The sequence below is a fragment of the Chionomys nivalis genome, chromosome 24 (assembly GCF_950005125.1).
Source record: "Chionomys nivalis chromosome 24, mChiNiv1.1, whole genome shotgun sequence".
Lineage (NCBI taxonomy): Eukaryota > Metazoa > Chordata > Mammalia > Rodentia > Cricetidae > Chionomys > Chionomys nivalis.
The window spans coordinates 40,930,418-41,002,506 of record NC_080109.1 but is presented as its reverse complement, the minus strand read 5'-3'; the positions used below and the strand labels follow the sequence as shown (position 1 = coordinate 41,002,506).

At 44.1% G+C, this 72,089-nt stretch overlaps 1 pseudogene; it reads left to right on the top strand.

Moving 5' to 3' along the window:
• The first annotated feature begins 52,742 nt into the window (after nucleotides 1-52,742).
• Nucleotides 52,743-54,027, top strand: LOC130865987 (histone-binding protein RBBP4-like; annotated as a pseudogene).
• Nucleotides 54,028-72,089: the final 18,062 nt, after the last annotated feature.

Here is a 72,089-nt window from a genome sequence, read left to right as displayed (position 1 = left end):
GGTTTGCCAGTGAGAGTGAGCACAAGTAGATGAAGAGCAAACCCTTCCTTCTTCTGTAGACAGAGACTGTGCGCTTGTTTCCCGGCTGCCCAGACCTGAATAATCACACAGAAACTGTATTAATCACAACACTGCGCCTTTAATCCCAGCACTTGGGAGGCAGAGGCAGGCGGATCTCTGTGAGTTCGAGACCAGCCTGGTCTACAAGAGCTAGTTCCAGGACAGGCTCCAAAACCACAGAGAAACCCTGTCTCAAAAAAACAAAACAAAACAAAAAAAAAAATCACAACTCTGTTTGGCCGATGGCTCAGGTGTATTTCTAGCTAGCTCTTACATCTTAAATTAATCCATTTCTATTAATCTGTGTATCACCACGAGGTTGTGGCTTACTAGTAAGGTTCTGGTATCTTTCTCCTTTGCCAATTACATGGTATCTCTGTGACTCCACCTACTCTCTCTATATCTCTGATCAAATTTCCTACCTGGTTTTACTCTGCTAAGCCATTGGCCGAAACAACTTTATTCATCAACCAATAAAAGCAACACATATATAGAAGAACATCCCACATCATTCTTCCATGTTCTTTATACAGGCTGCTACCAGAAGGTGTGGTTCAGGTTTAAGGGGGTTCTTCTCACCTCAGATGATTAAATCAAGAAAAATTCTTCACAGGTGTGCCTAGCTGCTTGGATTTTTGCTAATTCCAGATGTAGTCAAGATGACAACCATGAACAGTCACCACATCATGTAACTGGAATATTCTTCAGACTTGTTAGAAAAGGTCAAGCAATTGAATGTGGTTTAGTGTCAAGGCTTTAGGTGAAAGATGCTCCTGGATGCTGGGTAAGGTATACATCTGGGGCCACCATGTGTTCTGGGGTCTCAGATATGTAAGAGATTAAAAGCACAAACCCATTACCAAACCTCAGCAAATGATCCAAAATGTATTTTCTGTCTTATCCAGAATTTCGTCTTCTTAGCCTGTCCCTTAATTTTTAGTTTTTTATTCCAAACTTCAAACAGCAAATCTGTCAATGATCCTTTAATAAAAATAGTCTAAGAAGTTTTATTGCCTAAAGATAGACATCTTTAAAAGCCAATCATGAAACAAATTGTCTCACTCATGTATTCTCCAAACCCGGAGAGCCAGGAGAGTTGCAGAATTGGCACCATTCCCTGAGTTCAACAGTTAGGACCAATTAAGAACAATTGTCCGTGTTAATTTCTTCAGCAAGGCTGTCTTTTACACAGCCTGAGACAGCCCCGGGCTGTGACATTAAGCTGGTCTCTTCTTCATTGGATTACAAAATCTGATAAAGAAGTGGAGCGGGGGAAACTTCAGCCCTCCTTGAGAAGGAGTTGGTCACATAACAGCTGTCAATAGTTGCACATATGGGGCTCTTTTAATTAAAAGAAATTTAGTTCATTATCTTCTCTGTGAGTCACTAAGACTGCATCACAAGGCAAGAAGAAGATGTGCACATGGAGATGGGTAGATTTTTAACTTCGTAGCGTATTTCAGCCTTGTGTCGATGCTGAGTATAAGAGATAAACCTAAGCTCAGCCCCCATTACCAACCTCAATGCACCTGTTCCCTCTAAGGTTTCTCCCATGTCCTCTGTGGGAAAGCACAGGACATGAAAGGAGAATTATCAAGCGTTGTTTTTACATCTAAAAATATCATTAGTTTGGAAGTTAATGGGATAATGAATGTCTGCTGCTTTAAAAAGAAAAAAACTTGCGAAATGGAATAGCTTTGTATAAATTGTTCCACAAAAGGGAATTCCTTTGCACTACGTGTTCTCAGCTCTCGACCTTATTACACCATAAACCCCAATGAAATTCTCTGTAACACACTGTAAGTACTTTTGAATGTAGTCTGGAGACTTTTTAAATTACAGTATCAACCTGCAAATCGTTGAGATGTCATAGGCAGGAAAATATGCCGCCTCTAGCTGTTGTTCTCTAAACAGGGCACCACGGTCAGCAGAAAGCTCTTGTGTGCACGACTTTCAAAGTGGATCACTTTGAGTCAGTTTCTACAAAGCTAGAGAGGGCCACGAGGAAGGTGAGATTTATAGGTAAATTTGTAGAATAAAGGCTAACAGTAGAGATAGAACATGTAGGATGAGGTTGTGGCATTTTCTCAGCATGTGTTGCTGACATTGGCTCCCTCAGACCTAAACAGGGTCATGTGACTTCATCTCTGAAGGCTGGAGACAACCTGCTGGGCAGTGAGTTTTCTGGCAACACATCTTATTTACCTGTCCCCATTTTCATTGTTACTAGACAAATCTTCTATATTTTGGATGGATTGCCATAGATAAACTATTTAGCTCACTTTTCCTTCCACACCTTCTAATTCCATCTCTGTGGATTTATCCACCTACTAAAAACATGTATGTGTGTATGTATTATGTAGTGTGTATGTTGGTATGTATGTATTATATAGCATGTATGTATGATAGAGTAGAATACAGTAATGTGGTCTAACACTCAATGGGTGACTTTGGGAGGTGATCTGTGGGTCTTTCTTGTCGCTTTCCTTATTACTATTTTCTTTTTTTCTTTCTTGATATAAGATCTCACTTTAGGCCAGGCTCCTGCCTCCACTCCTCAGATGATGGAATTAAAGTGTGAGATCACATATTCTAATCTCATCTTCTAGTTCTTTGCTTCCTACTGCCTTGGTTAGAGCCCAGCAGGTCCTACTGCTGTGGTTCTGGGCTTTGCACTGGCTGTGTCGACTGCCCTTTCTGTTGCCATGATTCCACTACAAGACTCTCTTGCAGCTCGAGCCTGGAGGCCTTTCCTGTCACTCCTGTTACTCTGTCCTATTTCTTGTAATCTCTTTTCCTCTACACTGCTTTTACCAGATTTGGTGGTGGTGGGGGGGAGTGGAACTCGTATGTTTGGTTATATTTACTTGTTCTGTTTTGATTATTTTCTGTGTTCTTTAGCTAGCTAGAATGAAGCTTTCCAGGCTAGAAGCAGCTTTACTTACATAGTTGATCTTCAATAAATATTTGTTGAATGAACAATTAAATGATTGAACACATGAACTAGTGAGCATAGGAGAGGTTTCTCAATGCTTCGTTTTACATCCTGCATCAATCTAGGTGCCCTCAACATAACTACAGGCCAGCTGTGGATCTTCTGCACACACCTCTTTTCATATCTGTTTTTCCATTATATTATAAATCATTGGGATATAGTGACAGTGTTTGTTTCTCTGGCATTCTGAATACTAAGTTTGGCTCCTACTATAGCCATAATTTTATCACATAGAAAAAACTGACTTAGTGCACCTTGTTGTAATCTAAATTAAGGAGTGTGAATTCAGTTTGATTGGTTTGGTTGTGTTACATACACATATATCACAGCTTTACCTGACATAAATATATAAGGCAGTGCATATTGAATATATTATACCCTTTTCAAGAATTAAAATATCCAGTTGAAAGCACTGACTTGTTTTCTTGTTCATAGAGATATCTCAAAGGCATTTGATTTCGTAAGCCCTGCTCTCTGTCCTGGGAACTGGAAAGCTAGTAGAGAAGCTGCTGAATTGTGTCAGCAATTAAACCTGACGGGGTCTGTGTTTAACTTTCTCTATTGGGCAATTCTGTGGTAAAAACTGATTTCTGATTAGCGTTTATTAGCCTCTTTCTCTAGCGAGATTCCTGGGAAGTGCTTTAATGTTCCATTCGTATATATAAATGTTAGAAAAAAAAAGCACTAGCTTTTTCACAGAATCAAAATAATTTTCCCAGGTCAAAGATTTGCTCGAAAGTCATTCTTTTATTGATAGTGAAGTATAGATTTTTTTTTATGATAAAACTCCAAGAACCCCTTGTAGAAATTAATAGATGCACTTAAGAAATCAGTACTGTGCATCCTAGACAAAGACTCTTTGGGTTTCCTGCCTCTGTGCACTTAGCATTTGAGGCTGTTTTCCAAGCAGCACTACTGAAGCCACACATGGGATGTGGCAGCGTGACCTAGGCTCTCGTCATCCTAGAGAAGAGATAAATGCTAGCTATTCGGCAGTGGCACGCGCCTTTAATCCCAGTACTCGGGAGGCAGAGGCAGGCAGATCTTTGTGAGTTCCAGACCAGCCTGGTCTACAAGAGCTAGTTCCACGACAGGCTCCAAAGCTAAAGAGAAACCCTATCTCGAGAGAGAGAAAAATGTATGGCTAAAAGCTAAGAGCATGTATGGGAGTTGTTAGGAAAACAGCTATTGCTCATGTGGAATACACTAGACATCAGGGTATCCAGGGATTACCTCCAATTCTGTTACTTCCTGGTTATATTTTTAATTATTCTCTCTGTACTTCATCTTTTCATAGAAAGTATTTTAAAATGTCAGTTTTCTAAACATTGAACAGCCATAGTGTAGTGATATTTTGTTTGTGTTTTAACAAATAAAGCTTGCCTGAAGATCAGAGTGCAGAGCTAAGCCACTGGAGGCCAGGTGGTGGTGGCTCATACCTTTAATCCCAGTACTTGGGAATCCCATGCCTTTAATCCCAGCACTAGGGAAGTGGAGACAGGAAGGTATATAGCTAGGCAGAGAGAGGAATGTAAGGCAGGGAGGAGACAGGAGCTCAGTGAAATCTGGAGATGCAGTCTGAAACAGTCAGTCAAAGCACACAGTCTAAGGAGACAGTCTGAGGTCAGGATTACCATTTTTTTGTCTGAGGATTCGGTAGAGGTAAAAGGTCTCTCTAGAGTTGGCTGCACTGCTCCTCTGATATCTTGGTTTCAACCCCTAATATCAGATTCCAGGTTCTTATTATCAATAACAATTAGAATTTGTGCTACACCTTAGGGTGTGTGGTTCTGATTCTTCACTCCACCTTTCTATAAGTGTGACCCAGAAGATTAATAGATGGTTTTATAATGATCAAGCTAATTGCCTTAGAGGTTTGCATAGATGTCTCTAGTTCACATGCAAACCTATCAAAAGTGACTATTGGTCTTTTGTTGTTGCTGTTTTCCATGCTGGAAAATGACTACGTAGGACTGAGGATGAGGGAGAGAAAGGCATCAGGGGGCTAACCTTGCTTGGATGACTACACACAGTGTGGTCTCAGATTCCTGATTCATCTGGACCATTAGAGGTTTGCCAAGATGCTGTGGTGTTAGCCTTACTGCTCACCCTAGAAGGGTGAATATACCAAAGTAATTATGCCAACATTGCTGGCTTAGTGAGATAAACTAATCAGTTCGGTTCTGTGGAAATGCTCGTGTGCTAAACATTTGCAGTCATGAACAGAACTTCAAAGCCCCTCCTTGGAATCTCACCGGGAAGGGGCCAGCACTACTACTGCCCATCCGGATTACAGTGTTTACCTTGTAAGCATGAGACCAGAGCTCCAGCTGCAGAACCTGTGCTAGGTTGGTGATGTGCTCTTATAATCCCTGTGTCTGGGAGGTAGAGACAGGTTTATCAACTAGCCACCTTAGCCTAAGGCAAATTCTGGGTCATTGAGAGACCTTGTCTCATAAAGAAAAAGGTGTTTAGTGCCTGAGAAACACCACCACCACCCTACCCAACTGAAGTTATCCTCTAGCCTCTTCATGCATGTGCACACATGTACACATATAGCACACACATGTGCACACATGAGAATAACTAAATAACCCAGCGGTTCATGCACTAAAGGGTGATGGCAATATGGCCTCTTCCTGTTACGCAGGATCAAGATGCACGCACCTGCCTTCACTGTGCTCCCCAGCACCAACGACTGATGAAATGTTTCCTTTGCTATCACCAGCAACATCTGTTGCCGACTAAAGCAGCAGGAGCCAGAGCTGTTGACCGGAGGTTTTCTGTCCTTCCCGGTTCCCACAGTCATTAGGTCCCAAAGAAAATCACACAGAGAGTCTGCATTAGTTATAAATTGATTGGCCCATTAGCTCAGGCTTCTTATTAACTCTTATAACTTATATTAACCCATTATTCTAGTATATTAGCCACATGGCTCGGGGCAGGTTGCATCTTGCTTCTTTGGTGTCTGGACAGGACCGCAGAGGAATGGACTTTCTCCTTCCCAAAATTCTCCTGTTCTTATTGACCTGTCTCTTCTTTCTGTCTGGTTGCCCTGCATATTGCTACTGGCCAATCAGAGTTTATTTAAAACATAATTGACAGAATACAAAATTATCCCACACCACAGGGCTCTACCTAAAGGACTAGCATAACCTTCAGGATGCTATCTGCAGTGCTGAGAGTTTGACCTCTGTTCTGATCATTTGTAACTTGAAAGAGAGTGATTGAGTTAAATACCGCATTATTTTTCACTCTTGCATTTTATTTCTTATGGTCAAGTGATCTTACCCTTGAATCTGCAGCCATCAGAGGCCACCGGTGTACAAAATAGTTTAATAAATTTAATTTTCAGAAAGACAAGTACAGTGTGAGCTCTATACCATGTCTTGAGGCAATTAATTAGTTTATCCCAATAACCCAGCAATGTTGGTATAATTACTTTAGTATATTCTCCTTTTTAGGGTGAGCTGTGAGATTGACACCACAGTATCTTGGCAAATCATTAAGGTATAGATAATGACCTCTAATGGTTCAGATAAATCAGGAATCTGAGGCTAGATAGAATGCAAGTAACCCAGGGATTAGCACCATGATGCTCCTTTTTCCTTCATCCCCACAGCCAAATAGCCGCCTGCTCCCACTGACTTTACCTCTCATATCCACCAAACAGATGCTCTCTGTGACAGCTGTTACTGCATCTCCTAGGTCCCAGGTACAAGAGTCTGGACTTGTAGTAGAGTCTTTGCCTCTGATATCTTAATCTCCCTGTCCTTTAAACTAACCAAATGAAACACTAGACTTTCTGAAGTGGAGAAGTCCCTAAGAAGGTTTCTGTTGCTGTCGAAGAGTATTAACTAGCAAATGGTGCTTACTCACACTGCTTAAAGGAAAGAAAGAACAAATTCTTTAAAAGAGTGGTTCTCAGCCTGTGGGTCACGACTCCTTTGGCGACCCTTTCACAGGAGTTACCTAAGACCATCAACAACACAAATATTTACATTATATTTCATAACAGTAGCAAAATGCAGTGATTAAGTAGCAACAAAAATAAGTTTATGGTTGGGGGTCACCCCAATATGAGGAGCTATAGTTAAGGGTCAGAGCATATAGTTAAGGGTCAGAGCATATAGTTAAGGGTCAGAGCATATAGTTAAGGGTCAGGACCACTGCTTTAAGAGTAGCCCATGCAAGCAAAATTGTGGGAGTATTTTACTATAGAAAATATTTTTCCTTCAGTGATCATATATTTTTATCAATTGCTACTAATAATTGGGAAAGTTACTGATTTTACAGATATAACAATGACATGGAATGAAATAAACACATTAGGAGATAGTACCAAGAAGGACCGTCAAGCAGAGGACAGCAGAGGTAGGATGGGGCCAAGGCCAACACTGGGAAAGCAGCAGGTGCACCCTATTTATCTGTCTTATATGTTTGCTTGTCTCTCCTCATTTCTTCCCTAATGTAACATTTGGTAAAAGTAAAATATTTCAAGGATGACGAAAGCCAAGTTCATTTTGAATATATCTCCAAGAGGGACCTGGTTAAATGCTAATTGCTAGGATGGTATTTAGATGAAACTGTTGTGTCAATAAGACGGCGTCTCAGCACCCACCCTCTAAATACTGCAATGAGCGTCCAGACGTGAGTTCTGAAAATTAGCTCAAAAGTGGTGTTTTAAGCAATATTTTATAATAAAAAGGTATCAGTGAAAAGCATAAAAAAATCAGCCCCTTATTTGAATAGTCAGTCCTTTTAACCAGATGGTAGAAACCATGCAGAAACCTGGACTCACAGATCTCATAAGCGTAATCAATCAAAAGCTCTTCCTTTGGTCTGTATTACTGAGTCATTAAGTATACACTGCATATTTGGCATTTTTCAAATATGGATGCTATCTCCTGAAATAATTACCTAAACTTTAAAATGAAAGCCCTAAATTCTACAATTTAGGAAAAGAAAGTGCAAGGCACATTTTAAACACTTTTTTATGGACAAATGCTCTTCACATTGATACGGACCTGTAGAGTAAGTTCAAGGGCCGTGGTGATGTCGGATCTTGTCAGTTACTGACAATGAACAGGTGAGTGGGGCTAGGTTAACGTGGTGCTTTCATGACTGATTGGTGAGGTCTTAGTCTGAGCTTCTTCCCAAACTCAGCCAAGAGGCGTCCCTTCATGGGCCTCTTCTCTTTCCTTTCTGTCCCCAAAGTGCCACGGCCTGTACTGTCCCTTTCTTAAGGGAACAGTGTAATTTGTTTGCATGAGTTGAACAAAGGCGAGACAGTATAGGGCTGTGAGTATCCCCCATTGTAAGCAGGTGTTTACACACCCCCTGGTGTTATGGGGGGAACACATACCAACGGGGGTGGGGGGCTTCAGGATCCCTCAACCACAGGCACTGAGACCATGGAACAGCTGAATAAGAGACGCTTAGGTGTGAAAGGGAGCCTAGCTTGCAAGCCTGTCAGCTTGTGGGAGGTGCTAGGAGGAGGCCAGATGTTAAATAGACTACATAAAAAAAAAAAAAAAAAAAAAAAAAAAAAAGGCCTCAGGTGATGTGTGAGAGCACATCTTGGATCTGTTGGGGAAAATGCCCGCAGGAAGACTTCACAAGGCTCTCAGATGACAATTAAAGTTAAGTTTCCATAAAAAAAAAAAAAAAAAAAAAAAAAAAAAATTCGGATGATACTCTCTAAAAACCGTATCACTGAAGCCGGTGCCAGAACCCCAAAGGCAGGGTGGAGAAGCGAGAGCCCCGAGTATACCTGCAGTCCCGCTAAGGAGCTAACTCCCACGCAGGGCAGGCAAGAGCTGGCTGTTCCACAGAGGCCTGGTAAGCAGCTGCCTGCGCCTTTCTTGGTTTACACCGGTTTTCCATCTGTTTTACCTGCCTCTTCTTCTGAATAATTTATTTTTCCATCTGCATAAATAGAACACCTGTCTGAAGGCTAACTCCTTCACCTAAATAATTTAGGGGAAATAAACCCTTTCATCTTTATTGAAATAATGTAATGGCTTTCCTGAACAAAGCCCTTAAGTAACCAATCCTTGGGGACATTTCTAGTGTTTAAGTATTACGCTAAGAGTCTGAAACATTAATATCAATCTATTTTTTTTTAATTAAAATGCCAATCCCCAGTTCTTCCTTAAGACTGTGGGTTTTAGAAACTGTGTTGTCTTTTTGCTTTCTTGCTAGTGAATTTTCACCTCTCCAGACTCAGGAGAACTGTTATCTGTGGGAGGTTCTCACATGATAGATGGCTGACTGGAATGTTTCTGAGGACCTTGTTCAGCTTTTGCTTAGCTATGAGAAATAAGAATATATCCACGGGCCTTAGGGTAGCAGTTATTCTAGTAAACACTGCTTCTACCCTTAGCTAAGGGGCACGGCAGGCTGGAGGTGAATGAAATCTGGCCCTCCAGAGAGGTCTTCTGGCTGAAGGAACTATTTCAAGTTCCCTTTGACTGTGGAGGAGGTGCTACTGAGGTCCAGATTTGTAAACTGGCCCTTAAAATTTCAATGTGTATAGATTAGCTTATTTATTCCTTTGAGTGCATTTATAAGCATGGATGTGTGTGCTCTCCTGTGTGCTTCTGCACAAGCGTGTGTGTGCATGTGTAGGGTTCAGAATTCAACTTCAAATAGCTTCCTCTGTTGAGCTTCACCTTATTTTTTGAGATTTTATTAAATATTAATTATTTTATAATTATATTATAAAATCAAATGTATAATTAATTATTAATTAATTATTAAATATTCTTGAGTCTCTCACTGAACCCAGAGCTCCTGGATTCAGCCAGACTGGCAGCCAACAATCCCCAGGGATCCTCCTGCCTTCCCCTCTCCGGTCATGGAATCATGGGCTCTCACTGTCGCTGTTCCCCCCCGCCCCTTTTATGTGGTTGCTATGGATTTGAACCCTGTTCCTCATACTTCTCTTGAGCCGTAGGAATCAAATTAGTAATAATTGTATGTACTCTTACCCATCCAAACTTCAATGATGACAAGAACAGAAAGTATCCCACATTAGACCTCTGATTGGCAGCTGGCTACCTAAGTGACCCTGAGTGATTTTAATTTATCTCTGTGATTACTGGCTTCCTCATCTTGAGCAGGGATGATGGCAGAGCCAGTCCTGTGAAGCAGGGGTGATAACGATACTTCCGTGTGGGCTCTGGCGTGGCTGGAGTGCAGCATTTGGGTCCAGTACCCTTACTTGGCATTCATATCAAATGTGAATGAATTAACAGCTCTGGGAAGGCTGGGGCCACAGCTCAGTGTCAAGACACTTGCTGCTCTACCAGACGACCCAGCTTCGGCTCCCAGCACTCATGTTTGAGAACACACAACTGCCTCTCACTCCAGGGCATCTGACACCCTCTTCTGGCCTCTGTGGACACCTGAACAATGTGACTTTCAATCATACAGGCACACGGACACACATAAATAAAAATAATAAAAATAAATCCTAAAGAAGAATTGGCAGTTCTGACGAATAAAGTTAAAGCAGTTTTAAAAATCAATACATTTGATATAAATTGTAAAATATTTTATACGACTCTCCTTTTTGTACAGAGAGTGCGGAGCTTAATTCTGTTTTGAGAATGCATTCTCCAGTGTTATCAACACAGCACATACTGGGAACTACCGTGTAGGATGACCCAGCAATGCTGACCAATGGCAGTGTGCTGTTTACTGTCTGGCCCTGGACGGTGGCTGTGTTGAAATCTTAGACCTGCTTTTCTTAGTTTTGCCCCTTTCCCTGGCTCTCGACTGCAATGTCCTGCCATGTCTGCAGGCTCGCTGGCATGTCCTGCCATGTTTACAGGCTTGCTGGCATTAGTTTTCCCGTCCATGTCAGCTTTGCTTGCAGTTTGAACAGACAGGTTTCCTCTGAACGCGCTTTAGTGCGAGACTACAGAGACATTCTCTTTTCCATCGGCCGGTGGCTCAAACTGTGCAAGATCACCGGTTTCTGCAGCTCTAAAAGGCTCACTGTATCGGCTTGGAAATCAGAGGACGCACAGATGCAGTCAAGTGCTGCTTATGTGTTACTGCCCATCGGGTCGCCCAGGAAGAGAGCACAATAAATTCTTACACATCAGCAATTTTAGCACTTGCAATTGACCAAACTAGAAGACAAAAGTCACAGGTCAAGAAAGCAAGCTTGGGCTGTGGCTGCTAAGGTTTTAAGTTTGGTCAGAATCATGTCCAAATAACAGAGGAAAGATTCATCTTCATTATGGAATTCTCACTTATAAGCCAGAGTGTGTGTGAAGTGACATAAATATCATGTGGATAAAGGGTGCTTTGCATCTGTAGAGGTTAGCCTGAGGGCAGGAATGAAATTAGAGCCTTAAACAAATGTATACAGTAAAGTCAGCAGAGCTATAACACTCTTGTATCATAGCTCAGAGTATAATGGGGGTCACAGAAGCAGGTTGGCATAGTCTATACCCTGGGCTCAAGGAAAGGGAAGCAAAGATAGAGAGACAGGTTGCACCTGATCAATGAACTAAGGCTCTAAGTCAGATCAGGTTGTAAATGGCATAATTTAGAGGCTAAAGTGGGGGTTTGGACAACAGACCAGGAAGCAAAGAGACCTCAGCAGTCCCACGGCTGGAGGACAGTGTGCATGTGGGCTTGGGAGGGCACAGAAACGGGACCGTAAGAAAAACTGGTCAAGGAGTACTTTTGGTTCCGTGCCTAGAGCTCTGGATCAGAGCAGGGTGAGTGCAGAGGACTCAGTAGGATTCACAGCTGCGTTTCCCAAAGGCCCATCTGGTGGCCGCATCATGAGTAGATGCAGGAAGAGTGGAGACACGGTAACACGTGATAGGGTTAGGGCCCTGGCCCGGGACAGCAGCTGTAGATCCTGAGCGCAGGAAGTGGCATAAGGGACTGGGATAGGGTGAGGGATTAAGTGTCAGAATTAAGTGAGAATTGGGTATGAAACTGATGAGAAACCTTGGTATAGGTGACTTAGGGACCATGGCAGTTTACGGCCGAGTGACTGGTTGGCTAGCCGTGCTGGACACTGTGGGAGGTAGGAGAGAAAGGGTTAGGGGACAGGAAGTTGAGTCTGGAGTATGTTGAATATGAGGCCCTCCTGGCCTGATTTAGTGACTTATGTAGTATGTAGTTAGTGCGAAGAACAGCTTAACGAACACATGTTATATTATAAAAATTTAATGTTCAAAGTACACAGCTAGCCAATAGCAAGATTCATACGTTATGGTTGGAACCAAAAATTCTGAGTTAAACCCTCAGAAATGAGGTTTGAAGTCAACAAGGAAAGGGACAGCAGAGCTCTATCAGGTAGGAAAGTTCCAGAAAATGTATTTTTGGAGTGGTTCAACTCCAATGCCTGACGGCAGAGACTGGCATGGGGACCAACAGTATGCTGCATTCTCTCCATGCTGGGCTTGCTTTGAGCTCCCACTGTCACAGTCCCTGCTAGTTAAAGCATCCAATCGTGTGGCTCCCAGGTCTCTTCTGTCACTCCCAGTCTTCTGAGTCAGGGCAAATGACTCTATTCTTTGTGGTCCCATAGTTCTCAACCAAATTTTCCATCTATCTGTGCTTACTCGCTTTCATTGTTGCAAATTCATAACATTTCTGATAAAGACATCATTTTTTAAAAAAATTATGTACCTTGATGTTGAAAACTGGGCCTTGTGTTTATGGGTAAAAGCTGCACATATGTGATTATGAACCGTATGATTATGTATTTTGTGCTTGTATCACATAGTATTGCTTATGTTACTGATTATGTAAACATGCACTTTGTAAAACATAGGATATAATTATTTCTGATGTATTTGCAATTTAGTATATTTATTAAATGGATCAATCAAAAGGTATGGTTAAACACGCTGTCTTGATCTGTTTGGCACATGCATTTTCCATCCTGCAGTTTGAGTACCCAGAGTGAGACAGTTGGGTATCAGGTGCCTGACAGGACGGTACAGCGTCTCTGTTGTTAACAAGTCCTGGAAGCTCCACTCTCCTGGGAGTTCTGTGTTTTCCTACCCGATGGCTGACAAGGCTCTTTCCCTGCTCTTGCTCAAGTGTTGCTTGTTTCAGGAGGTCCGTTAGCAGAGATGGTCTAGGAGGCTTGCCCCTCACATACTGATAGCATTATTTGACATAGTTCCAGTGACTGACAGTTGGCTGCTCTCATCACGTGATCATTCATCCAGAGAGTCTTCACAGCTTCAGGGCTCCAAGAGAAAGAGAAGTCCTAAGGCTTCTGAGAGGTCTGGAAGCTTTCAGAGGCACCTCTGATGCATCGAATTGGTCAAAGCCAATTGCTTGGGCAACCCAGAAGCAAAGAAAATGGGAAGAGATGTCACAGAAGGAGAAAAAGCCACATTCCAAAGAGACCTACCTCTGAGGTGGTTGTTATGATGACGCACATCCCTAAGAGGCTCCTGTGCTCACTTGTTCCCCAGCTGGCGCTGCCATTTGTGGAAGGAGGGGAAACTTTAGGAGACAGCCTTGCCAGAGGCAATGTGTCACTGGGGGCTTTGGGAATGCTACACCAGCCACCTGTGTTTCCTCCTGGAAGGTTTTGCTGCTCCGTCTTCCTCCAGTAAACTGTAATATGTCCTTTCAAGCTCCTGCCGCCAGGCCGTCTCTCACTAATCTGTGAGCAAAACTAATTTTTATCCCTTAAATTGCTTCTTGACATGCTGAGCTCAGGGTTGAATTTTACCATGGTAATAATAAAGAAAAGAAAAGAGAAGGTATCATGTGTGCACACTCTGAAGGTTGAGGGTGCTCACGTGGGCTGTGTGACAAGGGTGGACAGAGGATAGACTGATGTAGATCCTGCAGCTATAATGTCATACATTTATACACATGCTACACATACACATGCACATGCATCTACACCATACCCACATACACAGACTTATACATATACGTTCATGTATATACACACATATATACACACTTAACACACGCACATACTTGTATGTTCAATACACTTGCACATATTCATATATACATGCATAGATACTTCAAGTGCACATATGAATATATACATATTCATGTATGTATACACATACATATATATTCATATATGAAGAACACATAATATTCTCCTACATATATGCATACATATATACACACACAAGCATCCAGACACTGCACACATATATTCACTCTTCTGCCATCCATAAAGAACAGCAGATTTTGGGGCCATTTGATAGATGGGCTGGGGTGAATCACTCAAGTGAAAGTGAAGAATATGTTGCCTCCAAAAATCAAAAGCCCCAAATGCACTGTTTCCCTTTCTTGGTTGTAGGAGGCAATGGGTAAAGTGTCCTTAATTTTAGAAGGGCCATTTCAACGAGTCATACAGCACTGTATCCTAGAAATTTCATTAAAATAGAAGTCCCCAAATTTCAGATAGATCTATATATAGCACAGTACCTGTCTGTCTGTCTGTCTGTCTAGATATATATTGAGAGAGAGAGAGAGACAGAGAGACAGAGGGGGGGAGAGAGAGAGAAAGAAAGAGAGGGAGAGAGAGAGAGAAAGAGAGAGAGAGAGAGACAGAGAGAGAGAGAGACAGAGAACGCAGTATATATCAGTACACATTAGCGAATCCCAATGAGTTGCTCTCTGCTCCTTGCTTGGGTCCAGTGTAATGTCTTCAGTTTCATGGACAGGTGTGGTATTTTATGAAGGAAAAAGGCAATCGATATGTCTGCACACTGACTTACGACTTGGTTTTATCTGGAAAACCGTTAGATTCCTCAAGCAGAGTACTGGAGGAGTTGCTGGCCAACTGAATTTGGCAGTGATAATAATGAAGAAGAGAAAAAAATCCCGAGACAAAGTAACAAATTAAAAGGATCTTTTTTATTGGCTATATAGCAAGATGAAACCACAGAAAATACATAGAAAACCTCATTCTGCAGCCAAGATGGCGCTTCCTATGGAAGATGAAGGGCAGAAGGAGATAGCCAAGCAGGGGGCTGCTACATGTATGTGTCTCTACATGTCTCTGAGTGTTGTCCACATTCCTGCCATGCTGCCCTCTTCTTACTAAGCCTTTCAGCCTCTGAGGACTCCAAGGAAGATCTTTTCTCTGATGCAAAGGAAACACCTCTCTTCCCCCCAACCTTGCCAATTCCCTGACTCTATCCCGAGGAAAGGGAAGATATTCTGGGTCTTGCAGACTTCCCATCCCACGATGGCCCATCTTCTGAGATGAGCCAGCAAGGGATATCCAAGAATACAAGATGGCAGAAGACAATCGGAGGTTTTTCTTTTGCTTGTTTAGACTGTTACTTGTAGTGAATTTTCTGTCCTGCCTGCCAGTTCCCAAATAATCACACGGACACTTCTTACTAATTATTAAAGCTCGGTCTAAAAAAAAAAAGCTCGGTCTTAGCTTAGGCTTATTTCTAACTAGCTCTTTTAACTTAAATGAACCCATTTCTAGTAATCTACCTGCTGCCATGCGGCTCCTGGCTTCTACCTTTCCTCCTACATGTCCTCTTTCCTCTGCATCTGGCTGCTGACCTCACCTTTCCCCCTCTCCGAGTCCTCTCTGTCTCCAGAAGTTCCACCTAACATCTTCCTGCCTAGTTATTGGCTGTTCAGCTCCGTATTAAACCAATCACAAGACACATCTCCACACGGTGTGAAGGAATATTCCGCAACATTTACTGCAGCAGTGTGGAGCTTCACGGCTGAGAATGAAGCTTGGAAGGAGAAGGTGGGGGTGAGTGACGGCAACTCCTTTCATAAATTTTCCAATGATTGTGACCTGCTACTGTGGGTGACAACCATGCTCCTCCTCTTTGTGATCTGGGAAGAGAGAGCAAGACACTTAAATTCTGCAAATTACATTGTAATTAAAGCAATACCTGAAAATAAAACTTGTGATATACTCGGTGGCCACTACAAGATTTAAATCCTCTGGTTGATAATTTTTCTCTGATATTTGTCACTACTGTGTAATACAGTCATAATTTCTTCATTAGAAACATGGACGGCCCCTATAATTGGTCACCTCTAAAGATACCTATCTATCTTTATTTTTTTATATAAAATTTAAGCTAATGCCATGGGGCTGAATGTTTAACTCAGTGACAGTGTGTGTGTCTAATATGTGCAAGGCCCTGGGACTTACCCTCAGCCTAGTGAGAAATAAGGTAAAGCAAAGCCTCCTCGTAGTAACTATCACACATACTCATTGCACGAGTAGGTGAATGAAGGTGAATAAAGGCATCTCGGGTTAGTAATGGCTGGTAATCTTGTGGTAACTGGCGGTATGTTTGATATTCACAATTAAAGTAATTTTTATGCCTTTGTAACTTTGGTGATTCCCTTGATGGCCCTCATCACAGCCACAACAACGGAAAGATGTAGTGTTCCCTCTCACTGTTAATATGTAGCTTAATCTTATAAATTCTTAAAGGGGATATTCCAGTTCTTTTATAAATCCAACAACTTCTAAGAGTGCATTCTTCCAAGAGATGCAAGCATGTTTTCTTCAGGCCTATTTTCTCAGCCTGACAACATGTTTGTTCCCTCCTGGGGCCATTAGGCATATTCTCCTTTGCTTCTATGTTTAAAAACTGGAGGTCAAGGATTTCCAAGGCGACACAGTTGCCATTGCAAAACAGTGCGCAAGCACTGTGGGGAGGCTAAAGTCCAGGTGGTTCCTGGCTCCCTGCCTTCCCCTGCATTTACAATGGGGGAGAATTCAGGGGAGACAGTGCTCCCTTTAGACGTCTGTTTCCTGTGGGCTGTCTCCAGCCAGGAGAGAGACTGACAGAGTGATAACACCCGATGCCAGGCTCTCTTGCCCACTCAAAGACCCTTCCTCAGGTGTCAGTTGCTTGGCTGAGCTTTGAGGTCAACTAGACACCTCCCTTGAGGCTTACCTGGCCTGAGGGACCCAGCTCGCAAAAAACCCTCTCAGGAGTGCAGCTGTTATCCGAGCTTGGATCAAAGGCCCCCTCTGTCCTCCAGAAAAATATCTCCCAAACGAGGTCTCTTTCTCCATGATTTGAATGAATGTTGAATGAGTCCCCAGGGACACCAGTTGCTCTGCTCAGGGACAGACTTGGAAATGAAAAGTCACCTCCCTTTAAGGCCCGTCTATTTGAGCATTTCAATTCATTGGAAACTCATCAGAAATGAGTCAGGAAACGAGGCAACAAAGAAACACGAGGATTAATATTTTTGACAGTTTTCATTTGTGTATTATTATTTTTTTCTTTTCTCCTGGCATATGACATTGTTTCTGGTAACTTTCACAGTGCCTGTAAAAGACACAGAGAGCATTAAAAAGCCATTATTCAACCACTTGGGTTTGAACATGAAAGAATGAAAAATAACCAGAAACTTTCCTGAACTAGGCTTGTAAAGTGATAGCCCCTCTCTTGCCGTAGAACAAGCCCTTGAGAGTAGTGTGCAGTAGTGACCTTAGCTCGGGGATCTGATTGTCCGGAGGAGGTTCAGACCATAATTGCCCATCATGCAGATACGGTTCATCCACCCAGTGACTTAGAACTCTAGAACTGATGAAATGAACTAAAGGTAAACAAGCGATAGGCACGACGCGTGTACTTGAGCAAATGCAGCATTTGATGAGGCCTTTTGAATATTTCCATTCTTGTCAGTCTGAATGTGTTTTGCTGACACTGTAGTAGCGCTGGATTTATTCTACACAGTTCAGGTTTTCTAGTTAAGATTGCTGTGATTGGTAGCGTCGCCAGTGGCAGGTGAGGGGTCAGATATTTTAGTCATGGCTCACACTATTGTACAGACATCTGTTATATTGAATGGATTATTTTGTTTATCAAGTTTCTTTGAATAGCAATTTCAGTTTTGTATCTTATTTTCTTCTTTGATGAGGGTATTGCTGGCAGATGCATGCTACATATTGGCTTGTTTCTTGCAATTCTCTGGCTTTTTTAAGTTTTCTTTTTCCTCGTCTTCGTATTTTTCTTCTCAACAACTTTGTCTTTCTAAAGAAATTAAGTATTTGAACACAACATCCTAAAATGAAGAGTCCACAATTCTCTTCTTCAGCACTGTTTCTTATCTCCTCAAGGTCATTCCTAATACTTCAGCTTCCTTTCCTTTCCCTCATTTTTGCCCCCTTTTGTCTATTTTGTCTCTCCCGGGCACCTAGTTCTTCTTTAGCAATGAATGCTATCTGAGAGAGTGTCTCTGTGGCTTTGTTCAGTTACTCACCAGCAGTTGTTCTGCCTGGGAAAGTTCCTTCACCCGTCTGGATTAGCATCTGTACCCTAGTTTGGAACTGGAAGGGTCTATGTCAGATGTGTAATCTGAATAATCTGAAGTCAGACGATGGAAGTGTGTGTTACAGTGTAAACATGTCTTATGATGAACTTGCGGACGGTATCTTAGGGAACCAGGCAACTACCTGTAACCATTTGAGTGACAATAATGGTGGCAGTGGTGGTGATGATTTTGGTAGTTAGCACTTACTCAAAATTTCATGCCAGTTATTATTTGAATTATCTACCTGTCACCTATCATTTACCTGCCTATCATCTATCTATCTATCTATCTATCTATCTATCTATCTATCTATCTATGTCTATCTATCTATATCTATCTATCTATCTATCTATCTATCTATCTATCTATCATCTATCTATCTATCTATCTATCTATCTATGTCTATCTATCTATCTCTTTCTATCTCTATCTATCTATCTATCTATCTATCGTCTGTCTATAACCAATTACCTATCTACCATCTGCTAATCATCTAAGTCTCCATCTTTCTACTTGTCATCTATTATCTATCTTCCCTCTTTCTGTGTAGACCTATTATCTGCCTACATCTTTATTCAAACACCACAGCAAACCAGGTTAGGGTTTTCATCTTCCCACCACACCTGACAAGCTCAGAAACAATAACACTAGTTCCAGCCCCTAGGTTCACCGGAGGTGATGACTAGGGGACTCAGATAGGTGCTCAGTGGGTGACAGGTAATGGCTGGAAAGATGACTGACAGCTATACAAAGCTAGGACTCAAACCTATGCTGCTGGGGTGCAAAGCTGGGTCCTTAACTCAGGGTTCTTTCACTCATAGCCACACAGTAGGAATGTGACCACTGGATATTTTTAGATGATACTCTGGATATGAGAGACGGAGAGCCAACATGCCTTGGCTTTAATTGGCGCATAGTCTAGTAGAAGATGAGAGTGAAGGCATGTTAAATGACTGTGTGAAGATGAAGAAGGTTGAGGAAAGATCTGTGTAGACCTGAGTCGACCTGATCAAAGACTATGAAGGAATTAAGCAGTTAATGAAGAAGGTACAGAGGTTATAAAAGGTAAGAAGAGGTACGGTCAAGGCAGAAGACTAAGGCATCCCCGAGCGACTGTGAGCAGAGTCTCTTCCCACACATTTCTGGAATGCAAATGGCAATCCTAGGGACAGGAGAGGAACGAGGAACAGACAGGCTTCTCATCCTGGAGCCCTGCTCTCTGTGACATGAAAACCAGACAGCTGCCAGTGCCTCACTCCATCTCATCAGCCCGCCAAGGTGGGGCTGTCCTGGCATGTGGGGCTTGTGACCAGAGGCTCCCTAACCATTCCCTTGTTCTGTAGCACATGGCCTCAAACTGAAGTGTGCGGTGTGAAAGGGGCACATGATTCCTTCGCCCGGACTCGGTAACTCCATAGCATCTTTTGATTTGGGGCTGCATGGCTATGCTGGAGCAGGAATGCAAAGCAGCATATTGGTCATTCTCCCTGTTTGGTGATGCTGTGCCTGCTCTTGAAGGGTCACGGTGGTTTTATTGGTGACCATCTGTACATTGGCCTAGCAGTCTGGAAAAACTGGAAAGTCATCTACTTGGCTATCTTAAAAAAAGCAAAATCAAAAAGCCCCTGTCTTAGGGTTTCTATTGCTGTGAAGAGACACCATGTCTGTGGCAACTCTTCTAAAGGAAAACATTTAATTGGATCTAGTTTACAGTTCAGAGGTTCAGTGCACTATTGTCATGGCAGGAAGCAAGGCAGAGTGCAGGCAGACAACATGATCCAGTCCTACATCTGGATCAGCAGGCCACAGGAAGTGAACTGTGTGCCACACTGGCCATAGCTTTAACATAGGATACCTCAAAGTTTGCCACCACAGTGACACACTTCCTCCAACAAGGCCACACCCACTCTGACAAAGCCCCAGCTCCTTATAATGCCACTCCCTATGGGGAGCATTTTCTTCCAAACCACCACAGCCACCAAATATGTAGAAGGGAGGGCTTTAAAGGACCTTCCGACATGAAGCAATAGCAGGGGATCCTGAACACACGTCTTTATCACTAGACCATGAAGTCCCGAGTCTAACGTTATTTCTCTCGGTATTTCCAGGGCCTATCTTAGTGCTTGGCACAAAGTTGTTCTTTTGTTTTTGATTTTTTTTTGCTTGTCTATTGTTTTTAATAAATGTGTGCTAAATTAAAAACAGAAAAACCATTGAGAGATATGGGCCTAACCTGTCAGGTGGGGCGTGGTGCTGTGGAAACCAGAGGGCATAGGATGGGGCCTTGAGGGGGGTGTGGTAGGCATGGCAGCAGCAAGTGCAAGGGTTTTGGCCTCCGAGAAACTCTGGTGCGAATCATCGTTATGTGGCCCTTGTGCTTCCTCAGCTGTGAACTGGCCCAAACCCGTAGGAATGGCATGAACTTGCCGAGACCCCAGTGTGACTCTGCCTGGCTTGACACTGATTGCTTTCCCATTTGGGGCTGAGATTTCCAGTAAGACATCCTCTAGGGGCCGCCCCATGAAACCCCACACAGCTCAGTTCTCTACCCTCCTGGGTTTCTCTCTGACTCGGCCCCTTCCAAACAACACTATGTGGCTGGCTGGCTCTCCACCAGCGCTTGCATCCACCTCCAGCATACCGTGTCCTTCTGACTTGACGTGGGGAGCGGTGGGGAGCCTGACCGTCTCTTCGGCTATTTAGTCTCATATTAACTATGTGTGAACCACATCTCATATTGGGGATCATCGTCGGAGTTATGCAAGAACAGTCAAACAATGAACTTCACAGGTTAGCCAAGCTGCCTTCCAAAGTGCTGGCAATTAACCGGAAGACAGCGAGAATCCCTGCGACAGGAAACAAGCCTCTCCGCACTTGCCGTCTCTGCCAGCGTTCGGTGCTGCCGCTGTCTGGGAGCTGCCTGAGGTACTGGCATGTGGCGCTGCCTCTTAATTCACAGGTCATAGAATTTCCATCTAATGGTTTTTATTTACCACTTACGTACTTTCTATGTAAAGCAACATTTGCTCAGCTCTTCAGCCTACCTTTTCTTCCATTTTTTTTTCTTTGCAGATATTTCCTCCCACTCGCGGCTTGTCTTCATCCCTCACGCGTCTGGCAGAGCAGAAGTCCTTAACCCATCAGATTTGTCAGGTTTGGTTTCACTGACCGCCTTCTCTGTGTTGTTCTGGAAGGTTCCTTGCTTCACTCGGGGGGCCACCTAGACTTTTCCCTTAGGTTGTTTTTATGGAAATGTTGCAGCTTTGTTATTTTACGTTTTGTTCTCTGACCCACTTTGCAACAGGAGGAATGTCATCGGTGTGGCCGAATGTGAAAAGTCCCCTGCCGGCTCGTGGACCGAACTCCTGGTTCCAGCTGATGGCGGTATTTTTGGAGGCTGTAGAAGCTGTAGAAGTTGGGGCCACTGCTGGAAGTCAGTCTCTGGGGGTGACTTTTGAAGGTATTGCCTAGTGTTAGTTCCAAGATGCTTGTTGCTGCCTCATCCGCATGACGTCAGGAGTACCCACTGCGATCCCTTGCCTGCTCTGATAGAGGGAAATCTGAACGTCAAGACCCAAACTTCCCACCTTAAGCTGTGAAGCAAGTATTTTCGTCATGGCAGCTCAACAGTGACTGATGCGTTCAAGTGTGTAGACTCGTTTGTTAGTCACCTACTGGACGGTTTTACTGCTCTGTAATGGTGGCTCTGTTTCAGTTTTGGGCTGTGTCTCTCTTACCTGAGCAAGTCTGTGTGTACTCACAGAATCTTAAGTTCTTCAACATGCCTCACCCCTCACAGGCTCCATGACAAAGTAGGTGGATTGGAATACTTTCTGATATGTAATCTTAACAGTGCTGAGATAGAAGATTAAACATTTTTATCCACAGCAAGGAACGAGGAGTTACACTTACTGTGAGTGATGTTTCTACAGCCGCACTAGGAATTGTAGCACATCTCTTTAGCTCTTAGAATAATAAACTCTTGTACAATGTTATTCCATTTCATCATCAAAGAAGCACAAAACACAGGCAGGTCCCAGAGGTGGATCTAAGATCTGAGCCAAAGTGTCGGCCATTCCCTTCGAAGATATCACCTTCCTCTCGAGAGTCCAGGAAGGCTAACTTAATTGTCATTGGGTTGAGCCAACAGGGCTTGTGTTAGTGTTTGCTCGAGAGGGTAGAACAGGACCGAGGAAGGGCTATTAAGTAGACATCAGGAACATTTGCTCACTCTTTACCCAGGGACTAGTCAACTCTGAGCCTTTAATGAGGAACGTGGCTCTGATTAAAGCCTTCTGAGGAAAGACATGCACCTGGCAGGAGGGTCAACTTGGAACATTGCTTCCTCCATCAGGGGCTGAATTCCATCCTGTAGGATTAGCTCTGTGGGAAGCCTTTGAGCCACAGCATAGACACTGAACAGGTCATGAAGATGAGCCCAGTATAGATCACCCCAGGAAGCATGGGTCGGAAGAAATGAGCTTGAGAAGGGAGGGACCGTCTCACCGTGAGTAGGAAAATTAAAACGATAGTGATGGCTCCTGAGCTGCAGTGGTTCCCGCTGGTGACCGGAACTCTGCCACAGCCTCTGGTGCACATTGATTCCAGTCCTTATAGGAACCGTGGACGGTGACATGTGGGTATGGTGATCCTTCGTAGGCTGATTAAACTGTCCTGTGTGAGGTCGTGCACATGGAGGTGAACGGTGAGGGACGATGGGGAGAGGCGAGTGGGAGGAGGAAGAGGGAGGTACAATATGACTGACGAATAGGAGGGGAAATGAAGACAAGAAATTGGAAAAAATGGAGCTGGTGTCTTCTTTCAAAAAAATGTAATTAATTAAGATCTCTTTCTGCAATGAGCTGGAACAGGTAACAAAAGAGAACCGCTTGGAGAAAGGCCTCCTTGTGGTGGGGTTTCCTTGTTTGTTATCTGCAGAGGGGCGAATGGTGCATCCAATGCTCAAGGATTAGCGCTGTCTGGAGGTGGGGGTCAGAGTCCAGTCATCTCCTCTGACTTGCTTACAACGACATCAACATTGATTGTGAAAGTCTGCCATTGTCTCGCAGCATGGTGACGCTGCACCACCTGGGAGCCTGGTGGAGCCCTGCACTCCAAGGCCAGATCTGGAGGTGTGAAAAGCCTGAGCCTGCCGCAAGGCTGAGAGGCAGGGCAGATGTTTCCGTGTTTCCCATCACTTCCTTCTTGATGGGACAGATTCTTTTCCCAAGTCTGACATTTCTCTTTGCACCTCTATTGAATGTGTAAGTGGTCCTTAGTCCGTTCAGCCCCTTACACTGTCACTTAAAAGCCTGTTATTATTATGTTTAATTGTCACTCGGATTTTGTTGCTTTCTTTTGCCTAGGCCTTAGGAAACCAGGGGCCATAGGCTTTCCTCTTTCTTCCTTCCGACTCTTCGCATGGGCTACCTCACTGGTGATAGCTTTCTTTTGTTTTTAAGCTTATAAACTCAATCCCCACGCTTTCTTGACTCCTGGTTCCCATCAGAAAAACTTTTGAAACTGTCTGCATCTGAGCTTGGCATTGAGATTTGTCAGACCTGGACCAGTGTTGTACTGCAAAAGACATCTATGGGAAGGGGGTAGAAGGGGCTTTGAGACAGCGTAAAAGATGTATCTGGCAACACAAACAACAATTTACAACCAATCTGTTTCCCGTGGTGCTGCCCTGGGGAGCTCCGAAAGAGTCCTTTCTCTACTGCACCAGCAGAACAGCCGCCAAGGCACTGCTCGCAACCCCAGGGCCCGGCTCTCTTTTACAAAGCACATAACCCCACCATCTTTAAGCAGGTTATTTTGTATTCACTTCTGTCTGCTAACATGTCTGAATGCTGCTGTGGATTATCATCACCCAGGAAGAGCCTAGCTTACCCGAGAGTTACAGATTTGGTTTAAAGGCTCCAGTGTCCTGGGTTACAGGAATACATTGGATGGAATACTGACTCCGGAAGCAGTTAAGCTACAGAGAAAATTCTGAGCTCACACAGAAGAGTATCTTAGGTCCAGGTCATTTCATTTTAGGTGAATTTGTTTGCTAAGTTGCAGGAACTGGGTTGCTGAGCAAAAACAGCATTTCCCCCCAGTTTTAGCAAGTCTAGAGTCAAGCCCCTCAATGTAGTACCTTCTTGGGGGCATCAGCAAAAGATCTGCTCCTTGGGGCACCCTTCCTGGGCTGTGAATGCTGCCCTCCCTGTCTTCACTCGACCTGCCTCTCCCAATGCCTCCTCTTTACAAAGGCGCCAATTAATTGGATTTGCCCCATTCTGGAGATTTCCATCTTACCAATTACACTTAGAGGCATCCTGTCTCCTGAGAAGGTGGCAGTCTCAGGTCCTGGTGTTAGAGCTTCAATATAAACTTTGAGGGAATACAATTCAGCCCATTCCTTTAGGTACCCACAATCCTAACCCCCATAACACTTTCCAACAGCAAAACTCCAATGCATAATACATTCAAGGGAGGACAAAATATAGCTTGAAGTCTTGTACACCTATGGATAGTTTCACTGACTTAAAATATTAAGTTTAGGTCAATTTGATATATGAAGCCACTGAACTGAGTATATTTTGGTTTATTATTATTATTATTACTATTAAATGCTTACGATGTCAGGGCTGGCAGACAATACTGTCTGTAAGAAACTATTTGTGTTTCATGTAAGAGATGATGTTCCTTTGCTCAGTGGTTCTGTGGGAGAATGTGGTAGTTTGGATAATAAATTTGTGCATGTGCACGTGCGTGCACACACACATACATACACGCACATACATACACATATTCTGCGTTTGATCATACCAACCCACCAACCCTTTCCAAATCTAAATCCCACAACCCCCTTTTAACTTCATGTCTTCTCACTATACCCCACTGAGTCCAACCAGCACTGAGCATGCGTGCACGGATGTATGGGGCCAACTATTGGAACATGGACCTTTCCCTTAATGGTTCTCCCTGATCTTCAGCTATCAAGGCTCCTCGGGTGGGGCTCGGTTGCTTTGTAAGCATCCCCTTTTTTAGCTATGCTGGCGTGTTGACTGACTTGATTCTGTACCTCTCTTACGCAGACATCCACACTGCTGTGAGTTCACGGGCATAATGGCTCTGTCGCACCCAGGAGACATTGCTCTGCAGCGTCTTCCACAGTCTGTAGCTCTCACAATCTTTCTAGTCTGTCTTCTGCAATGTTCTCTGAACCGTGCAGGGACGGTGTGTGCAAAAAGATGTCCCATTTATGCCTGAGCACTCCACAGTTACTAATTCTCTGCACTCTGTAGAGCCGCGAATCTCGGAATTAATCGCTATTTCCTGTGACAAGAAGCCTCTCTGTGTAGAACTGCGAGCTGTGCTGATCTGTAGTCAACAGATTCACATTTAGAAGGCAGCCTCATCCTGTCCATTTAGCAACATAATAGTAATAGGCTCTCCCTGAGGACGCGTGGCCTCCCCAGCAGCGTGTACTCGGTTATGTTTACAGAATCAGGCATGCGCTTCATCAGTGAGGTAGACCTTCTATCCAATCAGGATACAGTTAACCTTACCGGCTTCATTATTGATCACTCTAGCTGGTGGTGCGAACTGGGAGAGTGCGGCCTCACATGAGGTGGACACCGTTTCACGTGACAGCCAACTTTACAGAAAGCACCAGGCAATTTATACACCGATGGTTAAGAGTCACATGAGTAAAGTGTCCAATCACAAGGGCAAGCCGCACATGGAGGGCAAGCTGCACGCTGTGGGCAAGCCGCACGCTGTGGGCAAGCCGCACGTGGCAAAACGTGTTTTCTATAGAGGCACATAGACAAATGAAAACAGCCAATTGTAACGAATATGAACTCACTCCGATCCGCTACTCCTGGGAGGGGCATGAAAGCACATTCCAGGAACAGTTCCACGTTTTTGAAGAAACTGAGGTCACGAGACTCCCGTCTCGTTTTCTTGGAGTTTTCTCACAGTTCATTTCAGTATGGCACCCATGGGCACATTCCTCCAGGCGGGTTGCTGTTATATAGTTCACAGAATTCACAGCTAGGTAGGCTATTGATAACTCTTCTTCCTCAGCGGCCTACATAGCACCTTCTAACACTACAAATGAAGCTTCTGGGTCAGCACCAGTCTGACTTCTCCATCACCCTTGATCCAAGAGTACTGTAGGGCTTTCAGCAATAGGGTCTTACCTTCAAGTTCTGATGGGTACCCCAAAGAAATGGCAACAATTTTTATTGCTGTCGGAGGTCCACAGAACCTCATAGGAACTCCCTGACTTACAGTTCACAGGAAAGTGCCCCACTCCGGCACAGGATTTTTGTTTGATAGCCTACGGCACCAAGACAAGGCAGAATAATGACCAAGGTTTTAATGTGTAGACTCTGAACTGCCTGTCTTAGAATCACGGGTTAAAGGGGAAATTCCCTGGCCCCCAGCAGGACCGGTATATCCAGGTTCCTCTGGGTGATGTGGAGGACTTCAGTAATCAATACCAGAGAAATCTGAATGCTGTTAATTTACAGAGCGGCCGGCACATTGTGCAGGAAGTCTGGTTACCTTACAGGCACATCACCACATCCATACGTCAGCCCGGGGATCAATCTGGCTGCATGTTTCAAAGTGCAAGGGCTAACAGTAGGATTCATAATCAGTAACCGTCTGTGACGTCGGCAAAGTGGAAGCAAAGATAATTGATGTCTGGAAGATGCTTTTTTCTTCCATCACCATTCCTGCCTCTCAGTGAAGAGGGGGTGAAGCCTATCTTTGAACGAAGGAAAGAAAACCTTGGACCTGAAGGGCAAATGTCTGTGTGCTGTACCCTGTGGGAGGAAGGTGGTCTTCTCCTGACTACCCAGCCTGAGGAGGACAGGGCCGTCTCAGCACTGTGATAGATTGCTATACAGGTGAAACCCACTCCAAGTACAGTTTTTGGGTTGAATTTCCTTTTCAACACATATAGATAATATGTATTTATTTTCTCCCTAGAGAACATTATTTTTGCTCCAGGGTGAAAAAAAATCCCCAAAACACCAAGTATTAAAAAAACAACAAGAAGCAATTTAGGAAAGATTAAAAGCAATTGTTCTGTTACCCCTGGCAACAGAATCTAGATGCAGCCAATCAGCAAAGTTGATACATTGTTTTGACACACGTGCACATATTTCTAACATAAATAGCAACAGAGACCTAATAACAGTAGGCTTTAAAGCTGGAGACTGATGTCATTTTAAATGTGTCAATCAAAGCGAGCCTAGGAAAGTGTTTTTCTCAGTCAGGCTGACATTAAGTATATACTGCAATGGCTCCCTAAGTGATGGTAGACTTCTGTCAGGTCATCCGGAGATGCCAAGTCTGTAATTACCACTCCTGCTTCTTGGAATGTGTCCTTTAGAACATCTCAGAAAAACAACTTTAATAAGAAAATAAATTTTCAATCTCACAGTAAATTCATCTATTGCATTATTATCAGAAGGAAATATGTTTCAGAGAGCGAGGGAAATGAGACTACAATTAGCTTGTTTATCCATAAAAAGATGCATTTCTTTGGCTCCTACGTGTGCCGAGTTTATGATCAACTTGTGCCAGTAAATCCTGCTAGTTAAAAATGTTTCTAAGGCTCTCAGAAGTTGGGATTTGGCTGGAACAATGGTAGAGAACAATAGTATTGGGAAGTGCTGGGGAAATGAACGGGTGGTTAGGGCTCAACTCTGGGGATGCTGACTACCCGGGGTGGGAGGGAAGAGCTAGTGAATCAGAGTCCATCCTGCCTGGAACAGAGAGTGCTGGTGTTGGTAAAAATGAAGAAATCCAAGGTAGCATTTCTCAAGTGTTGACACAACACCTTAGAGGTAGGAACTGTCCCACCATTTAGAGACCGTCTTGTCCAAGGGCTTCTGGACCTGCCTTGTGCATGTGGTCTCTCTGACTCCTCAGTTTGATGGGACCTGGCCCTCTCTTTGGTCCTGGTCCTTGGGATTCTAATTCACATGTATGCCTGAACGTGATTGGTTGATCTCCACTTTGTCCTCTCACACATGGTGAATTCCCCCCAAAATCATGGGGCTTCCTACCTCTTTGTCTCCTGGTTCTATAAAGAGCTGGATCTATGTCCTGGAGCTGCTAGGGGCACCACTGAAGTGTCTGCTGCAGGCCCTGTGGTACTTCAGCGCTCCCGATCATAGCTGACTTTCCTCCTTGAGAAGTCTTCCTCCAAAGCACCAAGCGCTGCATGCAGAGCTCTGTTAACGTTTTGATCAACATACCCAAGAAGCGACTTTCAAAATTTAAATCTTATTTGGAATGCAAATATAGTATTTATCTGAAATATTATATTTTGAATATTTAGCGTGAACATCTTCATAAAGATACAAGCACGTGTCCATATTGACCCTGCACAACAGAATAGCGAGAACACCAGGAACCTCAGATCATCGGGAGCTCTGTGTTGTTCCTGTGACCCCAGGTCCCACACTGCAACCCATTCCATGTCTCTGCACTCACCTGTTTTAGACATCTTTACCACTGGAGTCATGCGCATAGTGTTTTGTATCTTGATTCTTTGACTTCACTGCAGTGGGTCTCAGCTCACGTGACATATCCTCTTTGGGGTCAAATGACCCTTCACCGAGCTCCCAGATATTCTGCATCTCAAATATCTCAAATATTTACATTATGATTCATAACAGTAGCAAAATTGCTGGTATAAAGTAGCAATGAAATAATTTTATGGTATGTGTGGGGTCATCCCAACGTGAGAAACTGCATTAAAGGGTCATTGCATTAGGAAAGTAGCAGTGTTTGTGAGAGTCATTGCATTTTATCATTTATTGTTACTTTATTTCTTTTTCTGGCTAGATAACACACCTTTCAAAGATCACCCTAATTTGCTAATCCACGCATCTGTTGATGGGCATTGGCTTATCCCACCTCTTCTTGGCTATCGTTACTAATATTTCTGTGCGTACTTGCATACTTGTACTTTTCCCAGGAAACCTCTCTAACCCTTGTGAGTATATACCTGTCAGTGGGATTATGGCCAGGTGGGAATGCTGTCTTTAACTCTTTGAGGCACTGCCAAAAGTTCTTCCACAGCACAGATCCCAATCAGTTCTTCCCGGTGCCACGCAAGGGATTTACCCGCATCCTGTAGGAACTGTTCTTTTCAAAGTGATTGCCATCCTGATGGGGGTGTCATGGACACGGAGGTTGACTGTGACCTGGATCACATAACTGACATTATTGCTGCTGGCTGTCTCTGCTTCTTGGCTGTCCGAACTGTCTTCACTTGAGGATATTTATTCTGTAGTTGATGTGTTGTTTGTCATTGTGCCTCCTCTTCATGGCCATGGTGCTGACCCGAGGAAGACTCACTGACGGCAGCCATGAGAAGAGGATGCCGCGCGACTGTCCAGCCGATTGCATGTTTGCAAGTGAGCACTGCCTTCAGCGTTGCCAAAGCACCCTTTCTCAGAATGCACTCACAGATGGGACCAAGGTATGCCTTGCAAACTCAAGGTATCCGGATTCAAAGACAACTTGAAATGTTTTCTGTGCATGGGAAGCTCACCCAAAGGGTTAACTTTTGATACATTTCTAATGCGAGTACAGATTTGTTGAGGCATTATGGCCATTGAAAGATGGTAACAGAGCTGAGCTGCCGTTGGGTTCTGAAGAAATGTACAAGCTACTTGTGTCCCCTGCCATCTGTGGACTGTGGACTCCCGCCTTCCTTCCCTCTCTCCTTTCTTCCCAGTCCTTTCCTTTATATCCCCTTAGTCCCTTATTACCTCTCTGTAGTATAAAAAATGCTTTATAGGTAGACGTTGGCGGGGGTGGGTATTCTTATCCTCTATTAAGAAGACCATGAGATGTCAGTTTCCTTTAGTGTTGAATTTTTGGAAAGCCTGTCTTGAAACGGCTATGCCTTAGAAACCTTAAAGATGTCTGCACTTTTATCGCTCACTTTCAACACACAAAAAGTAGTACTTTCCACTGTACAAGGCGAAATTCAGAAGAGTGTACCAGCCAATACCCTGGCCATCAGCATGGCTTCAGGCTGGGTTCTGTAAGCAGCTGAACCTCAGAAGAAACAGCGAGAGGTACCCATGGCTGGGAGTCATCGGTTTGCACTGCAGGACTAACAAATACTGCCCAACTTTACAGGCTCTCTGGAGGAGAGAAAGGGAGCCCCACGTTATCTCAGGCCTCGATCTAGTATCACACTCTTGCTTGGTCAGTGGTCAGTAACAAGGAGTTACTCTGAGCCCAGATCTGAGGCTGATCTTGGAGAAACCCAGATACACCTCCATAGTCTACCTCCGTAGTTGTCACACGTAGACCTCCTAGGAGCAACTGTGGTCTAGAATAAAGAAAAAAGCCAGACAAGGTGTTGCATTTGTAATGTAAGGGGTGCAGAAGTCACCGGCCAGGCGGCTTAGCCTACTTGGTGTGCTTCAGGACAGCAAAAAACCCTGTTTCAAAAGACAGGTAGATGGGTCCTAAGAAACACACCCAATGCTGTCCTTTAGCTCTCATACACACATGCACACACCGGCCTGTATATCTGTGCACACATGTATACACCTGCATGCGTATGCACAACACACACACACACACACTCAAAGTCAGAAAATGCTTGCTAGCCATCACCTCTAACCTGATATCCTTTTTGAAGAAACAGTTGATAATTACTCAGTGTACAAAGCTTTTTGGGCAGCACGGCTCACAGCTCTCTGGCCTAGACATTTCCCACACATCTTTAGGACTCTTCTGTTGGCTGACTCCTTTCAGTATCAAAGCATCGGGAGGAGGCAATGCCACCTCACTGATCTAGATAGAAACCAAGTCTAGAGCAGCGCACGCTCATGGTAGCCGTGAGAAAGGCTTGTGAAGCCAATGGTCAAGAAAGTCAAATCGCACGACAAACCACTGCGAGGCTCTTCTGCATGTGGCTTCCATTCCATGGGTCTAAGGAGTACTAGCACAAGACCAGATTCAAGTGCTGTTTTGAGTTTCTTGAAAATTTAAAGCTACTTTTTTTCTTTTTTTTTTTTTAAGATCTTCGCTGTGTTTCAAGTATTTGAATCATGGCAAAGGCCCAAATTCAAAATGCATTTTACAGGAGAATTTTCCACTTAATTGTAAAATCCCTGTGTGTTTTAAGGAAAATTCAGCCCACATGTTCCATTATTTAATTTACACGTAGCCATAAAGTAGTTGTTTTGTAAAAGTCTGAAGTACTAAAGTATCCAATAGGTCTTTGGTATGTTTTTTTCGGTTTTGCCCTAAGAATTAGGAAGCCCTGCTTATAACAAACTCAATGGTGGGAACACAAGAGCTGAGAGGGAGCTAAGAATTCTGGGGGTTCTGGCTGGATCCCCATGAGGGACCCTTTCCCTGCCCCCCGGAAGTGAGTCTCCATTAGACTGAAGGGAGATCCCTTGTGAGCCCAAATAATCAGCTCTTTTCGGGAGATCTGTAAGGGCTGGAGCCTGTGGTGATGACAATAGCTACTCACTGTGGCCTTGATTTCTGCTGCTGGAGAGACAAGACTCCTTTTCCAACTTGAAAAGTAAAGCAGAGGTCCCTTGTGAGCCTGCAAGACAGCCCTGCTCCTAAGGATGCTGTGCCAAAGAGCCTGCTCCTGAGATGGGAGGTAGCTCACTGTAAATTAAGAATTAATTAAATATGTGGGTAAGAAGGGAGCATAATAAATATGCTTTCCAGACCTTTCTATAAAAGTTGGGATGACGAGGGAGGGGGACTTGATGGGGGAGGGGGAGGGAAATGGGAGGCAGTGGCGGGGAGAAGGCAGAAATCTTTAATAAATAAATAAGTTAAAAAAAAGTTTATGAACAATACTCCAGACTCTCATTTGGTAACAGCAAGGTTTTTGTTTTTGTTTTTGTTTTGTTTGTTGTTGTTTATTTTTTTCTTTTTGTCACAAACATTAGAGAGTTTGGGTCAAACAATTTTATTTTTAAGTGTCCACAGTTGAGCCTACCATACCAATTAGCACTTGGATAGACCCACATTCACATGATCCTTGAAATCTCATCCAGGGAGTGAATCTGTATGTAGAAAATATAGCTGTAACTCCAACAGACTGCTTAGCTGTCTGAGAAGCTGGAAAGACGTGGAGTCAAATGGGGGGGGGTCACAAAAATCAACCTAAAAGTTCTCTCTTCATTAACACCCAGGACTTGTTTGTCTTAGGAGATAATTTGAAATTCCGGTTGATAGTCCAGGCCTGTAGAACCAAAGCCTTTCTGAAGATGCTGTAGAGGTTTGAGTATTTCTACTATGCAAAGAACACCCTTGGTACCCTTATTAGAAATCCAGGAGGGACGCATGACCTGATGTGTATTTAGAGAATGAATATGCATCCAGGCTAGGTTCTGGTTTAACATTCTTGTTATAGGTGAAGTCTCAGAGGAGAAGAAAGTAAGTATAACAAGCTAGGGAAACTTTGAATCCCTCAGCACTGCTCTTGGCAGAAACCTTTTCATACCTGATCCTGGCATCCTTTTAGTGCTGGGAAACTGTGATGGGAAGCTCCATCATAAAGCTGACCTTCCACACCTCTGCCTGCAGATTCTGGTGTCCACAGAAGCACCAAGTGTGGTCTACCTGGAGAGTGGGGGAAGAAATGGATACGTGTGGGGGAGGGGTACGTTCCCATGTGAGCAGGTTTCCCTGTCTGTAATCTCTTCTCCTGTCTCAGTTATCTGCTTACTAGATCCCATCATGGGATTAGTTCCAGACTCTGGGCTTGCAGTCCACAAAATACCATTTAGGAAGGGAACCCATTTTATATTTATACAAATGTCCTTTTAAAAAATGATCTTAAAACACATTCATGACAAGTCTTCAACAGCTGACTTGCCCACTAAATTTCTTCAACTTTAGTGGTAGAGATCGGAGGTCAAGGGACAGATTTCTTGCTGCCAGAGAAGAGGACAAATATGTACTAACCCTTTGCGAAAAGAGGATTTATTTGTTTGTTTTGATTTTTGAGATGCTGTTCAGGCTGGTCTCAAACCTACAATCTCCCTGTCTCTGTTGCTTCGAAATAAGACTCCTAGATGTAAAGAAATCTTCTGGCTTGTTGTGTTCAGCTCTCACTCTGTGGTTTCACTCCGGGACACTCTTTCCGAATCTATACTTTTTTTTTTTACATGTCCTATTGAAATGTTTTCTTATAAAAGTCATCCTGTATCTACCATGCAATAATGTGTTGCTACACTGTTGCAAGTCTCTGCTGTTTCTCTGTAAGGATAAAGCTTGTGTCAATACCGACACCATTGTTCTTGAACTCTGGCCTCACCCTCACACCGGTCTCTGAGATGCATTCTCTTTCCGACCTGCTCGTACTTCCTCTTCTGTTCCCTGCCTGCCACCTGTTTTCTCTCTCCTCCCTATCTTGCTGGACCTGGACCAGTGGCTTTTCCTGAAGCTCTGAAAAGGCTTGCTAATTGTGGTTTTATTTTGATACCTATAAACCAGTCTGAGCCTCCAGCAGTGAGTGGTGAATGCTTTCTTTTCTTTTCAGATAAGGTGGTTTTCTCTCAGAAGACTGAAACTAAGCAGACTGGACACTTACTAGGGACACAGCAAACCAAACACATGGACACTTTCCCCGAAAAACACACATGCAGCTTTCTCTGTTTTACTCCTGGATGATCCTGAATTTCTGAACATAATAGGTGTGCAGTAAATGTTGCCCTGGTAATTCAACTCCTGGATCCAGCTATGCTGTCAACTGTTGATTGTTTCCAAAGCTAATCCTCTAGCCCGATTGCTTTGAGATTGTAAAAACCCATGTGTGACCTCTTGACCCTTAGCTTCCCTGTTAATTTTGTGAAACAGGGGTTGTGATCAGGTGAGCAAGTGCTTGAGAAGTGACCTCTTCTTTGTTAAAAACCTTAGGGACAAAATGCACAGAACTCGCCAACGTAGAGTTGCTGAGCTGTGGGAGTGGGGGCAGTCTCTCTTGCTTCTGCCCAGGGCAGGATGGCCTGCAGCCAGTGTCAAATCCTGGTCAGTATCAGCTTTTGTTAGCTGAAAAACTAAGAAGGAGGCTGGGCTTTTTTCTAATGCGACGCCGTTGAGGAAGAACTTGAGAAAGTTCCCTCCAGGTGCCATGTAGTGGGACAGCCTAGGTCTCCAATAACAGAAGATAATACGAGATACATTCATGTGCAAATCTTTTCAGCAATTAAGAAGAATGAAGTTATGTCTTTTTCAGTAAATTAGGTACTACTGGAGTCATCATAGTAAGTGAATTAAGTCAGTCCCAGAAAAATAAATATATACTTTCTGTTTCATGGTCGTGGGACTTTTTACAGTCACATATAATCACATGTGTATATATATCAAATGTAAATTGAAGTACAGTTGTCTTGGAGAACAAAGAGGACCAATGCAAAGGGGAAATAAGAGCAAAGGAGGGTAGGAGGGGCTTACGGGGCATGCTCAACCCACAATACATAGCCACACAGAAACTAAAAGTAAAGTCATTGCTAAAGGAGGGGCTGTAGAAGTCTTTCACGATAAAATCCGGGGGCCGGGAGAGGCGGAAGATAGCTCTCACAGGGCATGTGATCCTATAGGTTTGGACCCCAAATGACTAAGAATGCACACCTGTAAGAGTCCCCCTTCCTCCAATCCCCGTAACTAATTTCTCAACTTCTTTTGTATTTGAATGAACTGAAGCAAACTACGAGGCAGGCGCTCAGCCACTCGCCATGAGCACTGTATCCATCTAGGGCGGAAAGTATTAAGTTAGTCAGGTGACAGGCAAGAATGGGAGCCATGCACACAGTGGCCTGAAATTTAAAAAAAAAAAAACCTCCAACAAAAACCGTATCAATTCTTCAGGAGATCCTCAGCAGAGACAAGAGCAGGGTAGAGGGGGAAGTATTCAGGTTGTGTTTCTGGGCAGTCTTTTCTACCCTAAACCCAACACTCTGAGAACTGAAATTTGGCCCCTTTGCGAGATTAGGCTTCCCAAATTAGCTGTCTTCGGTGACAGCAAAAATCCCTGCCTGTCCCCTTAAGCAAGACTCTCCCACCTGAGTGAGAAACCAGAGGCATGGCCCAAGCCCAGAGCAGGTGTTTAACAGGATGTTGAGAAGCAGCAGGCATCCACACGTACCTCCAAGCACATTGCTGGAGGGATTTGGCTCTGGGAGACACCTTGATTACTGTAGGGCTAAATTAAAGGCAGGTTCTGTAATTCTGGTACAGGAACCAACAGGGGCGTATTTGTTGGCTCCCATGAGAAATCCTAAGTCTTGTTACATCTTGAGAAAGTGGGCACCTTCCGGTGTAGGCAAAGCCTGTGGTAAGAATTGGGTTGTAGGTTCCTGGCTGTTGAGATGCTTCTCCATGGAGAGCTGGTATTGTTACCTTGAAGGAATACTAAACTTGGAAGGAAATTCTATCGGAACTGTTCTAAATAACTCGTGGAATGTCAGAGATGCTTTCCCAGTTGGGCATATTTCACACACTAAGTACCAGTGTGAGCATCGGGGCACGCAGATGAAGGAGAGAGATGAAGTCACGTGGAAATATGAGTTTACATTTGCTTTATGGAAAACTTTGTCCTGAGAAAAGGCACACTCTTTCTTTAGAAATGCAGTTTTGCAGAGAAATCACAGGAAAGGAGCCCTCTCCCATGTCAGTCTGAATCAGAACACCCCCGCCTCCCTGGCCCTGCTCTTTTCCTCTCCATCCGCAGAATCATACAGAAACACAGGTTTGACTGTTCATTCGTGAAGCCTGTGAGTCATGAGATAGGTGGACTATGGTTTTGCCACATATCCAGAAGCCCCAACCCCTGCCTAGCGTATGTGGCTTCTTGATATAGTTGTTTCTTTTGAGGAAGGAAGAAAACTATAAGCAATATATTTATGTTTTAAAACACTAAAAAGCTGGTCACAGCGTTGCATGTATGTTGTGATCCCAATCCTCAAGAGGCTGAAGTAAGAGGACTGTAATTCTTTTTGTTTGTTTGTTTGTTTGTTTGTTTCAGAGACAAGATTTCTCTGTAGCTTTGGAGCCTGTCCTGGAACTCACTATGTAGACTAGGCTGGCCTCAAACTCACAGAGATCCACCTATTTCTGCCTCCCAAGTGCTGGGATTAAAGGCATGGGCCACCACCCAGTGAGGATTATAATTCTGAGGCCAGCCTGTGCACTACATACTGAGACAAACAAATCTCAAGCAAACACCAACAAAGCTTACCTTGCCTTACAGGAGTGTTACACATCCCAGAAGGCAGATAGTCTTCCAAGGACAGGGCTCAGCATTGCTGTTGGAATGTGCTGACATTAGCCCCAGTTCTGGGAAACTGGCTGCATGGCTGGATTAGTGGTAGTGGGGTATTGCATTCAAGCTTTTCCCTGAAAGGACAAAGAATATGAATTTTTTTATCAGTGAATATTAATCTAGATGAAAGAAAATAGATAACCCCCTTTTCATTTGACAGTTATAATTGCATGAATATCAGAGAATGCATCTTTATACTTAAAAATTTTTCAAGATTTTATTTTATTTTATTGTGTGTATCTCTGTGATGGAGGTATACATATGAGTGTAGTTGCCAATAGAGTCCAGAAGGGGGCATCAGATACCTTGGATCTGGAGTTACAGAAGGGTTTGTGCCTCCTGACAGGTACTGGGAAACTTGCTTAGGACCTCTGCAAGAAACACTAAGTATTCTTTACTGATAAGCCGTTGTCTCAGCCCCAACTTATGAAACACATTTTTTTTCCTTGATCACTATAATAAGAGAACACATAGTAAAAGCTGGCAGCTGTGAGGGTATAAAGCAGTATTTCATAAAGACACATAGGATGCTAGATCTGGGTCTGAGCTAACATCGAGGGCCTAGCCACACAGACCTTGAACATCTGGATAAGTGCACAGAATGTGTTCGTATGGAATGAAGACATATAGGGTGGACTGCGGGAAGTACTTTGTTCTTTTACTTGGCATAAAAGGCCCTGATAGTGGACCGTAGCATTACCAACAGGGTCAAGAGAAGTCCGTACTTACTATAGACTCTAGTGGCTGGGAATAGGGAGACCAAATGTGGCTTCTCTCTGCATCCATGTGCAGCCCTTTAGCCACTTTGGATCATAATGTTGGAGCTCAGTTTAGAAAAAAGAAATTTCAATCAAAAAAGACAATGAAGGACATTTCATATTAGTCACAGAAAAAATCCATCAAGAGGAAATACTGAACATCCACGCCCCAAACACAAGGGCACTCTCATATGTAAAAGAAATGCTTCTAAAGCTTAAATCATATATTAAACCACACATACTAATAATGGGAGACTTCAACACTCACCTCTCACCACTGGACAGGTCAGTTAGACAAAAAATTAACAGAGGAATAAGGGAATAATCTCACACCGGCGAATTAACAGAATTTTTAAAAGCTTTAGAACAAAAGAAGTAAACTCACCCAGAAGAACTAGAATAATCTACAACTCATAAACACTTTCAGTAATGTAGCAGGATACAAGATCGACTCAAAAAAATCAGTAGCCCTCCTATACACAGATGATAAATGGGCTGAGAAAGAAATCAGAGAAACATCACCCTTCACAATAGCCACAAACAGCATAATATCTCAGAGTAACTCTAACCAAACAAGTGGAAGACTTGTATGACAAGAACTTTAAATCTTTGAAAAAAGAAATTGAAGAAGACACCAGAAAGTGGAAAGATCTCCCATGCTCTTGGGTAGGTAGAATTAACATAGTAAAAATGGCAATCTTACTGAATCTACAGATTCAATGCAATGTCCATCAAAATCCCAGCAAAATTCTTCACAGACCTCGAAAGAACAATACTCAACTTCATTGGAAAAGCAAAAAACCCAGGATAGCCAAAACAGTCCTGTACAATAAAAGAACTTCTGGAGGCATCACAATCCCTGACTTCAAACTCTACTACAGAGCTACAGTACTGAAAACACCCTGGTATTGGCATAAAAACAGACAGGAGGACCAATGGAACCGAATCGAAGACCCGGATATTAATCTACATACCTTCGATTACCTGATTTTTGAAAAAGAAGAAAAAAACATAAAATGGAAAAAAAGGAAGCATATTCAACAAATGATGCTGGCATAACTGAATATCAACATGTAGAAGAATGAAAATAAATCCATATCTATCACCATGCACGAAACTCAAGTCCAAATGGATCAAAAACCTTAACATAAAACCAACCACAGTGAACCTTATAGAAGAGAAAGGGGGAAGTACACTTGAGCACATTGGCACAGGAGAAAACTTCCTAAATATAATCCCAGTAGCACAGACACTGAGAAAAAATTAATAAATGGGACCTCCTGAAACTGAAAAGCTTCTGTAAAGCAAATGACATGACCAAAGGGCAACCTACAGAATGGGAAAAGATCTTCACCAACCCCACATCAGACAGAGGTCTGATCTCCAAAAAATACAAAGAACTCAAGAAATGGGTCATCAAAAGAACAAATAATCCAATAAAAAAATGGAGTACAGACCTAAACAAAAAACTTTCAACAAAGGAATCTAAAATGGCTGAAAGATACTTAGGGAAATGTTCAACATCCTTAGTCATCAGAGAAATGCAAATCAGAACAACGCTGAGATTCCATCTTATACCTGTAAGAATGACCAAGATCAAATATACTGATGACAATTTATGCTGGAGAGGTTGTGGGGTAAAGGGAACACTCCTACATTGCTGGTGGGAGCAAAAACTGGTACAGCCCCTTTGGATATCAGTGTGGCGATTTCTCAGAAAATTAGGAAACAACCTTCCTCAAGACCCAGCAACACCACTTTTGGGTATATATCCAAAGGATGCTCAATTGTACCACAAGAACATATGCTCAACTTGTTCATAGCAGCATTGTTTGTCATAGTCAGAACCTGGAAATAACTTAAATGCACCTTGACCACAAGAATGGATAAGGAAATGTAATACATTTACACAAAATTAATACATTTACACAGCAGAAAAAAATAACACCATCTTGAAATTTGCATTGCTGGAGCTAGAAAACATCATATTGAGTTAGGTAACCCACATCCAGAAAGACAATTATCACATGTACTCATAAGTGGTTGTTAAACATAAAGCAAAGAAAACCAGCCTACAAATCACAATCCCAGAGAATCTAGACAACAATAAGGGCTCTGAGAGAGATACATGGATCTAATCTACATGGGAAGTAGAAAAAGACAAGATCTCCTGAGTAAACTGGGAGCATGGGGACCATGGGAAAGGGTTGAAGTAGAAGGGAGAGGCAGGGAGGGGAGCAGAGAAAAATGTAGAGCTCAATATAAATCAATAAAAACAAGGATGAAAAAAGAAATTTCACTAGCTCTTAAAATTTTTGATACTTTACCCCTCCAACGCTTTCAGTGTGTTGTTTGTCCTTTCTGATAGGAATTCTTATGAATTTAATATTTGCGATTAATTGTTTAAATTTAGTTCTGCTTGTGTTGAGGAGGAGATTCCTCCTTTCTTTATGAATTTTACTTATGGTAAACCTAGTTCCTTGGGCCACAGAGCCATAATAACAAAGGCCCAGGAGTCTTTTTCCTCACACATGAAGCAAGTGCCTGGAAGAAAGGGTTCTGGCACAGTTGAGTGGAGTCATGGTGTGTGTAGTCTTAGGCTGAGGTTGGTGGACAGGTGTAGACTCAGCTTGTACTGGCCTGCTGGTTCAAGCCCACAGCCCCCTCTTTCTCAGAGCCTTGCTCTCTCCCTCAGAGCCAGGGAAATAGCTTTCTGAACTGTTAACTCATTGCTAGGCACAACTTTGTTCTGTACCTGCTCGGGCAAAGAGATCCCAGACACTTTGACACAGTGGGGCATTAGTAGTCAGCATCGAGTGGATCTGGGGACCTGGCTCGGGATTTGGCCAGACCCAGGTCAGACAAATATAAATGAAGTCAACCAAGAAAAGGAGGACACGATCCTGTGTGTACCTCAGGCTGGGCATGTAAAGACTGACGATCTGCTCCTCCAATAAACATTCATTTTCCACACGTGGACATTCCGGGTCATCATGAACTCAGTGCTGACTCCATGATTGTTTCAGGGCTATTTATATCCTGATCTTTCTTTCCTCCACCATCTGACTGCTTTCTGCCCTTCCCATACCCTTCTCCTGGCTCTAGCCAGGTCTAGAGTAGTGTCTCATGACTCAGGGTTATTACTGTGTAGTAATAATAAATCGTGACTATGCACTCACCATGTTTAGGAAAACTATCCAACTCATTGGCAAGTCAGGAATCTGAAACAAGGTCCAAATAACCATGTGAGAGAAAATGTCAGAATGTTATTTAATCTTACTAAAAGTAAACTGACTTTTATGAAACAGGACTCTGGTCTGCTGGTCCCTCCTTCCCACTACAGTATATGTGGGTTGCAGGCAGACTGGGGAAGGTGTATGCAGGTGTATGACTTAAGGAGAATCCAGGATGGAGGAATATTCTGGAGCTCCGCATAGTGGATAAAGCCCAGGGCCTTGTTGTCTGACTGCAGGCCTCCTGTTGCCGCATTTTATGGCTTTATTTTACAAATTGAAACCATTTCCAACAGGATACTCACATCCTCAGGCACCCATATGGTTAAGATGAGGGGACTGACTGAGTAGCAAGTTGTCTGTCCTTCTCTTGGGAGTGGGACCCGCGTGCGTATCAGCAAGGCAGTAGGAGCCTCTTCCCTATCGGGGAGATCATTTATAGGAACACATTCCTGCCAAATGTTTCACCTGGGCTTTTGATTTTTTTTTACCCCTCCCCCCAAGACATCCTGCCCATAATGATACGGTTTTGGCCTTTGTGATGCCAAACAGCAGTGATGCCCCTTTCCTTTTCACAGCCTGTCTAATCCTCTGCCGCCCTTCCTGTCGCAGGCTAGTTGCTGTCCCTGTCCACAAGAGATGAGCGGCAACACCATTATAGGATTCGCTAACAAAAGACTTCCACGATCATTTTTCTAGCATCTTGGAGATTGACAAGGTCCCCTCCTGTTTCCCAAGCCCATTTCCCCCTGTCTTCCTGGTGATTTCTTTTCTTATACACCAGAAAGAAAGCACCTCGCTGAGTGGTGACCTCTCGCCACACGGATACCTGCTAGAAACAACAAGCATCACGCGTTAAAACTACCCCTTGATGTGTTGGGGTTGGTGTGATGGGCCCTGTTTGATATACGGGGCTGCTTAGAGCTGCCTTTAAAAAAAAAATCAATCCATATTAAAAATAAAAGTTTCCTTTTGAAAATTACTGCTCCGATTTCTTTGGGGTGGGGGGAGCCACAGACCGGCTGAAAGTGCTGGAGACTCATAATGAAGCCACCAGGACCCTGGCAGGCTGGGGAAGGAGGAAAGGGCCTGAGTGATTACAACGCTTGGCAGGTTTCAATTGACGGCTCACTTTACCAGTGAGGCCTGGTTTGTTCTCTGCTTGAGAAGCCTGCAAACTTTCCCAAGATTTTCAAGGTGTCAGTTTTAATCTTCTATACAGTGTCTTTCAAAATGGTAAATATGTATGTATAAATGTATGCACAGTACACACACACAGTCTTAGGAATGTGTGGAAAATGATAGCTTATATGCTTACCAGAGAAGGCTAACTTCTCCTTTGACATTAACCACAGTCCCCTAAGCTTTACCTTCTCTCCTTCCTGCTAATAGATTTTTCTGCCTCGCTTCTATTTAGAGTGAACGATATTTGCCAAAGTAATCAAGTTGAAGGGATGAGTATGCTTTTTTCAAAAAGAGTTCATAAAAGCATCGCATTGGAGGATTGCTTGTGTATAAATCATTTTTTTTATTTCTATTCCTATTCCTAGTTCCAAATGTCTCTTAAACACTAATATTTTCACCATATGCGTGTAAGTGATACACACTGTCACACATCTTCTACCATGTGTACCTGTACATTGCTCAGTGTTCATGAAAAGAATCTTTGAGAAACTCCTCGACGTGACTGGGGTCAAGCGCTGGAGGCCAGGTGTGGCGGCTCTGTCTTTGTTGACGTGGGACTCGGGCGTGCAGCCAAATGAGGAAGGGGAGCGGATGGTGAGCAGCTGTGCTGGTTTAGCAGCTGGTGAAGGGGTGAATTTGAGGAACGCTGGTGCTGTGTTCCAAGCACAGACAAGACTTGGGTTGGTTTTCCTCTCGCAGCTCAGGTAATAGATGGGAGTGTGAACACCACTCCTCGAGTGGACTCAATGGATTAAGGTGTATTTTGTCAAGGATGTGAAGAGTGGAGTCATTGCCTGACTGAAGGAATGCTCCTCTCAGACTGAAGAACAAGGTTTTTAAAAAGTAAAGAGCTCTATAACCATCCAGAGGTTGGTTAACGCTTGCTTAGATTTATGACAGGACTTAAGAGTGATCAAGTCTCCACTCTTAAGACAGGCTCAAGGCCTCCCTGATCCTACATCCCACACTGACACGGGATCAGTTCCTCCAGGTTCCATCAATTCCTCCTAACTCGTGTGGTCCCTGGGATGATGAGCACCAATTGTTCCCATTTTAATGGAGATCCAGTTTTACTATTAGCTGTGATTTATCAGGAGTTTGTAATATGCCAGTTAATAGAATCCTCAAAATATTCAAGGTGGGCATTTTAATGCCCATTTTCCTCCAGTAAGGGAACTGAGGCTGGGTGAGTTTAGCATTAACTTAGGCCACTAAGCAGGAAAGGGCAGAGACAAGATTGAAAACCAGAGACACTGTTTTCATGATTTCACAGCCAAACCTTTTCTGTCTCATGATCCTCGCACCTTACAGATGTCAGTGAAGATTTCAAACGATGGACATAAGTTACGCGGAACGTAGCAGACATTTGGTAAAGTTGCACTGTTCCTTTCCTCGGCCTGGCTGGCCCGTGCGTCTGTCACCAGCCTTGGCTGTTCGTGTGGATGCTCACGAGGGTCTTTCATTACTGAATGGACAGTTTTCCTCCTAGACAATGGGTGTGGCTGTTTCTGAGGCGTAACTTTGGTGAGACTCTTCCCCCAGTTCTCCCGCTCTTCCTTAGGAAACAGAACAATGCCATCTAGACTTAATAAATGGAATGCTTAGACATGCAAGGATAATGCATGTCTTAGACACACTGATGATTTATATTCGTTCAAATTCATCTTAAAATACCCAGAATGGGGGTTGGGAATTACTTTAGGCAATAGGCATATAAGATAAATAAGAAAATTCTCCCTTCAATGCAGACTGAGACAGCAACTGTCAATCATACATGGTTCCTGAGCTCTAGGAAGGCAGCTGGTCTGTATTAGGATGTACTGCAAATGTGTGATGTACACTAGATCGTCAAGATTTGATATGTAAAATTAGTGCAAAGTGCCACATTAATAATCTTTTGCATGACTGCGTATAGATACAGGAATATTTTGTTTATATTAAATTAAATGAAACATACCACTAAAATAAGTTTTGCCAATTTCTCTGCATGTGACCGCTGGGAAATGCTCCACTCGTGGATGACACTGAGGCATCTCGACAGCTAGGACTGTTTAGGGCAATAGCAAAGAGTGCTCCCTTGTATGGATTTCATTCTACACAGACTGAACCATATTACTACTAACTGGGTTATAAGCGGGTGCTCTCCGCTCAGTAACAGGGTTACAACCCTGAAGCTGGCTGGTGGCTTGTCATTTCACTGGGACCTATGACCAGTGTAGATTGAAGACCCGAGTGTTGGCAGCACCAAGCCTTAGGCACTTTCTGACTCTGTGACCTGAGACCAGATGTGTCATGTGCAGGGAAACATCTCATACAGTTCTGGAGGCCAGGAAGCAGTAAGTGAGAGTTCCCGGATGGCAAAGACAGCCTCTCACTGTCTGAGAGCTATGGGGGACAATCACAGGGGCGCTGTGGCTTTTACAGCAAAGCTGATCTTATATCACTCCCGCAGTGAACCCTGACTTGGCACTTCTTAAACGTCCCCTCTCTCAAGGTCACAGTAGTGGTTGCATTTGGACCTGCATATTTGAGAAACATCCATGGTATCCATGGGTCAAGCCATGGAGTAGATAAAGTGCCACGGGTCTTTTTTTTCCCCTGAAATTAGCACTTAAGCATGGCCACACATGGCAAGGACATCTGTCTTTTCTTGGCAATATTCATGACACACACTCATAACCATTCTTCCAGGGTACTGTCGTCACTTCTGAACAAGCTGGAAAAGGCTGAAGGAGTCACACTGCTAGTGATGACAGAGCTAGGATTTAAACCAAATTTACATGACTTCAGACAGATTGGAGTTTTCTTTCTTTGTTTCTTTCTTTTTTAGAGGAATCATTCTTGGTTGTCAAACTTCTGGGCTTAAGAAATCCTCCTGTCTCAGACTTAAGGTCCTGGAACTACAGATGCATGCTTTCATGTCTGACTTCAGCCGCTTGAGAAGTCTTCGGATGTTCATTCATTCATTCATTCATTCACTCACTCATTCATTCATTCATTCATTCATTCATATTTAATCTGTTCATTGGGGATTGTATCTATGGTCTTGTGTGTGCTAAGCACATGCTATACCATTGACCGATGTTTCCAGTGTGACCAGTCTTTTGGATTTAGCATTTTTGGCATACTGATCATTTTCCTAATGACTAAAACATAGACTCACTCATATTGTCTTTTGATCAATAACACACTGACTCCAGCTGCCACTTATACCACTGTCCCATAGTCACGAATTCATAAACATACAGGCCTTTGCAATTTTCAACACTTTGAATAAATGTAGATTATTTTAAGGAAATCCTCACTTCTTGACCTATATATTTCAGATTTGACCATGCAGGGGTGAATGCTGGGGCAGAGAAGGGCAGTGGGCTGGGCCCAGTGTTAGGGACCTGTGTAGGTATGGCTCAAGAAGGAACCCAGTGAGTGTGAAGTCAGTAGCCCAGCTCTGACCCAGTTTGCTTTACTGGACCCTTTTAGAGATGCTCACTGCACTGCACATAAGTAAATAAACAAATGAATGAATGAATGAATGGATTGCGCAGCCCATGTCATCTTTGCCCTACTAGTGCAACGTGTGCAAGGCCCTTATCACTCTGTGTTTGTGCTGGCTTGCACCTACCAGCAGGGAGGTCTTGGTCTCCAGCGAGCTGGCTCATGTGTGAGGTCCCTTCATATGTTAGGACATGCTGCTGCAGCCATCAGTATAAAAGCAGTATGCACACTCCATGCAGGGTTGGCATCTTCTGGCTGGGCTTTTCCTCACGGGCAGGTAATCGTAAGCCTCTGCCCTCCCCTCCACAGATGGATGCTTGGTGCCTTTGGAGGGCTTCCTAGACAGAGCAGGATTAAGCGGGGCTGGCACACGCACTGCCACTCTTTTTAACACATGTGCTGTACCGCATGCCACTCCCGTTTCGTGACCATTAAATGACAAGTGTCTTTAAAGAGCTTTTATTTTTCTCCTGGGGGAAAAACAAGCTACAAACGTTAGCATCCAGCTAGGGATGACTGTTGTTTTTGTGCTGATTTTGAACCTTCACCTACTGACTTTGAACTCAGTTAAACAGCAACAGCAATACAGGTTCAATGCCACACAGTCTCCGCAGCATTTCATACAAGAACTTATGAGAATAATTGGGGATTCTGATGAAAGGGGGCCGGTGTTAACCCACATTGCCGTGTGCGTGCCCGTGAACCCTCCTTAGACACTGGGTCAAAGAATGTGTGGTAGAAGAGAAACTAAGATCCCTGTTGCTGCACTTATTGTTTTTACATTCCATTTGCAAAAGAAAGATTTAAATTAGTTAGAGACAGTTGATTTCCTGTCAGTGATCTCACTCAATACACTATTATAACAAATTGTGGAAGGTATCAACATTTAAATCTTTCCTCGTGGAGAAAATTAAGCTTCTGCTGTCCACTTTTCCATAACTGTTTTTTTAATTGATAAAGGCAAGTTTTCTTTCATCCCAAGGTTTCTAACCTTCCTCAGCCTTTTGTGTATTCCCCCCAATCAAAAGGTTTTGATTATTTAAAGAAACGACACCCACTGTTTCGCCTTTACAGATCATTTGTCGCCTCTTTGAAAGCATTTTAACAGGTTGGGGAGCTGGGATTTACCCCAACAAAAGCCAGGCTGCCTGCTCTCTTTTGTTCCCCTTGCCTCTAAGCAATTTATAACTTTCTCTCAGTGCCCAGTGAATTGGTTATACTGGGATCCAAGAGCAGCGGTGGGGGGCCCTGGATTGTTTTCAGAGGATCTTTCTAGAAAATGATGGCAGCACGAAATTCTCAGGGCTCGGAACAGTAAAGAGAAAAAGTTTTCCTTTCAATCTCTGTTGATTTCCGTTTGTTACTTAATCTTGTCAATCATCCCCTATGGCTTCGAGGCTGCCCGGAGTTATCTAGGGCTAGGACAGGCTAGTGGGAGACCCCGGGAAGTGAGACAAGGGATGGCAACATGGCTTTGAAGGGAGAAGGAACCTTCAATTTTAAATTCTCCAGAGATGATTGATAGAAATTTAGAAATTAAAATGATAAAAAAGAAATTACGGGGAGATAAAGGTTAAAAACTCACGTTACTGGTGGACAAACGTAGTTTCAGGGTGACAATCTGCGCGTTCATTTTGTTCTCTTCCACAAAGGAAACACAAATTCATTTGCTTTGTAAACGTTTAAAGGAGAAGTGTATGGGAATGAGAGTCTCTGTTTGTCTTCACCCCTTTCCATCCTCAGGGGAAATGCAGCCTCTCGGCATCTTTTCTATTTTTCTAGCCTGTGAGGCAGTGTCTCGTAACCCAGGCTAGTCTTGAACTATCAAGTAGTTAAGGATCACTTTGACTTCTAATCCTCCTGCCTCCACTTCCTGAGTGAACCCAGAGGCTCATCCCATGCAGGTGAGCACTACCAACTGCCCTTTACCCCCCTTGTACTTTAAATATACGTATATAATACAAATGCAGAGTATATCATTTTTCTGTAATGGTTCTCATCTCGTATAAACTTCACTTTCATTTGCGAGTATCCGAGAACTTTTCATGCATTAATACATGTAGATCTAATACATCCTGCCTAATGGCACGTGTATTTCACAATGTGGGTGGACCAGGAACTATCCAGTTGGTGCTCTGTCGATATACACTTTCTGCTTGTACGTTTCTGTTTTTACAAGTGATAGTTCATGGCACCTGTGGACACGTGGGTATCCACGTGTAAGGAGAATGTCTTAGGATTGGAATAAATGGCTCTCATTCACTTGCAGTAAGTAGCAGCATCCTTAAGCATCCACTAATAAACGCACTGGGTTCCAGGGTCTACTGCTCAAGCTAGTCATGGGAAGCTCTTGGTCAAACACTAGGCATGGGCTTTCCTTAAGTAAAACACGTCAGAGGCTCACCTGCCCCCCTTTAACGTGACCTGTGAAGTCCTTGTCTCTCTACAGCCACCCTCCAGCTGCCTTCCTCCTGGTTTTGTGTATGTGTTTATTTTCTACAAGGTAACAGGGTGTTTGCGGCAGTATCAGAGAGGGGAGATGGCTTGTATGTAGTAGCTTTCTGACCTATCTGACCGCAGATAAGATATTGTGTGTATGGCCGTTATGTTGCACCGTGAGGAAAACTTCTGCTCCTTGGAGTGTGACCTTGTGGACCAGTGACATCTCATTAGCACTTCCTCCCTGACACGTGTAACTGAGACTTGTATTTTATTAACCCCAGGGAGCACACTTGCATGTGAAAGCGTGAACAACACCAACCTCATTAAAATCATAGTTTAGATTGTGTGTGAGTGTGTGAGTGTGTCAGAAGTCAATCTCGGGTGTTGTTCCTTAGGATCCAATCACCTTGCTCATCGAAGCAGGGTCTCTTACTGGGACCTGGAGCCTACCTACCAGTGCGGCTAGGCTTGCTGGACAGTAAACTCCAGGATTCTTGTCTCCGCCTCTCTGGTGCTGCCTGAGCTGGGATTACAAACACGCACTACCACTTTCTTCCTGTTCCTGTGGGTGCTCAGGACTAAACTCAGGACCTGGCTTTGTGCAGTAAAACTTCACCATTGGAATTATCTTCTCCTCGCCCGGCCCCATCTTCAGAATTTTAGTTTTTCGCATATTAACGAATGCAAGGCTCACCTCCTAGGAACTGTGTTCCTGTTGCTCTCGGTGGGGGAAGGAGCAGGCAAGGTAACGATATTGCTTTGTAACTTCCTAAATCACTCAAAGTGCAGTGCCTGGAGGAAGACACCGTGACCCAGGCCCTGTCCCTTGTGTTAGCCACATTAGGTGTTACCAGCAGCAATTTAGTGCCCACATTGTGCACACCCTTTCTCCAGACTCTACTTTCTCCATGACATAATCTTCAGGGACTCCTCAGCCTGCGAAGGTCTCCCAGAGAGAAAAAGAACTGTATTAACGTAAACTCCTGTCAACAAAACACCTCCTCAGAGCCGAAAGCCTGTGCTGTATCCAACTCCCTTCCTTGCCCTCTACCAAATGGGAGAGACCTTTGGTTTTACCCAAGGTTCAAAGTCAAGTCCCACACTCAGGGTTCCAGCTTCACCTTTTCCCTGCATCTCTGCTCTCTTTCAAGCAGACCCCTATAAGAGGTAGCCCCTGAGAGAAAGGCCTTTCAGGGAAGTCTGCCTTTTCATCCCTTGATTCCAAAGACAGCCTCCCTCGGGAAATGTTAATGAAATCCCAGGCGATTTGGCATATGCACGTGAAACTTGTGAATTCTCCACTGGCTCTAAAGAAAAGTTTTCTCTGGGTTGTTAGCTGCTCTCCAGAGGTGTGACTGCTGTCAGCAATTGGAGACCAGCCCTAGCTCCACGCAGGTGAGAATGTTTGCTGAGACAAGCTGGTAATCCTAGGCAGAGCTCAGCTAGGGAGGGTCTCGGGGCCTTTCTTTGGAATGTGATATTATCACTAGATTAAGACGCTAGACACCTGGTGAGGAAATATTAGCCTGATTCTGTCTGGGCGTTTTTGATGTCATCCTGGATTATTGCTGGTTGGAGAGTTTTCCGTTCTAGTCAAGACTGCATGACCCGGAGCGCCTCCGAAATGAGATGAAGAGAACAGAAGAGAGTAAGCATGGGAAACACGTTTACGAAGACGACTCTCTAGAGTGCTGGCTATTTTTTGGCGATTGTCACCAAGTTTATGGTGATTAGCCAGGAGACCTTCACCTGCCAATGAAACTTCACAGTGCCAAACCAATCATTTCTAAGTTATTTCCTTTGGAGTCAGTGTCAAAAGACATGAGCCTCCACTCACTGCCACCCGAAAGAGAGGCTATGGAGGCTACCACAGAGCCTCTAGGGCAACTATGGAAAGCTCTCAAGAGTAAATGTAAGGGAAAAAATGAGCATGCGCATGTCCAAAGAGACCGATATGTCATTCTTGAGTGACCCTGAGAGGGTGCAATACTGGTATGGGCTTAGTTGAGTTCAAGAAAGAAAAAAGTTCAGGGAGAAGACCCAAGAGGGAAACATGTATGTTGTGCAAGCATGAAGACCAGAGCTTCATTTCCAGAACCCACATAAAGAGCTGTCCGTGGTGGCACACATTTATAATCCTAGCTCTTTGAGAGGTGGAGATTTGTGGGTTCCTGGAACCACTTGCCTGAACATCCTAGCTCAATCAGTAAGTCCCGGGTCCCTGTGAAAGATGCTGTCTCAAGAAACCAAGGTGAATCATGCCTAAGAGACAAAACCTAACCTCTACATCCATGTACACACATGTACCAGCATACAGAGGAATGTACACCCCACACACATGTACCAGAGTACATAGGAATGTGTACCCCACACTCACATGTACCAGCATACACAGGAATGTGCACCCCCTACATGTACCAGCATACACAGGAATATGCACCCCCTACATGTACTAGCATACACAGGAATGTGCACCCCTCCACACACATGTACCAGCATACACAGGAATGTACACCCCCACACACATGTACCAGCATACACAGGAATGTGCCTACCCCCCACCCCCACACAAAGAAAGTAAAGCCATAGGGGCGGCTGAGGAGGGAGCCGACACCCACCCTCAGGTGTTCAGACCTGTCTCAGGTGTGAGCTCGAATCTTTTGGAGAGGTTGCAGATGCTCCAGGGCCAACAGTTGTGATGAGTTGACCCTCAGGGAAAAGCTTCAGCCCAGAAAAAAAATAATTGGCTGGAACTGTAAAAAATCTCCTGTTTGTGCCCTACAAACTTGGCAGTTTCTTTGAAGAATTGTTATTGAATCTTTTTCTACAGGCCACGGACAGTGTAGTAGAAAAGTCAAAAGCCACATGGAAAAAGAAAGAAGGAAAGAAATATAGATCATAAAATTTCCAAGCTTAAAAAATTCCCTGGCGTGTACGGGCTTTTATTGTTGCATTTCATTTTTAAACAGCACGCTGTAATCTTATGGGAAAGAGCAAAATGCTACAGCCAAGTCTTCTTGGATTTCTTCTTCCTCTTCTCTAGCGTGCTTAACCATCATCTTTATGAGACGAGAATCACCGCGTGACCAAGACCAGCTTCAAACTCCTGATCCTCCTGCCTAGCCTCCTGGCGCCAAGGAGACAGGCGTGTGCCACTGCATCTGCTGCAAGCTGCCCTTTATTCTGAAGAAATAAAACTTTAGCTGGGTTTAAGACGCAGGTCTGGCATCCCAGCTATTCCAGTGCTGAAGCAAGTTCAAGGCCTGCCTGGGTTGTATCCCTAATCCAAAATCAGCCTGGGCTAAACTGGGACCTTGCCTCAAAAGGACAAAGACAGTATAGTTTAGTGACAGGGCACTTGCCTGGCATATGTTGTTCTCTGGGGTCAATGCCCAGTACCACAAAGAAGAAAATTTAAAAAGAAAACTTACCTTGACAGGGCATTGATTGTTTTACAACGTGTACTGCCTGGGTTCCGTATGTTGAGTCACACAGTTCTAGTCCATCGTCTGGGTTACTTGTAGGAGAGCAAATGACACAGCCATTCTTTTAAGGAATTATGGATATGTACACTGTTGGTGATTTCTTTTTTTTTTTTTTTTTTTTTTTTTTTTTTTTTTTGGTTTTTCGAGACAGGGTTTCTCTGTGGCTTTGGAGCCTGTCCTGGAACTAGCTCTGTAGACCAGGCTGGTCTCGAACTCACAGAGATTCACCTGCCTCTGCCTCCCGAGACTGTTGGTGATTTCTGACCCCAGTTTTATTTTTTTTAAACTCTTTTCTGTGTCCTTTTCTGCACAAATGTGGGAGTCCCGGAAGCTACAGACCAAAGACTAGAATTCTGAGACAAATGGAAACAGATCTTCAGCAGCCGTAGTTACTGCCGACATAGCAGGACTTTTCCACCTGAAAGACGTGTGCCGGAACTGTGAATTTCAGTGGTGAAAATTTAAGCCTTTAAGTAAGCCTACCTTCAGCGTGCCGATCTGCATTCCAGAGCCCGTGTCTGGGGCAGGCGCTCAGCTCTCTGATCTGGCAATGCCACCTGGAAGTTACATGTGACATGGATTGCCTTTGAAACCCAGTGTGTAGGCTTGTCTTCTCTCGGCCCTGATCTTGTAACAGTAGCACAGGTAAAATTTGCCTCTGTGCGCGCGCGCGTGTGTGTGTGTGTGTGTGTGTGTGTGTGTTCGCATGCACTCATGGGCACCTGTAGATAAACGTGTGTATGCATGTGAAGGTCAGAGGTCATCTCCCAGTGTCATGCCTCAGGTGACCCCCACATTGCTTCTGGAGACAGGATTGCTCACTGGGCCTGGAACTTGACGCTTGGGCCAGGTGGACAGGAAATGAGCCCTGGGACCCACACCTCATTTTTCCAGGTGACGAGCATACCAACCACGTTGTGCTCACCATGGATTTGGGGAGGAGAATGTAGCTTCTCACACCTGGGGAGCAAGCCTTTTGCTACGTGGGCTCTCTGCTCAGTCCCATTTTTGTCCTTTAAAATGACAATCATAAATGAATTGGAATTATGGAAGGACCTGTAGATTAAATTTAAAATAAGCTTTAGTTGAAAGCTTGCTTTAAAAAAAAATGAGTTAGAAAGCAGGGATGGTGGGAAAATACATGTCATTAAAATCTAAGTCCTGTTCCATTATAGGAAGGACCTTGATAAGATCATATAAATGAGCAAGGGGTGGGGCCAGTTTTCCTACTTTTAGATCCTCATGGTTGGTTCTCCCATACCTGAAGGTGTAGCCTTCAGGGCCAGCTATACTGTGTTGCCCAGGCGAGGTGCAGGGGCCTTTCTTTCAAGTGGGGGTGAGCTAGTCCGGGGAATGCTACAGAGCTCAGAACAGGAAGAGTTGGCAGACTGGGCTCGTCGCCTCCCCGTCCCTCCTGCAACGCATGACCCCGGGATCCCCCCAGCCCCTCCTGGCTCGCCTACCACCATGGCTGACAAGGAAGCTGCCTTTGACGACGCAGTGGAAGAACATGAAAACATCCCTTTTATTTATGATTTGGTGATGACCCATGCCCTGGAGTGGCCCAGTTTAACTGCCTAGTGGCTTCCAGGCCTGAGGGGAAAGATTTCAGCATTCATCAACTTGTCCTGGGAACACACACATCGGATGAGCAAAACTACCTGGTGATAGCCAGTGTCCAGCTCCCTAATGATGATGCTCAGTTTGATGCTTCACACTATGACAATGAGAAAGGAGAATTTGGAGGTTTTGGCTCTGTCAGTGGGAAAATTGAAATAGAAATCAAGATCAACCATGAAGGAGAAGTAAACAGGGCTCCGTACATGCCCCAGAACCCTTGCATCATTGCAACAAAGACTCCATCCAGTAATGTGCTTGTTTTTGACTACACAAAGCATCCTTCTAAACCAGACCCTTCTGGAGAGTGCAGCCCAGACTGCGTCTCCGCAGACATCAGAAGGAAGGTTATGGTCTTTCTTGGAATCCAAATCTCAGCGGGCACTTACTCAGTGCTTCAGATGACCATACCATCTGCCTATGGGACATCAGTGCAGTTCCAAAGGAAGGAAACGTGGAGGATACAAAGACCATCTTCACGGGGCATACAGCAACAGTAGAGGACGTTTCCTGGCATCTGCTCCACGAGTCTGTTTGGGTCAGTTGCTGATGACCAGAAACTTATGATTTGGGATACTCGTTCAAACAATACTTCCAAGCCAAGCCACTCAGTCGATGCTCACACTGCTGAAGTGAACTGCCTGTCTTTCAATCCTTACAGTGAGTTCATTCTTGCCACAGGATCAGCTGACAAGACTGTTGCCTTGTGAGATCTGAGAAATCTGAAACTCAAGCTGCATTCCTTTGAATCACATAAGGATGAAATATTCCAAGTTCAGTGGTCACCTCACAAGGAGACTATTTTGGTGGTACTGATCGTAGGTTGAATGTGTGGGATTTAAGTAAAATTGGAGAAGAACAGTCCCCAGAAGATGCAGAAGATGGCCCACCAGAGTTGCTGTTTATTCATGGTGGTCATACTGCCAAGATATCTGATTTCTCCTGGAATCCCAATGAACCTTGGGTGATTTGTTCTGTATCAGAAGACAATATCATGCAAGTGTGGCAGATGGCAGAGAACATTTACAATGATGAAGACCCTGAAGGAAGTGTGGATCCGGAAGGACAAGGATCCTAGACATGTCTGCACTTGTGATTTAGACTCCCCTTGTTTTCTTCCGAACCCTGAGATGGATTTAACACTGGCTTGAGACACAGACTTTGTTCAGCTATCCGGCTACAATAGGTGCCACCAACAAAACTATTAGCCCAAACCATGCGTGTTTTCTAAATCTTTAATTGGGGGGCTTAATTCAACAAAGCCACAGACTTATATTTAAATTTTTCTTCAGGAATTTTCTAGTAACAAACCCAGATCTAAAGTAGCTTCAGAAATGGGGCATTACGTGTGATTATTTTTCTATAAATATTGTAAGATGACATCTTGCAATATTTATACTCCTGGCTTGAACACCTACTTCACTTATTCCTTATCCACTCTAGTCACTTTCTTGAGAATATGAAAATTTGGGGATATTGCTTAAGAAGAAAAATGATCATGCATATATCTACAATCCAAAGAGAGTTCTTTTTTACTTTCTCAAATATTGTTGATTGTTCTTTTTATGCTGGCTTGGTGCTACTGGGAGGTGGTGGGGACGCTATAGGTGGAGCCTGGTGGGGAGGCCTTTAGGTGATTTGGGGTGGAGCCTTGAAGTAGAGGTGTGATCCTGAATTGTTCCTTTTTTGACTCTCTGCCTCAAGATGGGAGTGAGTGCCATTCACTGCCCATTGCGACATGATCATCTCCAAAGCAGCCCAACTGACCCTGAACTAGAACTTTCCAAAGTGTGAACCACCATAACACCATTTTCTTTGGAAATTTGTTTATGATTTTAGGTACTTGTTATAGGACAGAACGCTGGCATGCCTGGCTCCTATCCTCACGTGTCTCTTAGCTTCTTCCTTTGAAATGGGAGGCAGTCTGTTGGGTGTGGTGGGGCACACCTTAGTCCCAGGACTTGGGAGGCAGAGACAAGCAGATATCTGTGAGTTTGAGGTCAACCTGGTCTACATAGCATTTTTCAGGCTAGCCAGGGCTAGTTAGGTGAGACTCTGTCCAAGCAAACAAATACAAATAAACAAACAAATAAATAAAATACATAGTAATACGATGACTTCAATTTGAAGAAGCACACCCTTCACCCCTCCGGTTTCCCCCTCCTTTAGTCTTGTTCCTGCACACTTACTATTGAGTGGTAACTGGGTCTCTTCCTGAACTTCTCTGAAGCTCTGAGTAGATGTTACCTTCACCGTGTTCTCCACAGTCAAGTGTGGGGAAGTGCATTCTGTGGATTCAGTTATTCATGGTCAAAGTATGCAACAGTCAGGGACAAGAAGCAGCAATGAGTCTTGTCATTCCCCCCTCCAACCCAACTCTCTGCCAGTGGGTCAAGGGAAAAGAACCGGAAGTCATACTGAACTGAAGAATTCCTCCTTCCTCTGCTACCAAGGAATGTGATCCAGATCTCTACCCTACGCTATGTTGCTCCAGACCCTGAATAGGCTGTGCTCAATTCTCTTTGAACAGGAAGATTCTAAAAATTTAGTCTCCTATTTTGACCTTTTGTTCTCTCAGAGTTGTGGATGTACAGCCTGAGTCTTCCTAGAAATTGAAAGCTTATCTTCTCCTTACATGGCCTTGAGGCTGCCAGGGCGCAACTCAGGTGGTTCTGCTGCAGGACCCGCTTGTACCTCTCAGTGGATCCACGGAAGCACTGTTCTTTCCTGGGAGCAAGTCACAGTTTTTAAGTTTCTTCCTCCCTCCGAGGACACACCCCAAGACAGGAGTCAGTGGCCCTTCCTACTTCTCTGGTCTCCTCAGAATTATGCTATACAGGTATGGCACACCCCATCCCGCCTCACCACACCAGTGAATGCGGCCTGAAATGCTTCAGTTCAGACTTAAGATGAGTGTGCACATGGACTTCAATACTTTTTACAGACAGCTTCTTGCTCTTATAGAAATAGAATGGCTAAATTATATGAAATGATGACCTTTGGTATCTTCCTGGCATTCTTCAGCATATGAGTATCAAATTAGCGCATCTTTGCATTGTATTATATTAGGCGGCTTGGTTTTTGAAATTGGTGCTGTGAGTTTCTGCCTTGAGTTTTATTCAGAAGTCTTTAAATTAATCTATGAACTGGAACATATTTCAACAATTTCTAAAATGGCCCTAAATGTACTCCTACTGTCCTGTACTAAATATTTATACAAAGTCACATTCTCAGCCTTGATGATTATTAAATAAAAATATTGATCAATTCTGAAAAAAAATTGAAGATGATCTGCAATCAAATACTCGGCTGAGATTTAATTATTTATGTGAAAATAAACAAGAATGCCTATGCAATCCGTATTGAAATTAGGTTTTCATTTTCAATAGATGGTAAATTCCATGTACACTGAAGAACTGCTTCAAAACAAGACTCTCTCGGATTTGCTCTCCAAGCGTTGGCCGTCCATGCCTGTGTTACAAGCCTTTAACCTGGGCTTGTGGGAGGAGGGGCGTGGGTGGGAATGTTTCCACATGTTCAGCTCCGGGGCTAATGCCCTACTTTCCCATCAGCTCACACCGCCTGCCTTGGGTTTCGCTGTTTCGCTGTGTGGACGGACTTCCAATCTCCTTTTGCGTCTCAAGACTGGAGAAAACGGCGCTGCCCCTGGGTTTGCTTGCACCTAGTGGAGGAGCCATTTTGGGAATGACTCTTGAAAACCCTTCTGTATCCTCACTGACAAATCCACAACTGCCGGGAAATACTTTTGACACTCAATGGGTAGCAGACGAAGACCTACCTGGTTCAGGGCTGATGTTCTTTGCGAGCTTGGCTTCTTATTCCGTTGTCAGACTTCTGCATTCAGAAAAGCCCTTGCCCCCTTGAAATTGTACTCAGTTATTGGCGTGTCTGATTGCCCCATAAAACCGACAATTAGCATAAACACTTACTTCCCCCAACCCTCCCGGCCCAGACCAAGTATAGAACACTTGTGCCTAATTTTACTTTGTTTCTAAAGTTATATTAGGGGTCTGTTAAACTGCTCAGTGATTAAGAGCACCTGTAGCTTGTAGCAGACCCAAGTTTGGTCCTCCGAGCCCACAGAGTAGCTCACAATTGTCTGTTATACCTCCAGAGGGGAATCTGACGCCCTCTTCTGGTCTCTGAGAGCACCAGGCAGGTACGTGGTGCGCATAGGTGCATGGAGGTAAACATGCATACACAGAAAATAAAAATAACAAATCGCTGAAATGATGCTCATTTTAAGGAAAGAAATACTCCTTGAAATTGCGTAGTGATGCATGGATTGGTTTGAGGATTGGAAAGAAACCCACGCATCGGGGAAACTGACGGATTTGATCAAGGTCACACACTTAGCTCACCTAAAACAGACCCTGAAAATCCTCTGGCTCAACCCCTGCGCTTTTCACATTAGTGAGCTGAACAGATACACACAACACATACCTTTCAGGGAAAGTATCTAGGGCGTCGTCCCAGGATGACCTTGTTCCTTGTTACTGAAGTGGCCGGCGCTTTGTCTACCTTTGTGTCCACGTAAGGCAGGTTCTTAAATACACCCACGCTCCCTAGCTGCAATTGAATTGTCAGCAGCTCTTTGGAAACTCCACCATGGCAACAGCGGTCTGGCCCTTTCAGGTTGTGTTTCTGCGCTCTTCCTCTTGAGTAGAAAAGCTGAGGCTCCTGCAAGCCTGGTTTCTGCCAGGTAAGACCTTAAAATTTTAAGAACAGGATTCCTCCTTACAGAACAGGGAGACGCGATTCCCTGCTAGTTGGGCATACATCCTGTCCCGATTCTCTTGGCTGACCCCTTGAAACCTTGATGGAGAGAAAAAACTTGTCCTCGGCTTGCTAGTGTCTTCTGTGCTTGTAGGCAGTAGACAATTGCTGCTCAGAAAACCTGTCTAGGCGCCGAGCCTTAACAGACTAATGAAGACGTGAAAAAGACGGCACAGGCAGGGCGGTGGTGGCACACACTTTTAATCCCAGCACTCCGGAGGCAGAGGAGGCAGAGGCAGGCAGATCTCTGTGAGTTCTAGGCCAGCCTGGTCTACAGAGTGAATTCCTGGACAGCCAGAAATATACAGAGAAACCCTGTCGTGAAAAACAAAACCAAACAAACAAAAAACAAAACAACAACAACAAAAAATCGGCACATCTTTCTTAATATAATGAAGACTATTCCTGTAACCAAACCATAATCATGGTAGAAAGTCAACTATAAGTAATTTTTGGTGTGCAGACTGAGAACTAGTTTGTAGATCCTAGAAAATTTAAGAGTTGCTAGGTAGTGGCTACAGGAGTGTGTGCTGGTGGGGTGGGGGTGGGGAGCCAGGGGCTTATTTCACTCCTGTTTTCATGGTGACACAGCATAGTTTAAGTGGCTGGTGTTTGGTTTCCTCTTCAGCAGCATCTGCCTGTGCTCCTCCATGTGTCCTCAAATGCGTAGTAATTTCGTAGCAGGTTGGAAATGGCAGAGGTGTAAAATGAGACTCTGTTGCTATAGGAACAATGACCCTCCTCTTATTTTAAATTACCATGCTACCATAAGGTGACATTTTGCTCCAGGGCTCAGGAAGGAAATAAAATTATAAATTACATCATACATGTAAACTTATCGAAATCTCAAGTCCTGTGGAACCTATTCTTAGGATACTAGTTGATCAGGGACCACTATGTTTTAATGAACTCTACATGGCTATTTTACTTTGGTGCAAAAGGAAAATAAAAATGTTTTCATGACCAAACTTGCCTGCTGTGTTTTGTGCTTCTGTAAGATTCATGCTAATTGGCTGGTTCTCATTTCTCTTTTGAGGCACACTATTTATTATTATTATTATTATTATTATTATTATTATTATTATTATTATCTCAAGAGCTGAGTGAAATCCAAAGTATAAAATAGATCAACTCCAGATTTTATATTGGGCATATGACCTGGCTTTTCTCCCATTTTGACTGCTTTATATTAGCCTTAAAACACATCAGTCAATGCATTTCTTGAGTTATTTAAAGCAAGGATCTCCTATAAATATCTAGGACAGCAACCAGATGAGCTCACATACAAACTGTACTTATAAAAACCATCGGGATAGCCTCACAGACACAACTTACAAATATTCTCTAGCTTAAAAAAAAAAAAAAAACAAAAAACAAAACAGCTGGGTTGGGTTGGGAACTTGTGCAGGTAAAATTCATAGAGGCCACTGAACCGTCCACTGAACCATCCTGAAACATCCCTGTGGCCGTTTGCGCTGGCCCATGAATCATTTAGATCTTGAAGATGGGCGTGTTGCTTCCTTTCCTGCTGTTCTTTGGTTTTGAACATGCCTGATTTGCAGTTACAAGATGAAGCATGGTCCGGGATGCAATCCCCAGTGTGCGAAGACCGGTTAGGGGTGCCACACGGGCCGGGGAGCATATTTCCCCCCTTCTTCCACTCCTCAGGAGTGGTTGGAATTTATCGTTTCTGGATGGAATTGGTTTAGTAAAAGCATCTGGGAGTCTTGTAAGTCTCCGTGGGCACTGGGCCTCTGGAAGGCACGTAAACGTTTAATCTCGAGAAAAGTTCAGCATTTGACTGTCATTTATAGAACTATGATAAGCTCTATGAATATTATTTCCTGGGATAGTAATAGAGTAAAGGGAGAAGAGATACAAATATATTGAAGCTAGCTTTGAAAACTAGGCAGTCCTTTGCATTAATGGCTCTTGCTTTGGGGCTCAAATGTTTTCTGAAAGAGCTAGTTACTGCTCAGTACATATTGATCCTGGGTAGTTTGGGTGATCGGGGAGAGGTTTGGGCGACATGGAGATGGGGTGAAGTACCAAATGGGCAAGAACAGGACACAAGGGGTGGGCACAAGGATCAGACGAGGGTCTTGTCTCCAGACTCCTTCCACCTGTCCCTCTAGCAAGAGTTCTTCAGACTTGTCCTCTCTGTAAGGACTGCTGGAAAGTATAGATTCCAGAAACCCGAGAGTTCACTTCTAGGCATGAAGTGTTCTTGGATAAAGCACAGAAGCAATCCTTCCCCCAGCACATCCACTTTTGAAGAGCTGCAATAAACTTGAACAGTAAGCCATGCAATAAAATGCCACCCAGGAGCCGAGCTGCCACGCCTCTGCTCCCACTCAACAATGGCCAGTTAACCCCTGATGGTGTACACGCCTGTGTGCCCTGCTTGCACAGTTTCCTTGCTCAGCCTATTGCTGAGCGCACTCGAGGGGAAGCTGGATGGACACTGGCGGGAGCCGTGGAGAGAGTGTTGAGCACTCTTGGCTCACACTGCTGAGGTGTCAGACTATGTTAGGATCCCTTCAGGATTCACTCCAGCATGAGGACTGAGGAGAGGAAGGGGCATTAGTGGCATTTCTGTCACGACGTCAGGTTATCTGCTAGAAGCAACTTGAGGAAGAAGAAGGTTAGGCATTCCAGCATGGTGGAAAGTACAGTTCATCACATCAGGGATACAGTTCACCACCAAGCAGGGGATGTAACACCAGTCTATGACTCCCAACCTCTTAGAATCCTGGTTCTGCCTCTTAGGCCACTTGTTTCCATGGCTCCACAGCCCCCACAACACATCACCATTATCCGGGCATCAAGTGTTCAGACATAAGAATTGTTGAGGGGGTAGAGTTGGGGCTTTCACACCCAAACTATAGCAGATGACGCTTTTATAATAAAGGACCATGATTTCAGCCATGCTTTTGAGAACAACACCTATGATCAGTGAACTAGGGTCACACCTAGTTCTATGCCAAGGAGTGCTAGCTAGCGGCCGTGGCTATCTGTAGTTTCCCTAGTTTCAAATAAGCAGGCTGACTCTAACCCACATTTCTATGGGATTGTTTTCATCTCCCTGACCCCATCCCGTTCAGGACAAACTGTGAGTCTGAGAGGAGACATGTGAGGCCATAGGTTGTCATCAGCCGTGTTGGTAGAGGTGACCGTGTATGTGAGTATTGTCATTTACATAAAAGACGTTGTTTTAAAGACAGACACTTGGACTTGTATAAGATAGTTGGCTGCTGTAGTTAAGACTAAAAGATAGAGCAGAATTGATGTCTGGCCTTGCTCCACCGATAATGTGGTCTTACCGACGATACCGTAGTTTGGAAGAGGACTGGCTTTTAAATCAGAAACTTAGGCCCAGGCTCATATCTTCTACTTGCCAGCGGCAGGATGGTTGTTGAGGCGAATGGTGAGACCCAGGATGTGTGTCAGTTATATGAGCTTCTCTTTGCCTGTGTCTGGGTCTTGTCTCTGATGACAGGAGATGCCGCCTTTACTCCAAATCGCTCAGCTGTTGGCAGTTTGGCATTGTCCCCACTCATAAATGAAGACACAAGACTTAGAGTATTTCTGAGGAATTTTAAATAATTGTTAGAATCAGTTTGAGTTCTGTATAAACCTGTGCACATTTGGGGAGTGAAAACAAAGGGCTATTCATGCCACTCATCCCTTGCCAGCTGGGGTGTAGGGAAGCTTACGAGAATTTGCTTATATACCTTAGTATAGTGACTTAAGCCTTAAGAAATGCTTTAAATTTCAAGAGGGTTTTACAACTCATGTTTTCTTTTCAGGCTGTGATACAGACTGAACAATATAGGTGGGCAAGTGATTCTTCAAGCATTGTGCTTGGCACCAAGGGGGAATTAAAATACAAGCTTGCGGATTGTACAAACTAATATAGCGGCAAAGTGAGCCAGCGGGAAGCTCCGGGCTGCTGTTCTCCCAGGTCAGGCAATCAGAATGAAGGTGTGCATCACTTCGGTCTGCTCATTTTAGCAAACAAAAGTGAGCTTTAGGACAGGAGGTAGAAAGACTCAGCTCCCAGAGGGAGTCAAAACAAGCAGTTTGCTGGGTCATCAGGCAAAAGGTGTGGACAGACAAGCAGACTCTTGGCATGTTTTGTGCTTTGAACACGGGACACGGGGACTCCAGCAGTAATGTAGCCACTTGCCGCCTTTACCAGACAGTGCAAATTTCAAATCTTTCTTATTGCCCTGGCTGCTAGGAACCTCGTGAGAATCTTAGTCTTTGGTGTCGGGAGCAACATCTCTCTAGCTTCCTGGCACAATAATGCCTCCCCCTAAGTTCTGCTACAACATAGTTATTATCTTAAAATTCAGTGAAATTCTAAGTCCTCAAATGCTTTGTGAAAAAAATAAGGTGAAAGATGGAGGTGATTTATTGATGAGTTTTGAACTTAAGATTTAAGGAAAAATCTAGAAGCTTGGGCTGTTTGGATTATACAGATAGCTGTAAAACCAAAGGAAGAGGTACCGGGGCTGTGTGGACATAAAACTGATGCAAAAACTGGATCCATCATTTTTTAGGGACACAAAACATTTCCTGCGGTTCTCACTTTTGCCCATCATGTGTTAGCATTCCTGCACCACAGACCCAACACATACCTATGTGCACCTGTGTCAATGTAGCCTCTTTATATATCTTAGACCACGTGTGTGTGTGTGTGTGTGTGTGTGTGTGCATGATATATATTCACATAGATGTAGAAGCCACAGGAAGACGCTAGGCATTCAACTTTATCACTCTACCATATGCCTGGCATTCTCACTAAACACAGAAGTAGGTTGATGGCCAGCAAGCCCGAGTGATGCTCTTGTCTCTGTCCCATACAGCATCACAGTTACATGTGTTTGTGTGGCTATGACTGGCTGTTACGTGAGTTCTGATTTGAACTCAGGCTCTCATGCTTAAAAGAAATGCACTCTTACCCACCCAGTGAGCCATCACTCCGACCTTCAAAACACCTCAGCTTTTAAAATAGCAAATGTTTTAATAAAACTGAAAAAGCCAATAGTAGACTAATTTAGGATTGCCCCTCTGTGTGTCTTTCTCTGTTTGTGTCCCTGTCTCTTTCTCCCCTATCCCCACCCCAGGCAGCTTTATTGAGTCTGTCTCTATCACTGATGTATTTTCTCCCACTTCTTTACAGTGTTAACCAGAAGCTTGGCCATAGGCGAGGGTTCTTCAGGCCACTGACTATGAGAGAGCCATTTCCAGAAAAAAGGGGAAGGCTGTAATCTGACAGGGTCATCTGTCTGTCTTGAAGGAGAGATTTAGGTCAATGTAGATTTTTGATACAAACATTTTTACCACGCGCATCTACCTGGAAAGGTTACCCACCCCCCTGGAAGGAAGAACTAGAGTATTTTTGTTTTGGTTTGTTATTTTGAAACAGGGTTTCTCTGTTGCTTTGGAACCTATCCCGGAACTAGCTCTTGTAGACCAGGTTGGCCTCTAACTCACAGAGATCAGCCTGTCTCTGCCTCCCTGAGTGCTGGGATTAAAGGCGTGAGCTACCACCGCCCAACTGTCTTCCTGGCCCTTTATCAGCCATTCTGAAATGCTCGCTACGGGAGCTCTGTGGTCCTGACTTTCCCTCTGAAGCCGCACATTCGCCACGCTCTGCGTTCCCATTCCATGACGTCAGACCTTGAACCACCAAGTGTCTTGAGACACGAGATGCCCGTTGTCTCTAGAGAGAACGAGGCCCTGAACTCTTCCCCTTTCCTCTTCCTTCCTCCTGTGGGCTTGTGACTCATCAGGTCACTTAGCAACTTGATCAAAGGGGTCTAGGAGACAAGAGGCTTGCTTTGAATTGGTGGTTGGTGGGTTGGAGCCACAGGGTCTTAAAAATTGCTTTCATTTTACTTTCCATTTCAAGTGCAAATGTGTTATTTTAATGTTTGCCTTGAACGTATTTGCGGGAGGAACAGGGGCAGGAAGCAATGAGTATGCTGGCTAATTCCGTCAGATCAGTGAGAGCTCTTTTTAGCCCCTGACAGGAAAGATGGGGCGTAAGGCAAGTGCATACCACACATTGATGCAGTAAACGTGCTGACAGTGTTTAGAAATTTGAAAGGCTTGTGGGGTATTATGGCGTGAAGACGAAGAAATTATCCTCACTAAAGCACATTTACAATACCATAATTAATGAAATTCGGTCTTTGTAGTTTCATTTCCATCTCTCACTTTCAACACTATCCATTGCTGCGGCAAAGGCTTCGGTGGTGCTCAGGGAGTCAGCTGGGTGGCTTTGGGGATGCGTAGGAATTCGGGGATCCTGGAGACCCAGCCTGAAGCCCCAGAGGTCTCTAGCTTTGGTTTCCTGAGCCTTTGACGTCTGCAATGAGGGAGAGACGGTGGAGACAATGTGAGGATCCAGCCAGCATATACCAGGGCAACTCCCGATTCAAATGTTGAAATTCTTTTCTGCTGGTTGAAAAATAGCAAGTGCCCGTAGAGCTTACTAAACTTTTTCCTGTACACACATGTGGTCTGCCACGAGGCTCTGTCGGTTTGCTGAATGCAGTAAACTGAAGTTATAGTTAATCCAGCAACATTAGCCACATTCACCACACTGAAGAGTCTGACATGTCAACTAATTTGAATAATAAATGAGATTTCTCCTATTTACATTTCTATATGAATTTAATACCAATTTAGAGTAGAAAGGAAAGGACAGGGAGAGAGTGTGTGGTGGTGGTGGGGGGGAGACAGAGAGAGAGAACCCATAGGCTCACACCAGAGATGAGTTTGGCCATATTCAGCATCCCACCTTATTGAACATCTTGAAGTGTTCAGAATCCAGTGATGTTCTGCAAAGGCCCAGATGTATATGGCCAGGTGCCTCACTCGCAATATTTAAACCCATTTTATGGAGGATTTAATCCATCTTTGGAATCACCGACTTTGGAATGCATTCCTTGAGAGGCCAACTGAGATGATACAAAACAGGTCCAAAGATGATGTTCAAAGATGCCATTTATGGCTTGGCAGAAAACGGCTGAGGAGAGAGAGACGGGGGGAGGGGGGAGGCTTGTGGAGTCATTTCAATGTGCCCTGTTCTAGAGCACAAGGGAACTCTTGAAATTTCATAATCATAGGATCTTTTTATTCATTTCCCAAAGAGCATGTTTTTGAGTCAGTGTATAATATAGCTATTTGTTCTCTTGAACACATCTTAGGGATGCACAAGGAGTTAGGAAAATGAGCCCATTGTTTTTTAAAATTAGTGACAAACTTCAAAATAATTCCAAACAAACCTCAAATAAAACACTCTTCCCCCTACTGTGAATCCCATTTAAGCTGTTTGGGTCAGTCTGTTTTAATGAGCCTCATTCATGCTGACACGTCCACACACTTCAGACAAAGACAACTGTACCTCTAAACCCATTTGAAAGTGATGGATGACTGTCAGCTTTGTGAGCCGAGCATGTGGCGGCTTGATAGCGCAGTGAAAGCAATCGCTGAGTGTGAGTCTGTTTCTTTTGGCAACGGAAGGGGTTGCTAATGGATTCATCATTTTCTGTTAAGCATGAATGTCAAACAAAAAAACATTTAGGGCTCTATTCAGCAGAGCTTCCGGCTTGATGCTTGCCAGCCATGAAGGCCCTGTGACTTGGAACCTGCACAGCCCGAGCCTGAATTTTTTTTCTTTATTTCCCAAGTTCTGGGGAGCTCTAGCTCCCCAGAACCTGGAATTCTGCCAATGGTTCCTTCTTCCTCCTCTTCCTCCTCCTGCCCCTCCTCCTCCGCACTTCCAAGTCCTTTCCACTCCTCCTCTTCCTTTGCCTACTGTTTTCCCGCCCCCTTCTCCCTTCCTCCTGCTTCTATGCTTCTGCTCCTCCTGCTCCTCCTCCCTTCCCCCACTCCTCCTACTCCTCTTTTTCTTCTCCTCCTCTCTTACCCCCACTCCTCCTGCACCCTTTCCAACCTCTCCTGTTCCTTCTCTTTCTCTACTTCCTCCTTTTCTTCTTTCTTTTTCTCTTCCTCTCTGCCTCAGAAGTCCACCCACAGAGGGGTGGCTGGGTAAGCACTGGGTCCATGCGTGGTGGAACTTGCATCTTGGAGCTGCCTGGATACGTAGGCATTGCCCATTTTTATGAATATGGGAATCATAAACAAGCAATGTGCTCTGAACTTGTTCTATACCCAGAAAATGAACCCAAAGGTAGACATTGAGACATCCAGGCCTTTGAAAAGTTATGTCCTTCTCTGAATGGAACATGAGAGAGCTTGAGGGAAATGCTGGCTTTGTCACAGAGCTCTTACTGTGTCATTGACCACAGAAGAACCTCCTTCTGTGGGAGATGGCTTCTTCAGCCACATCCACAGTGGGCAGAGGTAGGGGCTGAGCCCTGGAGTCACTGTGGGGCTGGCATGGGTCTTGGAGCCAGCTGTGACATCTTGGACAAGTTTCTAACTGCCCCAATGCCTTTGTTTTTGAACACTATTCTTTGGGAAGTGAATGAGATCAAATAACATCAATAGTCTAAATTATAAATAACAGTAGATTATTAATTGAATTATCTTAGTTAGTGGAATGAGTTCATAATGAAAGTCAGGAGGTTGTGCGATGTGCTCGGGACACAGGACGCTGCTGCTGCCCTCTAGCTGCTCTCCTCATCAAGCTGGTGTTTGCTCTTTCTGGGCTCAGCTCCTACTCTGCCCACTGTGGATGTGGTCGAAGCTGCCATGCTCCCCCAGAAGGAGGTTCTTCAGTGGTCAATGACAGAAAAAGAGCTGGATCTTCTGTCTCTGGTTCCCAGAGTGCTGCAGTTAGAGGCAACTGTTCATCCACACGTGGCTTTTGAAGTGGGTGCTCCATTCCAAACCCTGGTCCTCAGGTTTGCACAGCACACATTATCCCATTGCACCATCTCCTCAAACTTCAACCTCATGCTTTTCTTAGGAGCTAGTGATTGACAAGGGGCAGCTGGAGTTAGGCACAGAGTTGATACCTATGCGCTAAGAAGGGAAATGGGATATGAAGAAGGCCCCACTTTAACCTTTGCGGGCGTGGTTTGTGTGTCTCTCATCTCTAACTCTCAGTGCTATTTAGAGGAAAATTAGAAGAAGTTGCGAAACGTGGCCAGGGCCTTGTAAGTGAGAGGACTACACGTGATTTAATGTGACAATTTTATATTTGTGCCTTAGCTTAGGGAATGAAGCTAGGCATTGAAAAGGTAAAAATGATGGTCTTATTTGAAGACACACCGTCTAAACTATCAAATGCACCTCCCTCCGAAAGCCTCCTCAGCCAGCTACCTAGAGTTAATCACGATTTCTCTCGTTTGTTTGCATGTTTATAACACACCCACATTTACTGTGACCAGGCTCATCTTGACAGTGACTGACGCTCTGAAGAGCTCAGGAAATACGTGTTGAATTTAGTAGATGCCTCTCTGGAAAATAGAGACTTGTTCTACCTACCTGTGAACCCTGTGCTGGTTTAGTCGCTGCTCACGTGACATTTTCATCAAATTAGGTAACATTTGTTAACTCATTTTGCTGTTTTCCATGCCCTTATCTCTCTTTTTTTTTTTTTTGGTTTTTCGAGACAGGGTTTCTCTGTGGTTTTGGAGCCTGTCCTGGAACTAGCTCTTGTAGACTAGGCTGGTCTCGAACTCACAGAAATCCGCCTGCCTCTGCCTCTCAAGTGCTGGGATTAAAGGCGTGCGCCACCACCGCCCGGCCGCCCTTATCTCTTGAAATACAGCTGAACTCCCCCGAGAATGGCCTACACATCAATTCCATTGCATCAGGGGAGCTGCATCCCAGATGTCGTTTCAACCTGAAGAAATGGCCAGATCCCATTCCACGGGGCTGATTTCAACGAGGACTTTTCCGAATGATGAGGCCAGATTTAGCTGGTAGCAATTATTGGCACATTTAACATGAGCTCAGCATGAAGAATAAAACTAAAGTAAGATTAAGTCTCAAATAGTAAGCTGGGGGGATGAAAAGAGAGGCCAAAAGGGTTTAAAAAGCAGGAAAGGACCAGTTATCTGCAGGAAGCTGGTGTTCTTATGTGAGATGCGCACGGTCCGGCCTGGGTTCGAATGTTATCTCTATATGATCTGCAGAATTTTGCTCTTGACCGCACCAACTGCAGAAGAGTGAATTAAAGTCTTAAGGAGAAAAATCAATAAGAGAGAAGAAAAGATAAAAGCAATAAGACTATAGGGCATTTCAAAGAACCAAGTAGGAGTCTCATAAATGGTCATGGAGGACCAACCAGTATTTAGCAGGGTTTAACAGGAATCCCAATAGGAGCCACTCTGTGGGTCACCCTAGGGGAACTGAAAGGCTTCTGTGTGGTTTATGGCGTTACCTGGCTTTTCACACCAGTGTGTGACAGATGGGAACAGAGACTGTCTAAAGAACAGCATGACGCCAAATCTGGTTGCCGGGCACCTTGATGGCAAGAGTTTTATTGGAAAGGAATTTTGAGAGCGCTGGAGCAGCGCCCCTGGTGAAGCAGTTTCTGAGGCCGCCCCTTGTTACAGCTTCTATTTTATTTCTAAGCTGGAAACTTCTTTGACCCTCATGCCTGATAGATGACACAGCCACTTGGCCCCAATAACCGCAATGCCTCCTCTCCTCCAGACTTAAAAACTTGCAGGTCATTTCTTCGTGAACTAACATATGAGGAATTCATTCCAAATGCAGCCATTTTCTATTTAAATGAGAAGACAGAGGAAGTAGAAACATCAATGAAAGGTTGGGGGTTGGAGAAAGTGGATGGAGGGTGTTCCTACGGGTCCCAACATGTTAAGCAAACCCCAGAGTTTAGCGATCTAGATTTCAGGACATTGATAGTAAAAGAAGTAGATAGGACAGTCCCCTGCAGGATCCACGCAGGGAGAGCATTTGGCAATGCATGCCTCTAACCATGAGTTGATTTGCGTGTGAGGTCTGTCTTGCGCATTCATCCTGCCATAGGTGCTCTTAGAAAATCCGGTAATGCCACCAGGAATATTCCTAATCAGGAAGGGAAATGAAGTGTGTGTTATAATGGAAGCTTAAAGGAAAGTTCAGAGACTGCGAGTTTAGAGATCTCCTACAGACGCATGCTCACGTCATACCATTAAAGCACAGCCAAGAATCCAAAGCCTAGGAGGAAAGACATGGTCAGGGAAGGGGTTTTGGTTCTGACAGGCTGAGTAAGGTTGGCTCCATCAGATTCCAGAGGAAGAACTGTGGGTGCCAGTACCAGGGCTACCGAGTAAGGGGGCTCTTGCGTGTCTGACTGTGCCCAGCAGAGATGGGGAAGAACAGAGATAATCCATTCTCCTCACGCTTTCATCCCAGCCCGTGGTGCGTTCTGTCCTCAGAGCCTCAGCTCAAGGCTAACCCTACTCCAGGCATTCAGTGACCACAACTGGCCATCTGTGTAGTCAGTCTATTGAGCCAGCGCCTTTCTGATGGCCTCTGAACCCCTGTCTTCTCTGCATGAAATCTTGTGTCAACAACCCATCTGTCCGGAATGAGCATCTGCACTGCCTTGGCCAGCCCCACCTCCAGAGCAACGAGCATATTCTGCTCTTTCTTTGTTGGCTCCTCAGGCAAAGCCCTTCATTTTATATTGCCCTAATTTTCCCCACCACTTACAAGGCTGTTATTCACATTCAAAAAGGAGGAATCCAGGGCTCAGTGGAGTGAGCTGTGCAAGGAACCCAAAGCCATGGAACGAAATGAAGACGGGCTTAAACCGAAACTCACCTCTCTAGCCCGCCTTCTCTTTCTTCTAGTCCCACTGTTCTTCACCCTGGAGCGGTGGGTAACCGATAGCCAAGTATCGTTTCCAGGCTCTCTGCATCGGCACAGGCTCCTCCTTGCTCCTGGGAGGCGGCAGGCCTTCGCTATACAGATGATCATCTCATCTCTGTCCACGCACCTTGGGTAGAACACACTCCCACAGCCTGACACACCTCCCTGGTCTCCCCAGCCAGCCTAATTTCACAAAAACAACAGGCAAGCCTGCTCAGGTTCTGAATGAAATATATCGTCTTTTAAAAATTCCCTAGAAAACTAAGATGTTCTTTTTGAACCATTTAAAAAAAAATTGTGGTTTGGCCCAGGTGACCACAGTTTATGGAAAGTCCATTGGTTTCTGATGTTAGCTTGTGAACCTAAGTTTTAAAAAGACCAGTAAAGAACCTTGTGGGGCTGTTGACAGGGTTGCCTGGGTTTGCTTGTGGTGATCCTTCAGAGAACACAGCATGAACCTGCTGGATGTAGGGTGAGTCCTGTTACCATCTAACTACCATCATTTCCATCATCAGAACCATGGCGTCCTGACAAGAAGAGGCTGAGGGGGAGGAGCGGTGAGAAGTCCTCCCTGACCTGGCCTGTATCGCGCCCACACACACACACATACACACACACACACACACACACACACACATTCATATAGAGGATAAAAGACAACCTCAGCTACCATCTCTTAGATTTCATCCACCTTATTGTTTGAGACAGGGTCTCTCATTGGTCTGAAAGTCACTAAACAGGCTAAGTTGGCAAGTTGGTAACTCCGAAGTCTATCTGTCTCCACTTCCCCATTGGTATGGTTACAAGCACACACCACCACACCTGGCTTTTTTTTTTCTTTTCTGTGGTACATTGGTTACTTTTTTATTGTAGTGACTAAATATCTAACAAAAAGACAACTTACAGAAGAATGGACTTCCTTTGGCTCACAGCTCAGTATGGGTAGGGAGGTGAGGCACCTGCTCATATTGCCTCAGTGGCGAGATATGGGTGCTTCTATTCAGCCAGCTTCTTCCTTTTGATCAGGTCTGAGACCCCAAACCATACAATGATGTTGTTTACATTTAAGGAGGCTCTTCCCACCTCACGGAACCTAATCTAGAAACTCCTTCATGGACACACCCATATTTGTTTCCATACTGTTTTAAATCCCTTCAAGTTGGAAATCAATACAAAGTCTCCATTTTCACATTTTCTCCGGGGATGGATCCAAGGGCCTAGTGTTTTATCAATCTCTTTGCAGTCACCAGTCTAAGACTCAGCATTTTCCTGTTTGAAAACCCTGGGATGAACCACTGCCCCTACTGCTTGGAATTGGTGCTCACAGGTCTCTGGACTTCTCCAGTGTGTACTTTGTGATCCTCTGGTGGAATGAGTGTGATCTGAGATGCAGAGAGGGATTTGCTCAGTTTGTGGGTAACGCATTTGCATTAGTTTTCCAAGGCTGACCTAACAAAGTTTGACAGGCAGGTGCCTTATACGAAAGAAATTGTTTCTAGTGGTCTAGAGGCTGGGTATCTAGAAATAGATATGCTTTCTCTTCGGTTGCTCTCCTTAGCTCGCGGATGCCACATTCATCATCTGTGTGTCCAGATTTCTTCTTATGCAGACACCCTTTAGATTGTAGTATAAGCCACTCTAACCTTCTCTTTAGCTTCTTCACCTCTTGATTGGAACTGTATCCAAACACTACTACTCTAAAATGTTGGAGCTTGCTTGATATTTGGACATTAAGGACCATAAGAATGCACACAGTCACATCTGAAAATGTATCCCAAGTGAACAGATGTGCTTATCACCCCCTAGTGTGGTGGTCCTGTCTGAGTTTATGCAGTATGGGTGAGGAGGGGTGAGCTCTCAGGACCACACTGCCAGCATCCTCAGTCTGGGAGATGGCTCCTGGCAAAAGCTAAAAGATTTGTTCCCATGGCTTGGAAGTATGGGTTAAGAAGCAAGATATCTGAATCTACAGAGCAAAGTAATACAAAAGAGAAGTCGAATTAGGATTCTTCCGAATATAAATGAGAGAGTGCAGACTGCTTATTAGGGACACTGTCAGTTTCTGGAAGACATCATTGTGCTCAGAGAAAACTAGTGAGAAGAGCTGTGTCTTCCAACAGGAGCCAGATTGTTAGTGGGTGATTGTCAGTGGGAGGCTGAGAATCAGTATTAATGTGAAGGATGACAGGAAGTACATAACCATTTGTGACTACACCTTGTCTGTGCCTCAAGCTAGAGTCCTTGACTATACCATAGGCTACAGCCCCAAGGAAATCCAAATACTGTTTACACTGGGAAAGAGAAAAAGGGAAAAATAATAACAACTTCACACAAAGCAACCTAATGGTCAATAATTAGAGGACAGATTTGGGAAAAATATTCTATTCTTTACAAATATATTACTAATAGTATCAACATTCTTATTATACAAGTCTTTCACTTGCTTGGTTGGAGCTATCCCAAGATATATTTTCCTAAGTTAAAGCAAAAGGTATTGTTTCCCTGATTTCTTTCTCAGCCTGTCATTTGTATATAAGAAAGGTACTGACTTTTGTGTGATAATCTTGTAATCCTACTACTTTGATAAAA